This window comes from Cyprinus carpio, chromosome B3, assembly GCF_018340385.1.
Source record: "Cyprinus carpio isolate SPL01 chromosome B3, ASM1834038v1, whole genome shotgun sequence".
Taxonomy (NCBI): Eukaryota; Metazoa; Chordata; class Actinopteri; order Cypriniformes; family Cyprinidae; genus Cyprinus; species Cyprinus carpio.
In genome coordinates this window covers 1445689-1517126 of record NC_056599.1, presented here as the reverse complement: position 1 = coordinate 1517126, position 71438 = coordinate 1445689, and the positions used below count along the sequence as shown (strand labels likewise).

The following is a 71438-nucleotide window of genomic DNA, read 5'->3' as shown; positions in this document are numbered from 1 at the left end:
AACTATTGCTAGTTTTTTTACAGTGGGTTGAGGGTTTGACACATTGCACCAATTATGCTTGTTTTGAAATATTTTACTTTACCAAATTTACACTCTATAAATGTTAAAACTGTACCAAATGAAACAAAATATCGAGAATTATGTGAAATCCTTCATAAAAACACATAATTTGATAATTATCGTCATGCTTTGTTTACGGTTAAGGCTAGAAGGGATACGTATGGCGCTACTGGGCCCGAGTTTAAAAAAAGCACAGCTCATGTGTTCAATATCATCACGCTGGATCTGAGTCAGCGCCGGTGCTGCGACATGCTTGCGTCATGGTACTGTCGTGAATGAGCGTCCACAAGTGATGCAGTAGAGACGAAATGTGGAATAAAGTCGTTATTTTTGTTTTCTTTACACAAAAATATTCTCGTAGCTTCGTAACATTAACGTGAACTAATGTCCTTTAATGTACTATAACCTCCAGGAAACACCATATACATGGCCGTTTATAAGTATAAGGGGCTTTCCTTTTAATTAATGCTTGGATAATTTACCCTGCACATGTCTGTGGTGCATTATGGATCCGACACGGCCACTCTAGTCAATGCAAGTGTTTATATCACCTGTGCTGCGGCACGTTTTAGAAGTGGCTTTCCATACTGCTTTGCTGAAGATACAAGCCTCTGTCTCCTTTGATTGAAAGTAATGGCTAGTGCAGTGGCTGCGTTATACGTACACCTAGCAATACCCATCACCTTGACTTATTGTGAGAGGATAAAATTTAGTTTTAGTCACATAAATTTGGTTAATGGAAATTTTAGGGTCCAGGTTTTTTTAAATTGACATTGATAAAATATCTCAAAAGTTTTGCGCAAGTCTGTAATGGGAACACAGCTTGTGGTTGGTTACAGTGTTGAACAAAAACGTAAATGGCAATGTTTGATGCAATGAAGTAAATCAAAATATAGACCTAATGCTGTGTAAGTAAGACTTTTCACAATTAATTAACTGGCAAAATAATCACGATTATGGCTGCCATGATTACATAAACTCTTCAAGTGTGCCATTTGAGCTGATCCTCATATTTACTCTCAGGTTCAAAGTCTATGCAAGAGGGATGGGGTGACGAAGGCTCCAATGTATCGCGACACTCCAGCTGGGAGGAAGAGGACGGTGGCACTGGTGTTTGGGGCAGTCGGGGATCTCAAAGCAACACATACAGCTCTGGGGGCTGGGGGCAAGGCCAGGGGTCCCGGAGACTCAACGTTAAGGTAAATTGGGAGCTTTTTTTTTTTACCTCACCAAGACTTTTTGACTTGGGGAAACTATCAACTCCTAAGTAACCCTTTGGTTTGTCCTTTAGAGCCCTCTTAAAGGTAACAGTGGGGACTCATGGGTGTCTCCTGTTACTCGGCAGTTCTCAAACATGAATGTTACGGTAAGCTAGTCGTTACCACTGTGCTGATCTGCTCTTGTGTGTTGCTGCAGATCTGTAGAAATATGCTGTATGTTTCGTCAGGATGAAGACTGCAGTATGAGTCACGATAGTAGGCAAGACAGGAGAGGAATGAATGATGGTGAGATGCGGAGAGGCGGCAGGACTGGGGGAGCTTACCGCTCACAGCCTTCCAAAGAGATGCCATGCGGGGAGACCGGACCTTACCTGGACAAGGTACTGAGACACATCCAATCCTATCTTCCCTGGAGGGCAAAGAGAGTCACATATTATTACAAAGATTCCATGACATATAGGCTAAATGCAGTAACCCTCTCGAGAACGAAATGCAGCTGGACTTATTGCAGTCCTGAGTGACCCTGGAGCAACCTGAGGTTATGAGATCAGATTTATGTGATGCTACTCACTTTTCACGAGGAATAATATCAAAAACTGGTCTGTTTTTTGTCTTATATAATAAGCAGTTTCACTCGACTGTGCTGTACCACATGGAAATCCATTACAGCTTCCATTTTATGCTGGTACCCTATTCAAGGTCACAAGGGTAAAAGTCCATAGCTAGATATTTTAAAACCTTTTAAAGCCCTAAGCTTTAACTGTTGCTCCTCTTTTCTGTTGTTTTGAGTTGGAGGTCATGGTATGTTTGGCAGTGGTGGGATTCCTCCACTTAGAGGGATGCATCAGGCTGGTGTGCACCCCTTAAACCCTTCCCCTGGGATACGAGCACAAGTGCCTCACCAGTTCCTGCCTCCTCAGGTCAGTTTGTTTTCTTGGATTTAACACTGGGATAAAGGGATGTTTATTAGTGCACAGTCATATCATGGTTCCTCTGTCGTTCTTCAGGTTCCTGGGCCGATGCTAAAGCCAATGGCACCACCTAGTGGAGGCATATTCCCTCCACAGCTTTCCCCCCAACACATCGCCATGCTTAGTGGCATTCATCCACACATGCAACAGTTTCAACTAGTATGACATCAGTTTCAACTAGTTATCACATTAAGGGCCAGATTTACTAAACAAGGCAAAGTAGCGTTAGAGCGGAATTCCATAAATCCACCGATGGGAGGGGAAATTCTGCGTGTGATTTACTAACAATGCGCGCATAAAAGAACAGCGACACAGCCAGATCATTTACATAATGACAAGCGCAATCTACCAAGAGCAGCGCAAATTAACGCCTTCTTTTTTGTGAGTTAATTGATGGCGCAAATACCAGTAATTTGACGAGTGCAAACTTTAGTAAATCGCGTCACATGATTCATTTTAAAGGGTAAGTTCACCCCAAAATGAAAATTATGTCATTAATTACTCACCCTCGTGTCATTCCAAACCCGTAATACCTTCGTTCATCTACGGAACACGTTAAGATATTTTTGATGAAATCTGAGCGCTATCTGACCCTCCATAGGCAGCAACGCAACACAAATGTTCCCAGGTTCAGAAATGTAATAAATACATCAGTAAAGCAGTCCACGTGACATCAATGGCTCAATTTCAGTTCTGCGACGCTATGAGAATACTTCTTTTTTTTTTTTTTTTTGCGCAAAGAAAACTAAAATAACAATTTACCTAACCATTCTTCGCCTCCGAGTTACGTCTTCCGCCATTTTGGAGAGTACCAAGAATGTGTTGGACGTAATCAGCATTGTTTACGTCTGAGGGGAAAGCGTGCATATGCATTGTAGGGCTGTGTATCACCAGCAAAGTCACAATACTATACATATCACAATACAGAGGCCATGATACGATACGTATCACAATACAGGACTGCACTGAATTTCACCTCAGCAGAATTTAGTAAAACAGCTGTTTATTAAACTCTGTATACTATAGCGCCATTTCTAACTACTGGCAGAGCAGGTAGTTGACCTCTGCATCATGAAGGGCCTCCATAACTGGACCACAGTACAGTATAGGTCAGTGGTTCTCAACCACATTCCTGGAGGACCACCAACACTGCACATTTTGCATGTCTCCTTTGTCTGACACACCCATTACAAGTTTGTGAGTTTCTACTAATGAGAAGGTGACCTGAATCAGGTGTGTTTGATTAAGGAGACATGCAAAATGTGCAGTGATGGTGGTCCTCCAGCAATGTGGTTGAGAACCACTGGTATAGGTAATGGCATATATTTCATGTTTACATGTGCACTCCTCACCAGGTACAATATTCTGATTGTTTGCATCTTGTTTTTAAGTCCATAAATAATAATGTACTCGTTCTAATAAATTTATATTGTAATGTACTCATACTAATATATTAAAAAAAAAAAAACATTTTTACATTGCTTGTAGGTTATCGTTGCACAAATTAACACACTTTTTACATTAAAAAAAATAAAAATAAAAATTAGAAGAGTTCTAAACTAATGCACTGTTTTCACTGTATCTCACACACACACGCTGAGTCACACACACACACAAATCACGTTGTGCGCATGCACAGGCATTCAGCAACACAAACTTTTTAGTGCTACCCTGCAATTTTATCAATAAAATAGCTTAATCGCTCATGAGCTACATTATCTTTCTCAACAAGGAGCTGGTAACATCATTGTTTCTAAAGGAATTAAAGCCACGGCTACACTGTTAATAGAGAAACGCGGCAAAACAGTGGAAATTCATACAGTACATACACAGCCTCTCTCTCTCCCTCTTTCGCTTTCTCTAGTGTAAATAAACACTTGATGAATTACACTTTTCTGAGAATAGAATATTGAAGTGGAGATCGCTAAACTGCAAGCTAACTGGTGTTTTCAGAAAGCAAGCACATTTATCCACAGTGGAGAGAGAGCGCATGCACATGGTTGCCAGGTTGACAAAAATAAGTAACACACTTAATAGATATTTCCGTATTGCGCAAGTGTGAAGCTCTCTTTCGGGGATTACCTTTCTTTATATCAGGCAACTCAGTTGTGTTCCTCTGCGGCCTGATTAAACCTTGTTGTAGCCTATATATTATGCTCTATTCATTATTTTTTTAGAAACCTCGCACTTTTCTACGCCACTTTAAACTGTGCTCTTGTATTCAAATTAAGCGCGGTCCACTGTTGCACATGTGCCACAATATAGATACAGGGCCAGCTGTACCGATACTTGTATCGTCAAATCTCTGTGACGATACATCGTATCGATGTATCAAACACAGCACTAATGCATTGTACTACTTTCTAAAATATTTTCATAGCATCACAAAACTACATGTCACATGGACTGTTTTACCGATGTGTTTACTACGTTTCTGGACCTGGGGACATTTCAGTTGCATTGCTGTCTATGGAGTCAGAGAGCTCTCTGATTTCATCAAAAATATCTTCATTTATGTTCCGAAGACGAACAAAGGTCGTACGAGTAATTAATGACATAATTTTCATTTTGGGGTAAACTAGCCCTTTAATACTCTTCTCCCATAAATTTTGTCTAAAAGCGAAACTCCTACAAATGTGTATTCGATAAGGTCAGGTGCAAAAATAACTGTCCATGTCTTTTCAGCACTGATTATTTTAATGCCAAAAGACGGTTTGCGCTGGTGCAAGCTGTTAGTAAATCTGGCCCTTGGACCTCAAATATAACATAAGGCATTTAAAAAGCGTTGTTTTAATGTTGTATATACATTCTCTATCTCAGGCCTGTCAGCTCATATTGCAGCAACAACAGCAGCAGCAGTTTCTGAATCAGAGGAAGTTTCCTCCTCCTGTAAGACAACAGCACGACCCGCAACAGGTACAGAATAACCCAGTGTCTGGCCTGGAGATCCACTTTCCTGCAGAGTTTAGCTCTAACCCTAATCAAACACACCTGATTTTGCTAATCAGTGTCTTCAGGGTCATTAGAAAATCACAGGTAGGTTTGTTTGATTAGGGTTGGAGTTAAACTCTGCAGGAAAGTGGATCTCGCGAGCCAGATTTGAGGATCACTGGCATAACCACTCAACCAACTAACGCAACAGTGTCCCCTACTGACTCAACCCTGTAAAGCAGGGATAGGCAACTCCGGTCCTGGAGGGCCACTATCCTGCAGAGTTTAGCTTCAGCCCTCATAAAAACTCACCTGCCTGTATCTATCTAGTAATCCCGAAAACACTGATTGCCTTGTTCAGGTGTGTTTAATTAGGGTTGGAGCTAAACTCTGCAGGACAGTGGCCCTCCAGGAGTTGCCTATCCCTGCTGTAAAGCCTACTGAATCAGTTTGATAAAGACATTTCTAAAGCTTTTAAATTGTGCTGCCCCTAATAGTCAACTAACTGTTAGTAGACCAGAAGAGGCTTGGTTGACCAAAATTTTATTAGTCGCTTAGTCGCAGAAAAAACAGCTAGTCTATGTGGTAGGCTAATACAGTACATAGTTCAGGACATTCAAACACTCACCTATCATACATCAACCTCAAATATGGATTATCATCTGAAACAAGTAGCAGCAACTTTACATGGAGACTCAATCTAATTTTAACCTAGAAAATGTTCGCTATTCAAGTGTCTGTGTGGAGTGTGGAAGACAGATGGAGGCACCAGTGTGGTCACAGTCTCTTAAAATACTCCCTCATTTTTGGTCATACAAATAAGAGTAATACACCTTTTGAAACTGTAAAGACTCTACACTTATTTGTGTTCATTCACAATAACAACAAAACATTGCGCTTTTGTAAAATAATGAATGCAAACAGGAAGCGCTTTCTGCCGTCTCGGTCTCTGTGAACTTGAGCGCGAAACTCCAAAACTCTGTGCCTTACAAAGACATTAAAAATAAATCTATAGAGAGTGAAATGTCTACTTTCAAATCAGCCAATTAAAATGGAAAACAAATATTCTAAAATTAGGTCATCTGTATGAAACATTCATACAGGCGCACCACTACTGCAGGAATGACGAGTCTGTGTCGCCAAGTTCATCTCTTAAACCGAAAACAAAGAAAGCACTTGTTTATCAATTAATTATTTATATGATAATGCAGCCTCCTTACTGTTTTTCCCTGACACATTCATAATAATTTCTTCTGCTGGTGTGCTGTGGCAAGCTTTATGCATGTGCTTGAGTGATTATTAGGCAATGTAGGCAATTAAAGCCTTATTATTATAATTTAAATGATTTATTAATAAACATGCGATTAGTCCTGTAAGACAACTTCTTCTTTGTAGCTGGCGCGGATCATGGCAATCCTACAGCAGCAGCAGCAGCAGCAGGGTGCTGGTGGGCCTAAACTCTCACCGCCACCCATGGGAGGACAAGTCCCCAAACACCCAGACGCACATCTCCATCCGCTGGGCATGAATGCCCACAAACCAGCCATGGGCGGATCTGAGCTGCACAGCAAAGCTCCTGCTGCTTTCACAGGTGAGGATGTCACCACCCCAAACACACGGATCAGACATTTTAGACTATAAAGCAAGGGTTATTGGTATATGCTAATTTAAATTATATTACGGAATGGTTTTATGTAAATTTTTCATTAAAGGTATAGTTTTTTTTTTTTTTTTTTTTCTGGAAATGTACTCACCCTCAGAACTTCCAAAATGTAGATGAGTTTGTTCATTGGAACAGATCTGGAGAAATGCAACATTACATTACTTGCTCACCAACAGATCCTCTGCAGTGAATGGGTGCCGTCAGAATGAAAGTACAAACAGCTGATAAAAACATCACAATAATCAACACGTAATCCACACCACTCCATTCCATTAGTTAATGTCTTGTGTGTTATAGAACTATTTTTAACCATAAGCAACACTTTCAAGTTAAAAAAAAAATCTTAGTCATGGATTTATTTCTTACAAACACGCAGCTTTTGGCTTCACAAGATGTTAATTGATGTACTGGATTGGTGTGAATTACTGTGATGTTAAATTGTCGATTCAATTGATTAGACATCCTTTTTGATTAATGAAATGTAATTATTATTTAAATTTTAAAATGAAAACCTGGAATTTGAGAAAAATAAAAGGTGATTTCATAGGCTCCTGTGAGTAGGAGTTAAACTCTGTGTTTGTGTGTTCAGGGCCGGTCAAGCATGCCGGTGGCTCCTCGTTCTCTCAGTATGATGTGTTGGGCGGCAGCTGGCACAGAAGCCCAGGTGGGAAAGTCGATGCAAACACTTAAAAACACACCTATCATCCATTTAACATAAAAAAATTAAAATTACTTGATTTATTATATATATATAGAGATCAAAAACAGATTTCTGGTTTGTGTGTGTGTGTGTGTGTGTATATATATATATATATATATAGAGATATATATATATATATATATACATATATATGTATACATATACATATACACACAGGGGTGCACATATGTTTTTCAGCCTGGTCCAACTGGAGATTTGGTTTGGTCCTTACACTGCATATAGCGTGACCCATTATAAAATAATAAAAAAATTAATAATATAATATTATATTACTGCACTTTATTTTTTTTTTTTAAATAAAATAATAAACTAAATAATAATGTGCGATAATGCTATTTAAAATTAAAAGGTAGGCCTAGTATTAAATACAAATACAATTATTTTATAGTAAAATGCTAATATTTACTACTACTTTCTTTGTTTGCCTCTTTAAGAGGAATCGCTTTGTGTATTCCCCAATTGTATCGCTTTGGATAGAAGCGTCTAAAAAAAAAAAAAAAAGTAAATAAAAGCATTTTTATCATTTTCAAACTTAAAATCAGCCGGCCTTTATTTTGGTGGGTTGCTGGCAAGTAAGTATACGTGCTTCCGGATTTAGCGTCGCTGCTGATTAAAGAGCGTCAGTGAATGAATGTCACAGTTTTGCATTGTGCTTTGAAAACGGCATGGGATAGCCTAGATTTATGCTTTCAGTTTGAAAAGAAAACTTATATAGTACAGTTTGTCGATCTAAAATGGTAATTGTGCATTAACAGCTGTCAGACATGTCGGTACGCAAATACGCTGTCAGAACTTATTTTTACAGCGCATTTTTTATTTTTGGTGACTAGTCGCTGGTCCTATAGAGGGTGCAACAGGATAAGAAATCTTTGAAGGACTTCCACATTTACGCTCTGTTTCCAAATGATAAATAAATGCATACTCTGAAAGGCTCCACGATTCGCGGCTTGTCGCAAATGATTTTTTGTCCAAAAAAATCCTCTATTGTGTTGTGTCATTATGATTAATTAACCCGATCAAAACGGAGCATCCCAAAACCAAACTCAAATCATATCAAGCATTTTGATGTGATACCAGCGATAGCCAATGAGAGCTTGCAAGCGTCACTTACCGGATGTTGCGTGCTTCTATAGCTGAAACCTGGCAGCTACGAAAGCAGAGTAATGAGAAAGAAAATATTGTTTTTCACTGTGAAACAGAACGCGCACTGGGAGAGCCAGCTGAGGATGTTGATTGTCCTCTATTTGTTTTTCTTCTCCAGTTACATTTTATCTTGTGAGTCTCCATGAAATCTTATGTCACTGTGAAATCGTTCCTACAATCATCAAGTGTGTGGTCTCACGGTCTGCTCGAATCGTTTAGTGTGCGCGTTAGGATTATAAGCCAAAATTCAAATTGTTTAAGATTTGAAAATCGTCTAGTGTGCAGCCAGCTTTAATCCAGAAGAACTGAGGCAACGTCTCCAAGATGCTTCAAGAAACCTACCTGCAAAGCTAGGAAAAGCTAGCAAAGTGCACAGTTGCCACAGTTCTTCTGGATGTAGTCTGTCTCAGTTTGTTCTGTCTCTTCATGTCATTCCAGACAGACTGATGATGATCAGATCAGATACAATCCAACAACTTGCTCCGGCCCACATACTGTGAAGAATGATGGCACTTGGGCGGTCCGCTCCTGTTTGCCAGATTTGATAAAAGCAACTGCCCATAAGAGTCATTTATTTAACATTCTCATCACATTCAGTCCAGCTCGGCATTTGATGTCTGATATCATATGAAAGTCACCCAACATCAGGAGCCCCACAGTGTGCAGGTGTTTGACTTTCACATGTAATTCGTATGTTGTCTCGCTCAGAGTTTCAGCCGGGCGTCCCATGGAAGGGTATCCAGAGCCCTGAGCCCGAGCCTGACCCCTACATGAGCCCTGCGGGACTGCTGGGATCCTCCGTGCTCGGTCATACCGAACATCATCTGCTGCAAGACAACACAGGTACTGAGACAGTGAGCGTTCACGGTAACCTCGTCTCTTCTTCAGACAGAAAGACCCGTGATGATAGTTAGAAAAATAAAATGTGTTTTATTTATTGAAGCTTTAGACAAAGTATTAAAGTTTGTATAAGTGTTTTTTTTTTTATTTTTTTTTTTGATACATCAGGATTTTATGGCTTGTATAGTCTGATAAAAAAATAAAAGCGGAAAAAAAAAAAAAAACTGCTCGGTTTTATTCAGAAGAAGATGTGATATGTTTTGGAGGCTTGGAAAGATCATTCCTCCACTGAGGAGCAGTGAAATTAAAGAAATGAAAATTTTGTCATTAATCACTTTCATTTTGGCGAATCTGAGCAGTATGCAGGCAACATACACTCTTCTATGTCAGCCGCGACACAGGATGCGCTGTTTTCGTTCAAATCAAAGCGTTAATACACGTAGAAACCATATCATTGTGGCGCGGCTGACACAGAAGAGCGTATGCTGCCTGCGTACTGCTCAGATTCGCCAAAATGGTGCTATGCTGATTTGGAGAGACACAGAGGAGACAAATTGTTGAATAAAGTCATTATTTTTGTTCTCTTCGTGTACAAAAAGTATTCTCGTCGCTTCATAACGTTACGGTTGAATCACTGATGACAGATGGAGTATTCTGACCATGCTTTTCATACTTTTCTGGACATTGATACTGTTATTTATTTGGCAGTCTATGGGACAGTCACAAGCCTCCCTGTTTTCATCCAAAATATCTTAAATTGTGTTCCGAAGACGAACGAAGATTTTACGGGTTTGGAACGACATGAGAGTAAGTGATTAATGACAAAATTTTCATTTTGGGGTGGAGTATCCCTTTAAAGCTTCTAGAAACCAACATTCCTCAAAAGATCCTGATGATCAGATTTGAGACGCACTGTTTTTTTTTTCCAAACAAATGATTGGAGGAACAAGTAAAGCCGAGCTGCTTCAGTCCAGCAAGTGTTCATCTGGATATATTACTACAGTTATTCTGATATTTACTTGAGAAAAATCAGTAAAGATTTGACAGCAAAGAAACGTGAAGCACCAGCTGAAGGTGTATGTTTGTACAGTTACTCTAAAAGAGTTTTTACTTGATAAAAAAAGCATTAATCATCATTTAGGTGACAGAAGGCATGTAGTAGATTGTGAACAAGGTTTTTATTTCTTTTCTCCAGAGGCCTTAGAAATTGCTTTTGCTATGCATACTTGAAAAATGTCACCATGTTTGACAGTCTGTCTGTCTGTCTGTCTGTGATCAGGGTCAAACTCTCTGAACACCTGTATGCCTTCACCTGGTGCCTGGCCGTACAGTGCCTCGGAAACACCCCTCACTGCACACGGCACCGGTAACGCTGACTTAAATATATTAATTAAGGTTTCAATGAAAATGCACAAAGTTTTCAAGTCATCTCAATTACAAGCACAGTTGGTAACATTTAGCATCACCTCTTTAATGTTTCCAGCTAAATACTCCGAGCAGAAGTCCAGTTGGCCGCCGGAGCCCATTGGACATGGCAAATCATGGCGGACCAATCGGAACCCTTCTCACCTGCCCCGCCCCCCTCCGGGCCTCTCCAGTCAGAAGCAGCCGTGGTCGGGGGAGGGGCCATGGATGCCCAGGACTTGGGGGGGCGGAGCCAGCCCCCTGGAGTCGCCCTTTAAAACAGGTACTGAAAACACACTTAGTCACAGTCATATGTGAGGAACAGATGTTTGTGAAGATCCTGTTCATGTCTGGTGATCTTCAGAGTGGAGCGATGGAGGCGCTTCCGCGGGAAAATCATGGCTGTTACTGCGAAACCTCACGCCACAGGTGCGTACAAATACACACATACACTACTCTTCAAAGATCCTGATGTTTTTAAAAGTCTCTTGTAAATAGTAATGTTTTTTTAAACACTATATTTTTACAGTTTTTAATTGTGGTTTTGAGCAAATAAATGCAATGATGGTGTGTATCAATCAATTTTAGGGCGGTTTACTGTATTTGTTATTGTATTTAGTATAGCGAAGCATCATACTTTTGTGACTTTGGGACTTTGTGGTTTGTGTGCAGATTGACGGCTCGACCCTGAGGACGATCTGTCTGCAGCACGGCCCTCTGCTGACCTTTCACCTCGGCCTGACACAGGGCAGCGCTCTGATCCGCTACTGCAGCCCTCATGAAGCTGCCAAAGCCCAGAGCGCCCTGCATATGTGAGTCACACTAACACAAATACGTGTTTACTGATTATATATGTGATATGTATGACGTATAGATGTCGCCAGATGTTTATATCAGATTTTCCAAAATATGCATTGACTATTTTCCAGTTTAGCTCATTTTATATATTTGCATAGATTTTATTTTGCACAGATCAGTCAAGCGTTCTCCATTTACTGACACTCTTAATGTCAAAATCAATAACTGTTTTTAATATATTTACTGCTGTTAAATGACTGGTTGATGAGAAACATGCCTGTAGTTGTAGAGTGAGTTCAGAATGTCACAACACAGGTCACATAAACATTTCAAAGGTGTTAATAAATTTCATTAATCTCAAACATGAATGCATGAACTTTATAAAAAAAAAAAAAAGTTTTTTTTTTTTTTTTTAAATTGACTGTCAATGTTGTGTCTGCTGATCAGGTGTGTTCTGGGAAACACCACCATCCTGGCTGAGTTCATGAGCGAGGAGGAAGTCGCCCATTACTTCACACATTCCCAGGCAGCAGGGGTCGCGGGGTCACCCGAGGGCTCGCCCGGCTCTGACCTTGTCCCACGAGAGGGCGAGCGGCCCTTGAGCTCTGGGGCAGATGGAGAAGTGGCGGTGGGCTGGCAGGGGCTGGACGTGACGGCCGGCTCCACGGTGGAAGCACCGGGACTCGCCCTCCTCAGCCAATGGAGCAACAGCGCAGGGGAGGGGGCGGGGAAAGGCGTATGGGGGGGTGTGGCTCTTGGTTACCACGGCGGCAGCCTATGGGGTGCACCTCAGTTAGAGGACGGCACAGCCGGGTTGTTGCCAGGCAACCTGCTTGGAGGCGGGACAGACAATTTGTGATTGACAGCAGTAAGTTCTTGAGATGCTGGTACGTGGAGTTTTAAGTGTCAAACTGCAAAAATAATGATTGTTTCCAAACATGTGGAAGCCCATGCATTGTTACAGTTTTTCAGTCTAGCTTTCGAGAACATTTAATTTTTTTAACCCCATACATATATATATATATATATATATATATATATATATATATATATATATATATATATATATATATATATATATATATATATATGGCATAAAAGTCTTTTAGGGCCATTAAGCAAATTGCGTTGTGACATTATTTTTACTGTATGTTATATCTCATTTTCATTCTCTCATATATATATATATATATATATATATATATATATATATATATATATATATATATATATATATATGTATATATACATAATTTTTTTTGTGTGTGTGTGTGTGCAAGGTTTTAATATTTAATTTATTTTGACATAATTTAAATGCATTACAACAAATATAATGAAAAATAATTGAATTGCCATGAAAACATCACTGTGCAAATAACTATGTCAATTACGTACTTATAGGTAAGCTTGAACATATTCCCGAGATATATTTTTATCTGTTGAGTAAATAATAAGTCACCAAAAACAAAGCATAATGCATGGCCTCTGTATGTTTTCATTGTTTTTGCAGTTGTTTCTGGTGACACCGAGCAGCTTTAAGACACTCACATGCAGAGAGCTACATTTCCACACAAACACTGGATGTGTTGACAGGCTTTTGTATCGATCCAGTGAGATATTAAACACACACAGGTGCAGTGTGAGCGTCGTAGGGATTTGCTTGCAGACATTCTCATCATTGCCAGAGTTAAGCTATCATGTATTTGAATGCAGGGACTGTTCCTTAAGGCCTTCTCTCACACACACACACACACACACACACACACACACACACACTGCTTAACTTGAATGACTGATTTCAATCTGATGTTTGGCTGGCACACGCAGACACTGTTTGATGCTTCGACAGCTGATTTATTGATTTCATTAAGAGTGCAAGAGCATTTGAAGCCGGTTGATGCGTTAAACTCACCAAAAATCAAAAACAAAGAACACATCTAAGTTTCATTTCAATCCAGAATTAAAATCATGATTGATGACTGAGCACATTTACTCACACCTTCTCATTATTATAATGTGGAAAGTTTTCAATTTCTCATTACCGTGACGGTAATGTTTGCTATATTACTGCAATACAACTACCTTTTAATTTAAATAAAGTAGTATCAAACACTTTACATTTTAAATAACGTCATTTTTCTGCACGAACGTAATGAGAATTTGGAGAGAAGAATGTTTAAAGTTGGAAAGGTCCTAAAAATTAGCTTTTTTTCCATTGCTACTTTGGGATTCCGGAGTGAAATTGCTTCCCTGTGTTTTGGGAGGTTCACGCAGATGATGTTTCGGCTTTTCTGTCGCTCCGTTCCTTATCCAGTGCAGCGTTCCTGTGGATTTGTGTATCTTAAACACATCTGATCTCTCATTCAGACCTTCCACTGTTCCCTTCTTGATCTGTTCGTCAGGTTTGCTGTTACATTTATATGATTCGTACATTGTTTTTTTTGCTAAGGCATATACAAGTTATCTTCAAAGACTTTCAAGTGATCTGACGGACGTCTGTAACGTGTGTATGTGTGCACTTTACTGTTTTGGCCTGTGTTCGTGTGCAGCTGTACATTGTTAATTGTGCACTATACACTGCTGGTTGTGTTTTACAAATGTTGGCATTAGCGGGTTTCTGCTATTGGTGTTTCTCTTGTGTTTTTTAAACTGACTCATGTAGCCTTTTGTATCAGCTGAATTGCAATAATGATTCTACAAGCATTTTTTAGACACGAACATGTGACGGCGTTTCTGCCAAACTTATCCGCCTGTCCAGAGTTTACAAACAGCTGAGAGACCTGTGTGTTTTTATGTGTCTGTACTGTTGTTTTTGATTTAAATTAAGACTTTAACACTCCTTTCAGTGTTTTTTTTTTTTTGAGATTTTACAGAGAAAAAGAAGTGAAGAGTTTATTTAAATAAAAGTGACATGCAGCTGTTATAAACACTGAAGTATGCGATCCTTTGTTGTTGTTGTTTTGTGGTTTCTGGACTCTTTTTGTCATACATGTTACTAACCATAAACAGATTTTGTCTCTGTCAGTGTCAGTGCGTTTTCTGGGTTTCTTTCAATAATTGAGTTTTTTTTATATATATATATATATATATGTGTGTATATATATATATATATATATATAGATTAGTGGTTATTTTTTAATTATGTGAATGTTTTGCTTTGTGTGATTAAAGATGCTTTTTAATCTTTATCTTTAGTAAAACTTATAGTAAAGATCATTTAATTAATTTACATTAGATACTAGTTGTACCAGTTAATAGTACATTAGTTATAAATGGCAAGTTTGGTGTATATTCAGGTTGTTGACGTTTTGTATAATGGAAAATTGTTAAACAAGCCTGGAATTTATGCAATAATCAAAGCATGCGACAAAAATGAAACCTACGCTTTTACTTGATCTCTCTCTCTCTCTCTCTCTCTCTCTCTCGTACAATGTTTCAAAGCAGCTTAATGTCAAATTGAGTGGTTTAGAGCTCACTTTAGTAAATAAGAGGTAAAGTTGCTGTAAAATGCGTAGCCTATTATAGCCTTTTAGCCTTATATTCCCTTCTGTAGTGAACTAGCACTTCGTTTTGCGTTTACATTGAGGGATTATAAAAATTACTTTCGGTTTGTTTTGTAATGTTTCTAAACACCGTGAGGAGGATAGAGCTAAAAAAAAGAACGCTTTTACTTCACTCTCTTGTAAAACTTAAAAATACAAGTTCCGTTTTCCATTTATTTAAAGACATACAGTGGCTTTTTCTGAAATCGTTCAGCCAGACTGCTACCGTGTTCATATTTGCAGTAACAGCTTATCTATTCAGACTTATTAATGCATGTTATTATGAAGCGTCTGGCGGACTCGCCCCGCGCCGCGGGCTTGCTGACGTCACCGGGAGTGAACGCTCGCTCGCGGACGGAACGCATCGCGGAGCAGACCATCATGCGGCGGGGTTTCATATCCTGGGAGCTGCAGATGAGCGGGATCCACTGAGTAGCGTGAGTATTGGGTTTTGATCGATATGTTGGTTCAGGAGATCTGTTTGAATGAGGTTCAGATCAGCCGGAGAGACAGCATCAGCACCAGCGCATCCGCTCGCGACGCGTTATCATCCGCCGAAATGACCGAGGCGATCAGAACTGGAGATCTTTATATCAAACAAAACAAAACACCAGTGACAATGAAATATCGTAGCGTTTTATTAATTTGTGACTCAGAAGGAGGTCCGATCATTGCATCTTCATAAATGTTAATATCTCAGACGTGATGATTCTCATCCTGCGATTAAAAAAAAAAAAAAAAAAAAAAAAAAAAAAGATGCAAAGATGGAGGTTTTCTTGATACGTTTTTAAACATGGGTCCCTGTTTTTTTTTTCTTTCTTGTACTTCTTCTATAATAATGCCACTGTATATTTTAGTACTTTTGCGGTGGTACATTGTGTACCTTGTAAATATCATGATATAAAGTGTATCAACATACTACCATACTTCATTTTTGTAAGTGCGTGATGATAATACTTCAATTGTTTTGATGACGTTAACCCTCAGTTCACCTCATCAGCCCTCATTGTGTTAATTTAAAGTGATAGTTCACTTCAAATAGTGTCATTTATGACAGGTAGGCCTGGAGCCACTGTGCGAGATGTGTGTTTGAGATGTTCATCTTGTGGAGCACAAACATGAGCTCAGATGCTATCAGTGTTTCGGTCAATCTGATGCGAATGATGCTGCCTTCTCCAGAGACCGGGTTGACATGGCAACACTGACACCATCCACTTCCTGTAAGAGAGTTGTGAATCACACACCGATTCTTTATCATCATTGCAGGAGGAAGATCTCAGCTTATTCTCATGTATATATCAATAAATACTATGGTACCACGTGAAAAATCCACAGATTTCACAAACTTTTGGTCACGTTTCACTAGTGAAACCTCTATGGACCTTCTCCTTTCTCACATTTCCGGGTTTCTCAGCAGCGGAAGTCGTCATAGTTGGGTTAACCTGAAGAGCAGTGAATGGGAGAGTACCACAAATATATTTTTTGCATTCCCTTTTATCAAATAGCAAAATAAAAACTCCACAATAGTGTTTTCATGACTTTTAATAAAAGGAAAAAATAAAGAGAGACTGATAATGGCAGTCAGAAGAGAGAACGATGTCAAATTTAGCGTACCTCCCCTAGACGCTGCATTAGAAACACCCTCACATTAGCATTAACTAGTTTTTTTTTAAATTTGATGCAAAGGTGATATAATGCAAATTATAATGTTAGAACTTTAAATGCATTTTTAAAAAAATACAAATACAAAGAACTTTCAAGGATTTAGAATGCTGATGACCGTTAAACGCATCATCACAGTCTTGTGAAAGGGTCCATTTAGACGATTTGTTATGACTAGTATTAGCTCCTCCCCCTGGTGTGTTTGCCGTGTTCTGATTGGGTCTCGTCCGCAGATGGCTCTGCTATGGAGGAGGGGCGTGTCACTATCGGAGCCTTCAGGGAATGACTCTCTGGTTGGCATGGCGCCGGGGCCCGGGGTCGTTACGGTGGCCCCTGGGGGTCACAACAGGTCGTGGGAGACGCCCATCTTCCTCATGACCCCCGCTGCTCAGACCATCTCTGGGTTCTTCACCTGGACGGCTCTGCTGCTCACCTGCCAACAGGTGCCACACATGCAATCAAATTCAGAAACGTATTCCTTACACCTGAGAAACTCCTTCTAGACTCCACTATAAAGTTTAATTATATTGTGAAATATATATTTATGTATTGAAGAGGTAACTATATACTGTAGTATACATACAGTATGTGTATTATATATGTACAGTTTGTGTGTGTATATATATATATATATATATATATATATATATATATATATATATATATACCATGCTTATTTTTTAATGTAAATATGTAAATTGCACAATGCAGTTTTTGCATTAAATTTATCAAATATAAATCACAGTATTTATTGTAAGGCTCACATTACATAATATATATGTGGTATCATAGAGGTTTAGCTTACATATAATGATGATGAGCAGTTGCTCTGGCAACAGGTGGCATGACATCAGAGAGCAGAGGTGGTTGCATAGCAACAGCATTCAGAACTGTGTGTGCGGTGTGATAGTTCAGCTTATATGAACCTGTAAAAAAACACACACACACAGAAAGTTGTGCTGACAGAAGAGGCACCTGCTCCACTGACACACAGACTTGCTTTTTTTTCACGTGTTTGGCAAACATACAGGAAGCTCTGTTTCTGCTCAGTTTACATGTTTAATTCATTGTCATGATTGTTGTATGTACAACACAGCATCAATATGTGCTGCATGCATATTAATAAAGAATAATAAATGACAAAAAGTGAGTAGGCATGATAATAAACATGAAAGTATTAATATCATATATTGTCGGTGTCTCAGATCTACATGCACCTGCGCTACTATAACACTCCTAACGAGCAGCGGCACATCGTCCGCATCCTCTTCATCGTGCCGATCTACGCCTTCGACTCGTGGCTCAGTCTGCTGTTCTTCACTAACGAGGAGTATTACGTTTACTTCGACACCGTCCGCGACTGCTATGAAGGTCAGACGCGCACATCTGCACTGTTTACAGTTAGAAACTTGATTGCGACATTACCACTTTTTTTGAAGTGTGCTTCTGTAAATTCACTTTATAGATTAGCTAATGTTATGTTTTTTTCCTCTATATTGTCAGTGACCATTCATTGTATATATTGTAAATCAGTGCGCCAATAACATGTTAACACAGTTTCCATGTAGAAACAGTATCTGTAACGATAATTAAACAATATTGTTCTGGTACCTAGTGGTTTAAGCCCGTCATAACTACATATGACACTCAAACCACCAGTAGGTGGCGGCAAGTCGCTGTCTTAATGAGTGATTCATTGAAGCATTCATTTGTACGATTCATTCAGAACAGCTGATTCATTTAGAAATGAACAAGTAACTGAACGTGCTGATATTCAGGAAAACAGCATTTTTGCTAATCGCATATTGTTCAATCAACGATTCTGAAATGATCATAGATGATAAATATCGCACACCCCTAACTATGATAATTCCAGCAGAAACTGTGGTTTATAGTAAATGTTATAAGGCATGTAGAAATATTATCAGGATGTCTCATATTCAGTGTGGGGAGATGAATCGCAGTGAGGAATGTGATGTTGAGATTTCCTTCATGTCTGGACACGTTCAGTAGAAACCACACCTGAAGCAGCACAGATACAGTAGACTTTGATCTCTCACAGCTTTCTCTTTCACTGCTCATGAGATCTGTTATGTTTGGTTAAATATGAACTATGTATCAGATGTTTCCGCTAATATTCAGTTAACAAAGCCAAATGAGTCAGTAGTCATCAACCAGTAACATTCTAGTTCATATAGACTTTAGTATCTTTAGTTCTTTAGTTGTGCTGTGTAGGATGAATCATTATGGTATAACGTGGATTTCGTCGGTGTGTTTCTGCAGCGTTTGTCATCTATAACTTCTTGAGTTTGTGTTACGAGTATCTGGGTGGCGAGAGCGCCATCATGGCCGAGATCAGAGGAAAACCCATCCAGTGAGTTCAGCGTTTAATGCTCCTCTCTGTTTCTCTGTCATGTGTTACATCAGCTCATCTGAGGTGTGTGTGTTCATTCAGGTCCAGTTGTGTTTACGGCACTTGTTGTCTGTGGGGCAGAACATACTCCATCGGCTTTCTGCGCTTCTGCAAACAGGTACCTCATGCACACATGCACACACACCTTCAAATATAAATAGGTTGATGTCTCATAAGGAGTAGTGGAAAAACACTTTTAACGCATATGCAAAGTGCTTAATAATTACTCAAACTGCATAGCAATAATTCATAATGATAAATAATAAATTAATAATATAATTAACTGTCTGAGAAGTTATAATAAATTATTATCAGTAGAAATAAAAAGCAAGCAGAATATTTTTGTACAAAATCATTAACAAAAAAAATAAATAACTGTATTTAATATCTTGAAATTTCTTGGGGTTTCACCATCCATTTTAAAACCTGAACTTTTCTGTTATACATGGTTCAAATTTTGGGTCTTAATTGTTCATCACACAACATTTCTAGTTTTTCTTGACCTTAATTTGGCAACAAATGTCTTTTGTTGTTAAAGCTACTCTATCTATTTTTTTGGAAATAACAATACCAGCTTACCCCAGACTACTTTATAAAGCAGGAATAAAACTGAATGTGTGTGTCTCAGGCGACGCTGCAGTTCTGTGTGGTGAAGCCGCTGATGGCCGTGATCACCGTCATCCTGCAGGCCTTCGGGAAATACAGAGACGGAGACTTCAAGTGTGTTTGTTCAGCTCACTAATCAAACACACAGACATCAAACACACAGAGACTGATAGTAAATCATATCTCTCTCTCTCTCTCTGTCTGTGTTTCAGCGCGGCCGGCGGTTATTTATACGTGACCATCATCTATAACGTCTCGGTCAGTCTCTCGCTCTACGCTCTCTTCCTCTTCTACTTCGCCGCTCGTGATCTGCTGGAGCCGTACGGCCCCATGCTGAAGTTCCTCATGGTCAAATCCGTCATCTTCCTCTCCTTCTGGCAGGGTGAGTCTTCATCACGTCATCTGATAATCTGCACATTCGCTGACCTGACATTTGTTTTTCCCAAATAAATGTTAAAGAACATGTCAATATAACAGTTATTTTTAGGTGATGACAGAAAAATATATTTCCTTTTTGTTTTGCTGGGATGTTGTTGTTGTTGAACTACATATTATTGTTATATAATGAATATAATCCTATAATAAATCTAAAACTGCAGTTGTTTTGTAACGTGCATTACCGTATTAATTATATCTGTATTTGATTGTAGACATTAGAAATGCTTGGGCATTGCCAGTAAAGCACTGTGTTATTTTGCGTGCTGTAGGGATGCTGCTGGCGATTCTGGAGAAATGTGGCACGATTCCTCGCATAAACTCTCCTGATGTCAGTGTGGGGGAGGGGACTGTTGCCGCCGGTTACCAGAACTTCATCATCTGCATCGAGATGTTCTTCGCCGCTCTGGCGCTCAGACACGCGTTCACTTACAAGGTCTACATGGACAAGAGACTCGACATTCAGGGTGACTGCATTTGATACTGTTTTCATGATTAGTTTAGACCAGATTCGGATTCACACACTCGCTTCAACTCGATTCTGATTCTTTTGGGTATATTTCAGTCTCACACTTGCGAGATGCTTTCACTTTTCACTGCCGTGGCATCGAGAGCCTGTGACAGAGACATGTTTCAGTGAAATCTTCAATGTTTCTAACTGATCTTTCTCTTTTTTTCCTCTCTCTCATGTCATTTCTCATTCCTGGGTTTGTTTCCATTCTCAAATATTAATTTCAATGTGGATGTGCTGTCATTTTGTCTGTTCCGCTTGTGTTTCTCTGTATTTTGTGTCCATCTCTGTCTCTCTCAGGTTGTGTTCCTGTCTATGGCCAATACGGTAGGTTTACTCGATTTTATGTTTTCACTGTCTTCATTTAAAGGTGCTGTATGTAAGTTTTTGACTCAACTAAAGCATAAAAGCCCATACCATAATATGTTTGCAGATATTTAAGAAACATGCTAAGTTAACATACTTGTTTATCTGAAAAACAATGCTACAGTCAGTTATTTTCCTTTGAAAAAGTGCGTTCAGGGCTTGAATCTCCACCTTTGTTTTGGTTTGTGAAACCCGCCCACTGCCAGTTTATCCAATTGTATTTTGGCATCCTTGGGTTGCCAGTTGAAGGAAAACACATTTCCTTTCGTTCATCGTCAAGTGCACTCGTTCCTGTTGGTGTCGTCAATCTGGCAACCTACATATGCATCAAGTCTGAGGAGGAGTATCAAAGTATCAAAATATTGAAATATTTTGAATTTTGACTGCAATACCTTGTTCAACCACTCGGTGTCAATCCTACATACAGCAGCTTTAATGCATAATTCACCTTATTACACATTCTATGTGTCTCTATAGGGAACCTTTCATTTTATTTAATTCATTGTGCTCATTATTTATTCATTTATTTAACTAAAGACTGACAGTTTTTCTTTCAATTCACTCCTCACAAACTTCATATTTGAATAGTGAAAGAAAATTGCTCAGCAAGTGGTTTGAAGTATTTGTGTGCTCAGTAAAGCGGTCTGTGTTTCAGGTCGTGCTCCCATGAGCATCTCCAGCAGTCTGAAGGAGACGATGAATCCGGGTGACATGCTGCAGGACGCTATCCATAACTTCTCTCCGGCGTATCAGCAGTACACACAGCAGAGCTGCTCCAAGCCACTGAGCCGCTCCAACAGCTGCAGCAACGAGAAAACCCTGCTGCTCAGCTCCGACGACGAGTTCTGACGCGCTCGCGTTCACTTACAAACAGTGAGATGATGATCACGATGCCTACATAGACAGCATGTTTAGGCAGCATCAGTGCTTCCAGACAGAACGCAGCAAAACTACTGTATGCTACCTTGCGGTACGTCATTGTGGCCAAAATATTGAGATAGAATACTTTAATACAGTGGTTCTCAAAGCTTTCAAATCAGAGCACAAATCATTCTATTAACAGTAGTGGAAGAATGTTCTGGCAAGGTTCTCTCAGTTACGAACTTATGTTCTCAAAATGTTAGCACAAAAGCATTCGTTCATCGTTCATTGTTCACAAAACATTGTTCATGGAAAGTTTTTTCCTGAAATGATTAAATTGGAAGTTTGTGTAACAGTTTTAAAATGTTACTACTTGTTCCGGAATGTTCAGAGAACATTCAAAAGTAGCGTTCTTATAATGTTTATACAGTGATAAAGCGTAACGTTTCCCTAAGTCATATAACCAAGAGAAAACTTTTTAAAACATTTTTAAAAAACTAGGCATTCAGAACATTCAGAAATAACTTAACTAACATAACTTTATGAGAACATTAGCAAAACATATTCATAATACGCCGATTTTGATTCATATCATATTCTGATCAATATCAATAACCCAGTATTGTTAGTTCAGATAAATCATGACGCTATCAGGCCCTTTTTTAGGGCTCATCCACATGAGGCCAGAGCACTAAAAAAGGGCTAATCCAAAAATACAATCCTTTTTTTTTCTTCTCGTTCTCAAGAAATATCTGCGTACAGTACATTCAAAACCCCCGAAACCATGTACATTCGAAACCACTCAAAACAATGTAGTACATGCCAGACCAGTATGTGGCGCTGTAATTCTGCCACAGAGGAGAAGATGACTTGGAGCATGCATAAACCTTGTGCGCTGTATACAAACCCAACACAACGACAAGACGACGAACATGGAACAATACTGTTATTACACTATTTATTAATCTGTGTTAATGTTAGCTACTAAAAATACAGTCGTTTACAGTCGGTTTAAAAAAATAGCAGTTTCAGGCTCCCAAAACGCCGCCGGATCCGTCTGGACGAAACACTGATACGATACAGTTTTTTTACGTATACAGCTATACGTGTCTCCATGTGGACGGGCCCTTAGACTTGACTACAAGAACTTGTTTTCAGCTGCTTTTCCGCACATTTAAAATCAAATGAAAGAATAAACATTTGCGTAAAATAATCTTCAGAAATAGAAATATATTAGTTTAAAGCTGTGGTTTGATAATCACTGGTTTAATATTCTAACTGGAGCACTGTGTGTGTCACTTGAACCTGCTGCCTGTGTAGAGCGTCTCAAATCACTCACTAATGAGGGTTTATTAGCTGTAGTAGATCTGAAAGAGTGAGACAGACTGGAGGATGATTATGAATCATAATGATGTGCCATATAAACAAAAACGCTCCTCTCGGCACTTTCTACATGTATATTTCAGGGTAACGTTAAGATTTATTTACATGAAGTAACTAGATTATAAACTGCTGCATAATAAACTACAGGAGGAACTAGTTCATGACTGAAATGCCTTAAACATCTCTTACTCTCATGTGGTTCACACTGCATTGAGAACTTTACCATAGTAAATAGCTGCAGATTTGAATGAATCGGTTTGATGTCTCTCAATTTTCTTCTCACTCTTGAATGTTTTCCTGCTGTTTTATTCTGTTCCTCTGAGTAAATGAGACTGAAATCTCTGATGTAAAGATGAGGGAAATACAGATGGGACACAGATTAAACCTCACAGATGTTTGAAAGCAGCTGTGTGAAGCTTCTTCAGATAATTGTCTTCTTTCGTTTGAGCGTCTTTTGTTAATCTTTCTTTTCCAAACAATCTCTATTTTATTGGTACATTTAGCTTTACCTCTAATTATCATAAAGTTTGTAGACAAAAATTCTAGGTGCATTTTGAATGTCACTCAAAAAAAACTACTAATTTTAAAATTATATCTTAAAACATTATAAATGGTGAACAGTAATATTGTGAAATAGTTTTACTATTTAAAATAACTACTTTCTTTTTAAATATATCTTAAAATGTAATTTATTTCTGTGATTTCAATGCTGATTTTTTAGCAGCATTACATTAAAAAAAAAAAAATTATTATAATGTTGAAAACAGTTGAGTAGATTTTTTTCAGGTTTCTTTGATGAATAGAAAGTTCAGAAGAACTGCATTTTTCTGAAATAGAAATGTGACAGCACTTTATCTTTTACTCTCTTTATCATAACTTTTGATCAATTTAAAGCATCCTTGCTAAATAAAAGTGTTAATTTCTATTATTTATTTCCCAAAAAATACACAAACACACACACACACACACACACACACACACACACAAACACACATAAAAGTTTATGTTTACATAATGTATATATGTGTGCTGTGTATACTTATGTACATAAATACACACACATGCATGTATATATTTCAGAAGAATAGGTTGTTTATATATGAAATATATTTATAATATAAATTATATTATTATAAATATAGACATGCAAATACATGTAAATATTTTCCAAATATATACTGTATGTGTGTATTTATATATACATAATAAATACCCACAGAACACAACTATTATGCAAAGAAAAGTCAAATATAAAGCCGTTATTTTAAATAGCAAAAGTATTTTTCAATATTACTGCTTTTGCTGTATTTTGGATAAAAATAATACAGGCTTGGTGAGCAGAATATACTTATTTAAAAAAAATAAAAAAAACACGACTGGTAGTGTATATATTCATGTTGTATCCGTTTGTATAATTCATATTTAGTGGAGTGTGAGGACAGTCGGCTAATCATTTAAAATGAAATAACTTTATTTCTTAAGAAAGAAACGAAACTCTTCCCTACACTGATGCTCTCAGTATTTATTATAGAATTTGTTATTAATCTCTTACTTAGTGAAGCGCGAATCTGTCCTCGTTCACAAAGTCTCCTTTTGATCGTCACATGACTTTTACATAGTCAGCTGTGTTCTGAAACACAGGGTACTGAATATTAGGAACTTGTATAACATTCAGCTGTTTTGAGTGGGTATAGATCTATTGATAGTAGTATTGAGAGTTTTCCCAGGGAAAGAATTAGAGAAGAACAGACAGATCTTAACCACTGACAAAATTTTGAGCTGGAAAGTGAAGGGCAGCAGACAAGACTGTCGTTCTGAGAATACTGAAGTGAAAAGCATTACTGAGGAGTGGGACAAACAATTTGTGGAGAACGATGGTATCCTACATCGCAAAAGGAAGTACTAGGTGTCTTGTGCACACCATGCTTCAGTCTTTAAAGAACTGCACCATGGGATGGGCCGTTTGGACACAGAGATTTTGATCAGGGAACTCTTTAACTGGGGCCAGATTCACGAAACATTCTTGAACTTGTGTGTTATGTTCAAATACAAGGAAATGTTAATAAGAAGCATAGTGTGTTAATTAAATACATGTATAAATAGTGTTGTGTTTTTTATGAAGAAAGATATTGTATTATCTGAGAATAACCTTAACTACTTGACCCAAAAGAGAGAATGTGAATGAATGAAAGAATGAAGGAGACAGGTGGAGAGGAAAGAGAGAGATAGAGCCGTTTCAATGGATGGGGATTATCAGGAGGCCATGACTGACAAGGGCCAGTGGAGGGGGTTTGGCCAGGACACCGGGGTTACACCCCTACTCTTTACGAGAAGTACCATGGGATTTTTAATGACCACAGAGAGTCAGGACCTTGGTTTAACGTCTCATCCGAAAGACGGTGCTCTTTGTCAGTATAGTGTCCCCTGCTTGTCTCACTAACACCTCTTTCAGCAGCAACCTAGTTTTCCCAGGAGGCCTCCCACTCAACCCTGTTTAGCTTCAGTGGGGGACCAGTCTTGTGCTGCAGGGTGATATCGCTGTGGTCTGAAACAACAACAAAAACATGCATTACACTTGCAGCAAAACAGAACTTCTCCAACAGCAGCATCGCTGCTCACAGACGAGTTTTGACATGCTCACATACAGCTTCTGATATGACCCCTATTCCAATCATTTTCCATTCCTCTCATGTATCTCTCTTATCTAAGAGATCCAACTGAGATCATGAACTCGTTAGGAGAGAGATTCATGAACTGAGCTGCATTCCAGTTCACTCCATTTTTTTTTCAAGTGTTTATTTCTCTCATCTCAGAAAAAAATAAATAAAATCACTGTTGAGCAGCAAGCAGGTATTTGAAGCTGCTGGTATCTCTCCGTGCAGGCTGCCATTTGAGCCCTAAACAAAGCTCACAGAGAGAAACCTTTACAGTGGGTGGAGAACTAAAAATATTTTATTTATTTTTATTATGAAGACAAGAGTTCACAGATGAGCATAGAGTGATTGACAGAAGGATCAATGTATTTTGTACAACATGTTCTTCTCATAAATGAGACACACAAAGAACCTCTGACTGCAAACAGACAAGCTTCAGTCCTGCTTATCTGATGATTACTGAACACTATCTCTATCACACAAAAATAAAAACAAAAGACTTAAAGAAAATAACAAATAAACACTTCATTATGATCATAGGACACATGATGATGTGGAATTGACCAATAACTTTCATGTGTGTATGTTCCCTCCTAAATGGGAGGAGTTTATCTGAACATACATAAAGTGAAAGTCTGAATCTGACCAAAGATGCTCACATCTCGGGACAGGACGAAAATCATATCAGAGACAAGTTCAACTCACCGGGAAGCTAAACTGAAGGTATAACAGAAAAGGTAAGTGATGAATCAAGCTAGAATGCATAGAGTTTCTAAGACTAAAATATAAATCAGTATAAAAATAGCGTAAGTGACACAGTCAGCTGCTTTATTTTTCAGCCTGTGCATTTAAGACATTTGGTACAAAGTTATTTTTATTCTTTTTTGTTTTGTCGGCATGTCAGCAGCTTTTAATATGTGTGACTTCCCAAACATTAACTGTAACCTCTCTGACTCCCCCTCATATGATTGTTCTTAGTATGGATCCAGTGGGAGTGAATGTGATAGAAAAGGCAGCTCTTGGAAGACCCTTCCAGCTGGGCATGCTATATGACTGCAGAAAGGATGCATTAATACCAGGTACCACAAAATAAACTTATCACACCTTAAAAATATGATTCACGGAGAAATGGTCTAATTCCATGCCAAGTAAGAGGTGTATATTGTTGCGTAATAAGGCACAAGAAACAGTCTGCCGTTAATGTAAATCTGATTTGGGTACATACTCCCACATGTTTTGGTTCTGCCCCTTGATATGTCACTTTGGGGTCAAGATTAAAGCAAAGCTTGACTGTGTGTTGAACTGCAATATTGAGAAAGACCCTTTTTTTATTTTGGGAATGAATAAAAAGGGACAGACTGTCACGTCTTAAGATCAAGCCTGCAAGCAAATTATTATTTGTAGCTTGTAAATGTGTACTTGTTCTGTGGGTTAAAGACATCCCTCCAACAGTGGACCAGTGGTACAACGAGATTTTCAAAATTCTTCCTTAACAGCATCTTGAGGCCATTAGCAATGGGAATGAGGCTGGTCCCCATTCTTTTGTAGCCTCTCTCAGAATACATCACATTAAAAAAAAAGGCAGCGTATGTTTAAATTAGAAAGACTAATATGCTTTCATAGGGTTCTGGAATGAATTCTGTGTTTACTTTAGTAAACATTGTATGTAATGCATATGTCTCTCATATGTTCTTGTGGGGGGGTTAGACTTAACCTAACCTAAACTGAAGTATTGTACATGGTCTATGTGTGCAATGATTTGTTCCTCATACATCTCTTTATTTATTTTTTTCTGTTTTATGCAACTTTTGTTAAATATGCTTACAGATTTACTGAAAATGCTTTTATGTTATGTAGATGAGAAATCTGTTTCTAATAAAGTCAATGTTGAACGTTAAAGCACCTTTTTCTTTTCACAGGAATCAGACTTTGGAATAAAGAGCAGCTGCAGCAGAATATTTGCACTTGTCCTCAAATTAATACAGAATTCAATGTCACAGCTTCAGACTCCATTCAGGACAAATCGAAATTGCTAAATATTGATGGTGGACTTAAACTGAGTTTTTTAGGTGATCTCATCCACGTTAGTGGAGCAGCAAAGTATCTCAGTGACACAAAAACATCTTTCAAACAGCAGAGACTTACGCTACATTATCATTCAACAAGCCAATTTAAAGAATTGACTTTGAACTATTTGCCTTTTAGAGATATGGCTGATGATGATCTAGATATAGCCACACATGTGGTGACAGCAATCCTGTATGGAGCAGACGCCTGCTTTGTGTTTGACAGAGAAGTTTCTTCAGATGAGGACAAAAGCACAGTAGAAGGAGACGTAAAAGTGGCTCTTGAGAAACTGCAGGGCGCTGTTTCAGTAGGTGCAAATGCTGTTCTAAATGTGAATCACAGTCAACAAACTGCAGTCAAAAAATTCACATGTACATTTTATGGCGACTTTCAGCTGCCGTCTAACCCAACGTCTTTTGAAGATGCTTTGAAAGTTTTCACTGATCTTCCAGAACTGCTGAAAGATAATCAAGAGCTGGCGATTCCACTGAGAGTTTGGCTTTTTCCTCTGAGCAACCTTCACAAAAGAGCTTCAAAACTCCATAAAGACATCCGCATGGATCTTATCATGAAGATAGAATCAGTGATTGAGAGTTTAAATACAACTGAGATGAAATGCAGTGATCTTCTGAAAGACTCGCCCGCTCAGACATTTGTTGCATTTCATGATAAAATTCTAAATATGAGGCAAAACTGTTGCATGTACAAGTTGAGACTCATGAAGAATCTCGGCTATTTGCTGCCAAACATCCGTGGAGACATGATGAAGGAAACTGCACTGATTGATCTTCTACAAGAACATGCCGCATCTCCATTCAGAAGACGTGATCTTTCAGAGTGGCTGAAAGAGAGAGAAAGAGAGTCTGAGATCATAAAAACAGTCCTCAGACAGCTGAGCGATTATGGTGCACAGGTGGAAGTCAAAATAGATGCCATCTTGATGGATCTGGAGGTTGGGAATCTGGTCAGTTACACATTCACATCATTGAACCACTCAGATGTACTTCTTCTTCAACAAACTGCCTATCTGAGTCCGTCAGCACAAGGAGAAACTGATAAGAAGAGCCCTGATTTCAAGCAAACGCATTGGCTCACTCCAAAAGTCCAAAAGTCTATGAGGAGCTATTTGAAGATATTTAAGAACTTAATTGATTCAAAAGACTGTAAACCAGCCAAGTTTATTGTGTCCGCAAAGGAAATGGAGGATGATCCTGGTTCCTGCATTCTTCTGTATGAAAACGGATGTGATAAAGCTCTTTGCTTTATTCCTCCATCCAAACCAGCCTGTCCAGTCACTGAAGAGGTCAAAGGTCAGAGTGTGGTTCTGAAGGTGGTTCCTTCATCATGTCCTGCTACAGTGGAGCTCAGATTACTGTATAAACCGAAGCAGGACACAGTCTGGAGATCTGAACCTGTGCAGAAGGATCAACACACGGTTACTCTGACTGATCTGAGAGAAGGAATCGTGTTTGAGATCAAATGTGCAGCAGTGGGGAAACTCAACTACACCGTATACAGTGATGTCATCAGAGTTACCACAGAGGTAAGATGATCATTCATCAAATATCAGCTGGCAATAAGTACACGTTAGGTAAGAAGTATGTTAGGTATCTGAACAGAAATATTATAACTTACTCCCTTAACGTCAATTTCATGATTTAATCAGTTGTGTTCATTAGAATAAAGTGTGTGTTTTTTTTAGCAAAGTACAAAGAACCTAGTAGTTATGTAATAAATGTATTTTTTTTATATTGAACAGAGAAAAAGTAAGAATATTGGAACAACAGGAATCAAAGTTGAAAAGATAGATAATCTGTTTCACAGACTTCATCTTGGAGATAGGAACCACAATAAACTGAGAGCTGCTGGTGTTCTTCAGATAACCAAACATTCATTACAGTCCCATGAGTCTTGTGCTGAAGAAGAGCTGATTCGGATTTTCATACAAAAGCTACTGATGATGGACTACAGAGCAAGATACTTAAAAGTTAAAGAAAACAATGAGAAAGATCACACGCAACAACAAGACTATAACCCGTCTAAAGATGAGGGTGATATGTTTCATGAAATGTCTTTGGCTAATGATAGAACAAGTCAATCTGAGCGAATCCATCCAATGGATGTTCAGATGGCTGTGTTTCATTGTGCTGATGGTTTCCTGAAGCAGCTGATGGTGACTAAACTGTCCCAGTGTCAGTACGCTCTGCCTCTGCTTGTTCCTGATCCAGTCACACAACAGATTGAGTTTCCTCTCTGGACATTCAGACGATTCAACAAGAGCTGGAAGACGAGAAACGCCAAGAATGAAACCATCAGTCAAACCCAGCCGATCTACAAGGCACAAACTCCAATGGTGTTTTTCTTCAGGTTTGGCTCTGTGTCTTCATCCAAGTCTCAGCTGATGAACAGTCTGATCAATGGGAAACACAACACGTTCTTCCACAGGAACTGCCCAGGCAGCAGCAGAACCAGAGTCCTGATGGATGGAGTGGTGGAGATCGCCTGGTTCTGTCCCTCTGGAACAAATGATGATAAATTCACTGACTGTGTTGCGTTCTGTAATCTACACGGTGATGCAGGAGACCATGAGAAACAGCTGCAGATCCTCACTGAAATGGCCTCAGTCAATGTTGTTCTTCTACCACAACTTCAGAGGAATGACAGAAACATGAAACAACTTGATGAACTCCAAAAGGGCTCAAAGCCACTCATTTGTCTTTTTACTGAGGATGAAACTGCTGTAACTGTGTTGAAGGAAAAATATCGGATTGGTCTGAAAAACAGAAATCAGTCAGATGTTTCTGAAGAGCTCAGAAGAGCCATAAAGAATTGTCTCTCAGAATCATCTTCCACTTTCAGACTTTCAGACTTGTCCAAACACTCAGACATCAGAGTAGATGAGGAAGATGATGATGACTGCAGGAGAGGAAGAGCAGCAGCAAAACAAATGATGAGTTTACTGGAGAAGAAAGATCTGAGAGGAATCAAAGAAACATTTCTGCCTCATCAGGGGAAACTGTGGCATCAGTGGAGTCAGATAAACAAAGAACTACATCGACCTCAAGGAGATGAGATAGAAATGGACATCAGTAGAAAACAAACAGACTTGAAGAAGATTCGTGAACAGCAGCATGCATCTGATATAAGTGAGTTTGTGAAGCTCTTCATTAAAGAAGTGAACACAGATGCTGAACATGAAAAGATGTTTTTCGTTAAATGGATTGGAATTCTCCTGAATGAATATATCTCAGCTGACCTTTCTGCTCTACATCATAAGTATAATGAAAAGTGGTCAACAGTCTTAACAATGAATGATAGCAAAAATAAATCTGAGCAACTGACAACTGTACAAATTGATCTTGAGAGAATATCTAAGGATCTTCAAGCTGCAGCCTTGGGTTTGGAGCACATCATGAGGGAGATCGGTCAGATCTATGAATCATGTTCATCTGTCAAGAAGAACAAGAAAGACCTCCCGGTTCACTTCTCTTCTCTCCCGAGCCTTGCAGCAGAGATGATGATCTATGGATTTCCACTGGAGCTGATGGATGGAGATGCTGCTCATGTTCCTCTGATCTGGATCTCTGCTGTTCTAGATCAACTCATCCAGAAACTGGGAGACCAGCGAGTCTTTGTGCTGTCAGTTTTAGGACTTCAGAGCTCTGGGAAATCCACCATGCTGAATGCAATGTTTGGACTCCAGTTTGCCGTCAGTGCTGGCAGGTGCACCAGAGGAGCTTTCATGCAGCTGGTCAGAGTCTCAGACGAGATGAAAACACAGATGAAGATTGACTTTATTCTGGTTGTTGATACTGAGGGTCTTTGCGCTCCAGAACTGGCAGGAAAATCAACAAAACATGACAGTGAATTGGCCACATTTGTTGTAGGTCTTGCAAATCTGACCTTGATCAACTTCTTTGGAGAAAATCCTGCTGAGATGCAGGACGTTCTTCAGATTGTTGTTCAAGCCTTCATGAGGATGAAGAAGGTCAGACTGAATCCCAGCTGTGTGTTTGTGCATCAGAACGTTTCAGACGTCACAGCTGGAGAGAAAAACATGGAGGGAAGGAGAAGACTGCAGGAGACACTGGATGAGATGACAAAACTCGCTGCTAAAGAGGAAGAATGTGATGCAGAATGTTTCAGTGATGTCACTAAATTTGATATACAAAATGATGTGAAGTATTTTGCTCATCTCTGGGAGGGCAGCCCACCAATGGCACCTCCAAACCCAAACTACTGTGTTAATATTCAAGAACTGAAGGAAACTATTATGGATTTTGCCTCAAAATTACATGGAATGATGCTGATAGACTTAAAAGTTCGTATTAAAGATCTCTGGGAGGCTTTACAGAAGGAACCATTTGTCTTCAGCTTCAATTTCAATGCTTTTGAGATTGCAGCCTACAGGACACTGGAGCCTGAATACAACAAGTGGTCCTGGAGTCTTTGCAGTGCCATGATGGAAACTGAGAACAAACTACACAACAAAATAGAAAATGGAACAATTCATGAGATCGAAGAAACTGATCTTAAAAGAGAATTGAAGAAGACAATTGAAGAAGTGAAAAAATCAATGTCTGAGTTCTTTGAGAAAGTCAGAGATAAAGATAAACTGATTCAGTGGAAAGCATCATTTGACCTCAGAATTAAAGAACTTCAGGAAAACATTGTGAGAGAAACAAAGAGAAAATTAAATGAGCTTCTTCAGCAGCGAGACCTGAAGAAAAAGATTGATGCTCAGAGGACACATTATGAAAATACTCTATATGAAAAGTGCAAACAACTTGCCTTAAAATTTAAAGACAAAGCAAATGATGAGGAAACACTGAAGAAAGAGTTTGATTCATTTTGGGAACAGAGACTGAATAAGATCATCACAGATATTCCTCCAATCAAAGACATTGACATAATGACAGATTTGAAACAAATCCTCAGTGACATCTATAAAAGTGCTCACCATTACAGTGAGAGCTGTGATATTTTTACTGTGTCGACTTATTCTGAATATGTTCTTTTCAGAAAGTCCTCAAAAAGAGTTAAAGAAACAAATGGATTTACTCAAATTCTGTCTCCAGCGGATGAAGCCCAGATCAGATCATTAGTCACAGATGTTGCTCTGCAGACAGACATAATGATTCAGTCATTTAACATTTCAAAAATGGGATACAACATCAGCCGCATTCAAAAACTCACAGGTTACATCAAGACAAGAGTAACAGAACATCAGACAGGACAAGTGAAATATGTGTTCAAGATTAATTTCTTCATGGATTTGGTTCTTTCGATCTGTAAGAGAGGAAACAAGATGATCACTGACCAACACAGACTGTTCAGGGAAGCCAATGATCCTGTAATATATGTTGAGAAGAAGAGAGAGGAGTACTATAGTATTTTCCTGAAATATTGTTATGGAGCAACATCAGCTGCCATTTTTGGAGAGATCATCTGTCAGAAACTTAAAAAGCCCATTGAGCAGAGTGTCTACAAGAAGACTGCTAGAGATCTGGCAAGTGAAATGAGATCAAACTGTGAATCACTGAATGGAAACAGATCAAATCTGGAGAAACACATCCTGAAGACACTGGCAGAAAAGGAGGATTTTGACAAGTACATGAATTACATTCATGAACCCAGAGATCACTTCAAGAGTTTCATCAGAGATGAAGTCAGTCGTTACATCACTGATAAGTTCAGTGTCAGTGTTTTACCCAAGATGAAGGACAACATTAAACTCCTGCAGCAGAAGATCATGAAAGCAGCTCATGAATCTACTGAACATGTCAAATTGAACAGAGGAGATGTTGGTTTGTGGTTGAAGAGTTTCACACAGCGGCTCTCAGATGACCTGATCTTCTCTGAAAAAGACCTCAGTGGAGTCAAACATGATGATGTTGATGTGAAACTCCTAGAAGATGTGATGGAGAAAGAACTTCCTGCTATGTCTGAAATCAGTGAGAACTTCAACACAAAGACATTTCCAGTTAAGCTGGACTATAAATCCAGACCAGATGAGCTTCTGATTGATCACTTCTGTTGGTGCTGTTGGGCACAGTGTCCTTTCTGCACCAACACTGTAGAAAACCATGATGGAGATCACAATGTTGCTTTCCACAGAGTGAGAGGAACTAAAGGGTGGCATTTCTCTCAAACTCAGAATCTCTGTGCTGTTATTTGCACCAAATTAGTGGCATGTGATCAGGATTTCTATGAACCAGATGGAACGTTCCCTTTGAGAGAACATAGAAGGGCAGGAGGAGTTTATGCAGACTGGAGCATCACCCCTGACCTCTCTGAACTGCCCTACTGGAAGTGGTTTCTGTACAGATTCCAGAAAGATCTGGAAAAATACTACAATAAAACAGTTGATGGATATGGTAAGATCCCAGATGAATGGAAAAAATATTCAAAACAAGATGCTATTGAGAGTTTGGGTCAATGCATCTAATGGAGAAGATGAACATTGTAAATCTTCTGTCTTCTCTCAGATTTTCCTCAAGTCACAGCCAGAAATTAGTTTCTATTAACACCAGTTAACACCTCAATCAACACCACATAGAGGACAATATTCAATCTAAATGTTCTGTTCTACAGAGCAGGAAATATCCTAAAACGATTTACATTTCATAAATTTTAATTGTAGACATTTTTATTGAAGAAAAATAAACATGCAACTTTCAACAAAACTGAATTGTTTATAGATTTGTATTTTTTTTTGTATGTTTAGAGGTTAAATTAGCTGTAGATACTAACATGATTAAGTGAGTATAAGAAATAAGTTGTAAATAAATAATAATTAAGTAAATAACAATAAAGTTCAGATTATAAAATTATCTGCTGTTTAATAATACAAACAAAGGCATCTTTTTTTTGCAACATTACTGCGGACCCCAGTTCATCTCCAAAGTATGGAACACCTTTTTCACCCTCCTAGGTGTGTCCGTCAGCCTCTCCTCAGGCTACCATCCGCAGTTAAACGGGCAGACGTAAAGAAAGATCCAAGAAATAGGCCGCTTCCTACGAACCTTCTGCCATGGCCACCAGAACTCTTGGAATCAGTTTCTAGGCTGTGTCGAGTACGGGCAGAACTCTCTTTATCAGCCCTCCACTGGACTCACTCCCTTTCAGTATGAAAAAATAAGATGTACAAAAACTGGCTTGTACTTTTAAATCTATAATATTATAAAATGACAGTTTTTGACTGGTCTGTGGTTTTACACTGCTGTAATTTTGAAAGATTTCATATTATTGGGTGAGGTGTATGAAAATCACACAGCTTCAGTGTAACATCAATAGGAAAAAGTACAAATTCATAGATAGTCAGTAATACTTGTTCATATTAAAATATTTATAAACTTAATACATGACCTTTATACATAAGTAATATTTAACAAAATCTTGTAATTTTAACAGATATTACATGAAATTTATTAAAAATGGTTTCTTCTCCTATTAAGCTCACTGTGCAGACTTTAAATATAAATGATGGTTGTCACTAAAAGTTAATCTTTGTAAAATTATTAATAACTTATTTTCACAGCTTTAAGATAACAAAATCTAAGTGTAATTATAGTTTATGCCCCTACACGACTTTTAAAATTTGAACAAATTTTTAAAACATCAGGCATCATACATACGCTTACCGGCTTATAATAGTATAATAGTATTGTAAATAGTCACAAAGGAAAATTGGGCATCATACACTAAACGACTGAGAATGATACACTACCAGACTTTACATTTATTAAATTTTATTTATTCTAAAATTGGCTGAAAATATCAAACATGTTTGATCTCCGCCAACTGACTAGCTTCAAAGTCTGAAGCTAAAAAATTTGACTCTGTGACCATGTGCTTTTCTATGGAATCAGTCGACTCAAATCTACAAACTATCTCTGACCTTTAGCAACTTTAACTTTAAGCATTAACTTCTCCAAATTGTAAATCGGTGGAAAACTGGAGCAAAAATTTGTGTAGTGTATTCCAGGCTTATAAATAAGTTGACATCCATTTAATAATAGGCTTCATATAGAGGCTAGTTTCTGTGTTCATCCCCATGAATTAAATGTTTTATTGGTTTGTTCTGTTATTAGATTTTTGAATTGGTGTTACTTAGCTGTACGTGGACTAGTCTAGATGTTGCAATATGTCTTACTGACACTTTTCAATGACACTATGAATATCCTATAACTGATAAAACTGAGTGCCTTATTGCTAGATTTTAGTGTTCTGTTTTATTTAATTTTTATTTTATTTTATTTTTTTGTGATTGAATTTGTACCTTCAAATAAAACATTTTTCAATTATTCTTATTTATTTTTTTTTAAATAAAATGATGTGAGCTTAATGGGAACAGGGGAGTATAAAAATGTACCCATTAAGCACAGCTAGACTTTTTGCATTTAATTATGTATATCTTAATTGAAATGCTTTTGTCATTTAAAATAAAACTAAATATTATTGTGTGAGAGATTAATATATATATTTTTAACATAACTTCTTGTATTTAAGCAATGTTTACCTACAAAACGCAAGCTTCTAGAGGGCACATAAGTCTGAAGTAATGAATTTAGGTAAAGGGGTGCAGAGCCAGTGGTGGGTTTGTATGCAAACATCAATGCCTTGAATTTTATGCGAGCAGATACTGGTAGCCAGTGCAAATTGATAAACAGAGGTGTGATGTGCATTCTTTCCGGCTCATTAAAAAATTAATGTTGCTACTGTGTTCTGGATTAATTGTAAAGGTTTGATAGAACTGGCTGGAAGATCTGCTAAGCGAGAATTGCAATAGTCCAGCCTGGACAGAACAAGAGCTTGAATAAGGAGCTGTGAAGCATGATCTAAAAGAAAGGGCCTGATCTTCTTGATGCTGAATAAAGCAAATCTGCAGGACCAGACAGTTTTAGCAATGTGGTTTGTAGTGGTGGTCAGTAACGGAGTAGCGTTACTTCTTACCGTACTTAAGTAAATTTTTTAGTATCTGTACTTTACTGGAGTAGTTTTATTTTGAGTAACTTTTACTTTTACTTCACTACATTCCAAAGCATAAGATCGTACTTTTTACTTCACTACATTTCATAAAACATATCGTTACTCCTTATAATATATCACGTGGTTATACAGTCTATGGCTTAGACACGCAGAAGCGGTCTCTGATTCAAGAACGAACTGATTCTTTTCAATGAACCATTGAAATCAGTTCGCAAATCGCACAAAACCATTCATTTGCGATTTAGAATGACCAGATATGAAACTATGTTGCTCAGTGCCTCTTGAAGAAAACATGAACCTGGCAATCTGTACATCCTCCAGTCCTTGGTCTCCATTGACCCTGATTTAAAGAAAAAAAAATGCAATGCATTTCCAGAAAAAAAAAATTCTGTATTTTTTTTGTATGCCTAATTTCTGGATTGCATCTGAGAAAAATAGGTATGATGTTGAGGCCCGGTTGTTATTTGCTGCATTCACATACAAGACCTGCAAATACAAAGGAAAAAAATTAAATTTTATATATATATATATATATATATATATATATATATATATATATTTATATATATAACATAAGTAAATACATTGGAATTGAAAGTATTACAAGACTGATCTTGATAGTAGATGAATAGTAACACTGTAAATCAAATGCAAACATGATGAAACCTGTGTTTTATAGGAACACACACTAAACCTTCAAATATTACAATGTATCTATTTACAAGATTAAAGATAAAACACTCTACTGTCATTCCTCTAGCTTTATATATATGTGTATGTGTGTGTGTGTGTGTGTGTGTGTGTGTGTGTGTGTGTGTGTGTGTATTATTACAGCCTGTAAAAAGGGTTCATATGTGTATCTCTTATCATCACAAGACTGCAGTCACTAATAATCAGAAGACTTCCTGTTAATGAAGAGAAAAGATCTACTCTATGAACAATGCATTAAATTACATTAAATAAAGACAAAAATAAATAAAACAAGCAAATGAAATGATAACTCACATGTATCTGGTCCACTGATGAAGCCATGTGTCAAGTCAAGTGAATTATTAATCATCTTATAACAGGCGTCCAATACTGACTTCAGGAAAAGGGGAATAACCAATGACATGTGAGGTAACAATTAAAACAGCAAGCCCCACCCCACGACTGACAAAAATAAAAGTGTTCGCGCGAGCAGGTGAGAAGATCGAGCGCGAGGAGCTGGGGAATGATCATGCGCGCGCGAGGGCTTGTATTGCGCGCAGAGGACATGTAACGCACGCGCGAGAGTTTGAAATGAGCTTGCGGGCTCCCGTTTCCTTGCGTGCAATTTTGTTTTCATCTTGCGGAAGTGATTTACCACGCGCGCAAGCATCAGTTGTACGCTCGGTTATTAATGGCATTGAAATGCCACCATAGAGTGTCCCACTTCAGGCCCTGAGAGATTGTGGTCCCCAGGAACCTGAATGACTCCACTGCAGTCACAGTGCTGTCTATGATGGTAAGTGGGGGGAGACAAGGAGGGTTTCTACTGAAGTTAATGATCATCTCCACTGCTTTGAGCGTGTTGAGCTCCAGATTGTTGAGACTGCACCAGACAGCTCTTTAACCTCCTGTCTGTAGGCAGACTCGTCACCGTCCTGAATGAGGCCGATGAGTGTGGTGTTGTCTGCAAACTTGAGGAGGAGCTTGACAGAGGGGTCTTTAGATGTGCAGTCGTTGGTGTACAGGGACAAGAGCAGTGGGGAGAGAACACAACCATGAGGAGCTCCGGTGCCGATCGTACGGGTGCTTGATGTGTATTTTCCGAACCTCACTAGCTGCTGCCTGTCTGTCAGGAAGCTGTTGATCCACTGACAGACGGAGGTGGGCACAGAGAGCGGAGTTAGATTGGGAAGGAGGAGGTTTGGGATGATAGTGTTAAAGGCTGTGAAGTCCACAAACAGGATCCTCACATAAGTCCCTGGTCTGTCTAGATGTTGCTGAACATAATGCAGTCCCATGTTGACTACATCGTCCACAGATCTGTTTGCTCTGTAGGCAAACTGAAGAGGATCCAGTTATGTTCTTCAGGTGGGACAGCACCAGTTTTTCAAATGACTTCATGACCACAGACGTTAGAGCCACAGGCCTGTAGTCATTTAGTCCTGTAATTTTGGATTTTTTGGGGATGGGGATGATGGTGGAGCGTCAGTGGATGAAGAGCAGAGCAGATCAGAGGATGGAAATGAAGAGAGCTTTCCCCACAAATATGTTGAAAAACACAAAGAGATCCAGAAAGAGAGAAGTGATGTTTAAAAACTGTGGTGTCAAACTCAGTTTCTACCTGGGCCACTGTGGTGTCGTGCTGAATGATCACAAAGTGGCGTCCATAAATAATGAGACTTTTTAATCTCAAAAAGTGAGGACAGATGAACACAGCTTTTCACTCACTCCAAGAGACACATAATTAAGAAAACAGCCTATACATAATCAGCATTGGGAGTAACGGCTATCAAAATGAATGCATTACGGTAATGGATTGCTGTATTGCTGTATAGCAAAGAGGTTAAGCAACAACAGCTGATGGAACACCAACGGCGATATGATGTGAACCGTTAACTGCCTTAGCCAAAGAGCGCAAAATTCTCTAAGCAACAGAAACAACCGAAAGGACGGTAAACATTCAATCATTTACCATTAGTGTAATAAAACATGTACTTTAAATGGGCAAGAGAAAGCGTGCTTTTGGCATTAAATGACAACTTATTGTCAGAAGAAGTGTTTTTAGTCTTGTATGATGCCAATAAGCAGGGGCGCTTTAAGATATCCAGAGCCCCTTGGGCTACAGCATTACGGTAGGCCACCCCTTCCTAGAATTTATTTATTTATTTTTTGCTTCCTTACAATTATATATCAAATTTCTATTTTTTTTCTGTCTCATAGATATGCTACTGTAGTTAACATTTTAAACACTTTTCTGCTTAAAATGTGAATGTAAGTGAATATGAACATTCACCCTTTACCAGATGGTGGCGCTTGTGGAACAGCAGAATTATAGCCTTTACATAAAATAAACTATAAGAAAAGAAAATGCCATCACAACTTTCCTGGCCGAAATGTGATTTACAGGTATGATTTAAACACCATAAATTACACAAAATATTCATTATTCATCATCAGTAGATTGAAACAAAAGTTGGCATATATGTGAGCTATTTGGTGATTGCTAACTGCGTTTTTATTTGGAAACATGCCGTGCTTGTGTTTAATTAATTAAATAAGAGCCGTTTAAAATATAATGATCATATTTAAGTAGTAAGGTTACTGTTTTTCCATCCCCGGATTTAAAAATGAGACTTTGAATCAGCACCTCTGATGGAACACTGACTGAATCTAAAACCTTCAGCTGACACAAACACTATATCCACACACTTGTAAATGACTGAAGTCGCACTGTATGAAGTTACAGAAAGTTGTCCGGTCCAGTTCCTTTCACACAGCACTGTTGTGTTACTTGTTAAGCTGCACATTATAGAGCCCGGCCTGTGTCCAACAGCTTATCAGAATTACTGACCCGGTAATTTAGCCTTCTCAAACCATCACGACTTGCCTAAAATAAAATCTATAGATATAAAACAGTTCAAGCATATAACAATGTTTAAATGTTAAACCTAGTTATATGTGCTCAACTGTATATCTAATGACTTAATGAAATAAAACAAATCAAAAACAAAAACTCTTTCTTTATAATAATAATCTGTAAAGATGCACTTCTCTCTAAAGGTGCATCTAATGAGAAGTTGGCGAGTCAGGATCCTTGCGACACCGGCTCTGAAATCACTATTTATTAGTAAATAATTCAAATATCTCCTTGATGTTTCACCCTGACCCATTTATGGTAATTACTTTTGCTGATGCTTTGCGGCAAGCGTTAGCCTATTGCCCTGCATCTGAATGCAGAACTCTTCAGCTGGGCTGACGGCACGCACCATACATGCTGCTGCTGGCAGGACACTAAACACCATCAAGCCGCTCTTGACAGTCATGGTAGCACGGTCTCATGTGGTTTCCACCAGCATGGCCATTTTTTCATCACTAATTGATGGATGTCTAAAATATAAAAATAAGGACAAGCCTGAAACAGACCCGAAGCCTGGCCCGTGTCTGGACTATGACATGAAAATTGGCCTGAAGCCCTGCCCGAGGGGCGTAAAAAAGTCAGGGCCCGTTGGTCCTGGGTTGGAATGCAGGACTCTAGCACGTTAACATAGAGACACACACACAGAATAGCGCTCATTCTAGGCTTCGTAACTAGTACATTGTGCATTCCACTCACAGTATATCAGTGGAGCATACCAACTATACAAACTGTGTGGAGGAAACCTAAACTGAACCATTCACTACAAATACTACAAGCAGGGTATTGCTGGAAATGAGTGTGTAAGTGTGTTTACATAATGCTCTTGTCACTGCTGCAAACTCCCATATATACAAATAATTATTCTAAAAATATAATTTCCCAGCAGCAAATGGGCCCCTCCCAAGTGTAGGCCCCTGGGCTTCAGCCCCTTAATGCGCCCTTGCCAATAAGTCTAAAAACCTAGATTTACCATGCAAAATATACTCGCCGTTTAATCTGTCACTTAGTAGCGACTACGGCAAATTAGCTGTGCTCCAGTAGTAGACGGTTACAATTTACACGTCACAAAGTAGCACTTAAATTCGCGCATGCGCAATCGTACTATTTTTTTTTTTTTTTTTTTTTTTGCCATTTCATCTAGAGCAGGAGTGTCAAACTCAATTCCTTTTTTTTTCTTCAGTACATCGAAGAAATTTACATGAAATGGTTCTGTAACATCTCCTAAACTCCACAGCATCCCAGCACAAACCGATAAAATATTTATTATTTAGGCTAAGCATCAACATTAAAAAAACACTGTTATTTTTAACAGAAAATCAAGCATGGGCTGCTGCGTGCATGTTTTGGCATGGCAGAATGCGCAGCGCGCTTCCTTTATTATCACTAAAAGCCGACATCTCAGTTAATCCCAATCTCATAAAGCTCTGTTATAACACAATAAATATATGCAAAATGGATCTTTCACAGTATCAACACTTCATATGTTAAAATGAGAGGATTCGTGAGCACGCAATTTAAGCACTGCAGTGAGTAGCTAACTTAATCACCTCTGATTGGCCATTGCGTTCCAGAAATCAACAGCTGAGTCTGTGATTGGCTACATTGCGCAACCCTTTAAACACGTGTTATAAATAGAAATTATGGCTAGCTTGCGCATGTCAATCAATTTCATGTTAATATTAATTGTTCTTTTTCCTTTTGTGCAACAGATAAATAACAATTAATATGTTTTAGACACTTTATGTTAAGATCATTTTTATTTTACGGGATCCCGCGAATTATTTTATTCTCCCGCATCCTGTGCACACACGAGTCTCTTCCCTTCCGCACCCGCACTCGCCCATCAAGAGTTGTCCCGCACCGCACCCTGTTGCGTTAGGTCTAACTTCCATCCTCCAGCGAAACAGCGACTCGCCGTGGCAGACCCGTGGCGACGAAAATCTTTAAGATATTTTGTACTCCTGTTTAAAATATCCACATAAACCTTGGCGAATGTATTTGTCTGTCTCTCTCTGCCTGTCTGACTGAAGTAGAGAATGAAGTTGGGTCCTTCTTCGTATGAAACATCCAGAAATATATCTGTCGTATAGGGCTCTTTTGCTGAATCCTGGAGAGACATGAGCTTCTGTGTATTTGATTAGCCTACCTGTCTTTCATTAATGGATATTATTATTACATGTATTTTGGCACGTTTTAATCGGATAACATTGTTGCTAAACACTTGTATGCATTTTGTGTGTGTGTGTGTGTGTGTGTGTGTGTGTGTGTGTGTGTGTGTGTGTACCTACTTAATCATGTTTTGGGGACAAATTTGTACCCAAAAGTGAGCTAAACCTGACAAAATTTACAAAAACCTCCATTTGGAGACGTCCTCATTTGTAAAACAGGTATAAAAATACCTGGGTTTTTTTTTTTAGTTGTAAAAATGCAGGAAGTTTTTTTCTGCAAGGGGTAGGGTGTGGGTTAGAATTAGCTTATAAGAGCTATAACTCTCTGTATAAAAAAATAATAGAAGTCTAATGTCCACATTTAGATAGCTCGGTAAACGTGTGTGTTGAGGACAATCCTTGAGGACAATCCGAATTATTATTATTATTATTATTATTATTATTATTATGTCTGTGCCCATCATACATTGTACAATTTTCTATGAGAATGTCCAATCCAATTTCTGCCCAATTGGCTTACTAAGTTGCACAGCCTTTGAACTTGATGCTGTGCATAGAAGAAGAAAATGTTGTATGTTTTGGGGAGTTGAGCTCACTTCCTCATTCTGTGCTGCCTACTTTCGTTATAGTTTCTTGAGTTATGTAGCCTGTTGTGGCCTGAAAGAATGATGTCATGTGATTTAAAGGATTTTTTTTTTTTTACGTCTTCATAAAGACCAGCACAGGACTTTTGCTTTTTGTAACTCAGAAGCTTAGCAGACTGACAGATAACTTAATTATATTCACTTTCTTAATGTAGGTAAATAACTACACTGTAGTTCTGTTATTCCACTTGCTGTTTCCTTTTCCTGTCATTTCCATTCGATGGATGAAGAATCTTCTTATGCCTGATGTGCATTTGCGAAGCAGACTAGCGGTCATCAGAATCTGAGTGAGTATCCCTTTATATATATATATATATATTAGCACACACACATATATATATATATATATAAAAGCCAGTCTTGCAGTTTTCACACTGTACATTGCTATTTTTATTGTGAAAAGTTAATTGTTCAGCAGCATTGCAACATTTATTTTACATAATTGTATTTAAAATATCACAATTTTATTTTACATAATTTTATAATAAAGAAAGTATCCCAACCATCACGACTTTACCTACTAGGCATGTACAGATGTCAAATAAAACTCTGGTTCTACAGGTTTAACTTGTTTTTTGTGTGTGTGTGTGTGTGTGTGTGTGTGTTATGTTTCCTCCAGAGCTCCATCATTTTTTTTTTTTAAGAAAAGTGTTTTAGTAACAGTAACAGAAATAAACATAGGGTGACAGGAATGTGTGTTTGTATACAGGTTTGACTACATTCGTGAGGTGTTTAATGTCCTCACTAATAGTGAAACACTGTCAATAGTAAACACTGTCAAGTGAACCAGACTTCACTGATTAAAAAAAGGTTATGAATCTGCAAAATCATGTTTCCATTTAAATCTAGTGTTTTGCAAATGTTCTATGAGGGTTATGTGAATGAAGGCTAAGTACAATGTAAAAATGTCTTTGTGTTTACAGTTATGTACAGTGAAGGAGGTGGAAAGGGAATTAAAGCGAGATGGAGGGAGAGACACAGAGAGGGGAGTGGATATATATCGCTCCGTCCTGTGCAGTCTTCCATGGGTGAGTGTTTCTGGCTTCTTGTAGTATGGCTTCTCTTCATCTTCTTCTGCATAAGAAAACCCAGAATCTCATGCCTCTTCAAATACATGGGCCCCAATCACTGCCATTCAGATGAACACCCTTGACTATGTGCCTAACACACATCCACTGCAGTAAATAACACATCACAATAGTGTTGGCAATGTACTGTAACACTGCTACACTAACCTCTGTGACCTGATAAGTAGAATTCAGCCAAATACATGTAATGTTTTTTATGCAGATTTTCCTTAGCCATACCTGGAAGCAGGGGTTTTGCTAGTGAAAGGAAATGTATTACAGAGTACAGGGGGCTACTGCAATTTCCACCAAGGGGAAACTTCAAAATTGATGTGAATATTTTTACATTAACTAAGGATCAGCTAAATCCATATTAATCCAAAGAATTGCATTCTGTCTCGAAACTCTCTTACGTTAGTGTATTTCAGGAGTTGCTTGTCTACACTGAAATGTCTAAAAAATGCTTAAGTAAATCACTTTACTGTGCATGCATAATATAATAAAAGCTTACTAAGATGATAGACCAGACATGAAGTTCTCATTATTGATATGATTATTTAATTAGCAAAATATCCCACTATAAGTATAACACTAAGAGAAATCTGTAATAAAAAAAAAATGTACTGTGGGTCCAATGTACTGTATTAATATGAAGGGATTTTCCATATTGATTTTTCACAGGTGATCACAGTTGAGGGCAATTTTTCTGTCACACTTGCAGGATTGTACCGTGACAACCAGAAATATCTATCCATAAAATAAACAGCACATGACTTAATATGCACCATTATTTTTAAATACCTTCATTTTCAAAGTCCACACTATAATGCAAAAACAAATATGGGTGGTGGAGAGTCTGTAAAAAGCTCAGTTTTCACTGGACATAAGCATTGTTTTAGTGTGGGTGGAAAGTCAAAATGTTAGGATAAAGATGCATTTTGAAATTTATTTAGATTAATAAGGATGTAGCCTAATATCTACACAAATAAATCACTTCACCAGAGGACACTAGCTACTCAGTCATTTTACTGTTAGTCAGTCCTGTTATAGTTTATGAGTAACAGGGATGAGATTTTAGAGATGGATATGATTTCTTATATCATTTATAATATTCCATTCAAATAATAAAATTATATAAAAAATTAAAAAAAGTACTAATCTACAGAGATTGAATGATTTATCAGACAAGAGCATCACATCAATAAACAAAAAAAAATTCAAATAATAAAAACAATAAAATTCCAATTCATTCAACTGTTTAACAACTAATCGTTATATCTATTTAACTATTCTAGACAATAAGTTTCCCAGTCTGTCCATTGTGCTATTTGGAAGCTCTTCATCGGTCCAGTTTGGACATGAAAACCTTCTACTTGGAGAAAAACAGACACATGTGGAAAACACTGAAGTATCCAGGATTGAGCCTTTACAGAAGAAAATATCAGAATGCCACATCTCTGTGTTCAACATGATTGACTTACATGAGGCTGAACTTTATCTGGACTGTGTGCATGGTCAGCTTGTGAATGAAAATGAAATCCATGTCTTCATCTTTGTTGTGCGACTGGGCCAGTTAAGCAATGATGATAAGATGAGTCTGGAATGGCTTCAGAGTGTGTTTGGTGCCAAAGTTCTTCAGTTTGTGATGATTCTCTTCACTTATGAGAGAGAAGAAGAGTGTAACACTATAAAAGATGATCTGAAGAGAAACCCTGATCTGGAGCAGCTGCTGGAGAAATGTGGAGGAAGATATCTGACCTGCAACAAGATGATGAACAACCAATCAGAGATGAGAGACCTGATGAAGAAGATTGAGCATCTGTTTAATGAGAATCAACAGCAGTGCTTCACAGGAGAGATGCCCAACACTGCATCAATAAGGAAAAAAGAGCTGGAAAGTAGTGAACATCAGTGTGGTAAGAATTCAGTTTTTTTTTCTCTGATTTCAATCAAACACACACCCTAACTTAATACAAATTTTCAAAAAACTATCTTTGAATATTTCATGACACACATCAGAAACGGAATCAAATGCACACCTGAACTTCATTTTACTGGGGAAAAAACAAGCTGGGAAGAGTGCATCAGGAAACACAATACTGGGACGAGAGGTTTTCATGTCAAAGAAAAGCTCCAAATCAGTCACTCGAGATGCAGCTGTGAAATCTGGGACTGTTAATGGGTTTCCAGTCACTGTTTACGACACGCCTGGATTCTATGACCCAAAGATGAGTACAGAAGAGATTCAGAAGATACTGGATAAGGTTCTTCTCAAATGTGAGTCTGGTCCCTGTGCATTTCTGCTGGTTATCAAAGCTGATAGTTTCACTGAAGAAGAGATAAAAACTGTGGAGAAGATTGAGAAGCTGCTGGGAGAAGAATGCCTGAATAAAACCTGGATTCTCTTCACCAGAGGAGACGAACTACAAGAGGAAAACATGACCATAAATGAATTCATCAACGACACTGAAGCACTGAAGAAACTCATTCAGAAATATGATCAGCGATACCATGTGTTCAACAACAAGATAAAAGGACATAGTGACCAAGCTCGATTACTGCTGGTAAAAATTCTTCAGAGATCTTTTGGAGTAAAGGGTGAGTCTTTAAAAACTTCACTTTTTGATTAAACTTTGTAAAAGTAAAGTTTTCTGGTAAAGAACATCTCAGTACTGCATTACTAAGTGTATAAGATTGTGATACAGATGATGTTATTCTGATGATGCATTTCATTTGATTCTGTTATTAATATTAATATGTTTACAAACCGGCTGAATTATCAACTCAGTTGTCACATTTTAAAATGTTTCTGCAAGTATAGGCTACAACAGAGGTGCACTACTAACTTGAGCTACCCAGGATGGAAAATCAATCAATCAATCAATCAAATTTTTATGAATCAATAAAAACAACAATAATTGACCATTGTTCTTAACAACATCCAAAAAAAAAAACATAAACCATGTATTTCTCGATTTGACTACTGCAATTGTAAATCTCTGTCAAACTCTGCAAATAATAATTTTGCTTCACCCTAATAACACCGGTTTTGAAATGAGCAGGTTTGAGTTTACAGACCTGTAATAAAATCCAGCTATATATATATTAACAGAAAAACACAGAATTGTTGACATTTTTGCACATGGTCCTAAGTATTCAGACCCTTTGCTCAGTATTTAGTAGAAGCACCCTTTTGATCTAATACAGCCATGAGTCTTTTTGGGAAAGATGCAACCATTTTTTTCACACTTGTATTTGGGGATCCTCTGCCATTCCTCCTTGCAGATCCTCTCCAGTTCTGTCAGGTTGGATGGTAAACGTTGGTGGAGAGCCATTTTCAGGTCTCTCCAGAGATACTCAATTGGGTTTAAGTCAGGGCTCTGGCTGGGCCATTCAAGAACAGTCACAGAGTTGTTGTGAAGCCACTCCTTCGTTATTTTAGCTGTGTGCTTAGGGTCATTGTCTTGTTGGAAGGTGAACCTCCGGCCCAGTCTGAGGTCCTGAGCACTCTGGAGAAGGTTTTCATCCACGATATCCCTGTACTTGGCCGCATTCATCTTTCCCTCGATTGCAACCAATCGTCCTGTCCCTGCAGCTGAAAAACACCCCCACAGCACGATGCTGCCACCACCATGCTTCACTGTTGGGACTGTATTGGACAAGTGATGAGCAGTGCCTGGTTTTCTCCACACATACCGCTTAGAATTAAGGCCAAAAAGTTTTATCTTGGTCTCAACAGACCAGAGAATCTTATTTCTCACCATCTTGGAGTCCTTCAGGTGTTTTTTAGCAAACTCCATGCGGGCTTTCATGTGTCTTGCACTGAGGAGAGGCTTCCGTAGGGCCACTCTGCCATAAAGCCCTGACTGGTGGAGGGCTGCAGTGATTGTTGACTTTCTACAACTTTCTCCCATCTCCCGACTGCATCTCTGGAGCTCAGCCACAGAGATCTTTGGGTTCTTCTTTACCTCTCTCACCAAGGCTCTTCTCCCCCGATAGCTCAGTGTTGGCCGGATGGCCAGCTCTAGGAAGGGTTCTGGTCGTCGCAAACGTCTTCCATTTAAGGATTATGGAGGCCACTGTGCTCTTAGGAACCTTAAGTGCAGCAGAACTTTTTTTGTAACCTTGGCCAGATCTGTGCCTTGCCACAATTCTGTCTCTGAGCTCTTCAGGCAGTTCCTTTGACCTCATGATTCTCATTTGCTCTGACATGCACTGTGAGCTGTAAGGTCTTATATAGACAGGTGTGTGGCTTTCTTAATCAAGTCCAATCAGTATAATCAAACACAGCTGGACACAAATGAAGGTGTAGAACCATCTCAAGGATGATCAGAAGACATGGACAGCACCCCGAGTTAAATATATGAGTGTCACAGCAAAGGGTCTGAACACTTAGGACCATGTGATATTTCAGTTTTTCTTTTTTTAATAAATGTGCAAAAATGTCAACAATTCTGTGTTTTTTCTGTCAATATGGGGTGCTGTGTGTACATTGAGGAAAAAAAATGAACTTAAATGATTTTAGCAAATGGCTGCAATATAACAAAGAGTGAAAATTTAAGGGGGTCTGAATACTTTCCGTACCCACTATATATATATATATATATATATATATATATATATATATATATATATATATATATATAAATATAGGGACTGTTAACTGGAAAGATATTAGCTTAATTGTGCTTAAAACTCAGGACTGTTAACTGGTAAGTTGTTAGTTTGATCACTGCATTTCATCGGGGTACTTATCATGGCGTTTTTTTTTTTTTTTTTTTTTTAAATCATCATGTAAATGACTACTTACATCTGTTTCCTTTTTTTTTTAAATCATCAGATGGAGGAGGACTCAGACGGATTCATGTCAGTCCAAACACTCGTAATGAACCAGACACTCCTGTCTCAAGTCACTCATCCAGAAGGATTGTTCTTCTGGGTAAAACTGGTGTTGGGAAAAGTGCAGCTGGAAACACTATACTGGGAAAGAAAGAGTTTAGATCTGTGCTGAAAATGAACTCAGTAACCCGTGGATGTTCAGAGAAACACACCACTGTTTCAGGCAGATCTGTGACTGTAGTTGATACTCCTGGATTCTTTGACACACAACTGAAACCTGAAGAGTTAATGACAGAGATAGCACAAAGTGTTTATTTATCCAGTCCTGGACCTCATGCTTTTCTCATTGTGTTCAGAGTGATTGACAGATTCACTGAACACGAGCAGCAGATTCCTCAGATGATTGAGATGACGTTTGGTGAGGAGGTGTTAAAATACTCCATCATTCTCTTCACTCATGGAGATCTGCTGAAAGGACGACATATAGAGAACCTCACTGAGGAGAACTGTGCTTTTAGACATCTACTTGAACAGTGTGGAGGCAGATTTCACGTCTTCAACAATGAAAATCAGAATAGCGAGCAGGTGAATGATCTACTGCAGAAGATTGACTCAATGATAGAGCAGAACGGAGGAGGATACTACAGTAATCAGATGTTTGAAGATGCTCAGAGATAAACACGAGGAGAAAAAAAGACAAAACTAAAATAAGAAAATGAGAGAAAACAACAAGAGGGGGAGCAAAGACAAGATGAGACTGGGAGAATGTTAAAAGAGGAAGTAGAAAGAAAAAGTGAAAATCCTGAGTTTAAACAATTTTTAACCAAGTATCAGCCTACTTTGCGTCTATCAACGTTTGCACTTAGTCGAAATATGATTGCTGGTGAATTTATCGGTGCATGTATTGGTGGAGCTGTTGGTGCAGCTTGTGGACTCATCGGTGGCCCGGCTGCTGCAGCTGTTGGTGCATTTGTTGGTGGAACTGTTGGAGCAGCTGTTGGTGTAGCTGTTGGTGCAGTTGTTAGTAAAGTTAGGGGTAATGTGTGACAAATCCTCATGGCCCACAGGTTTAGGGTGACCCAAAACCCAGCTGTGGCAAAAATGGTGTATGCTTCTGCCAAATAACTTTAAATATAAATATTCACATGGTCCAGGGTTCCTTGTGAAAGCCCTGTGTGGAGCTGTTGCTATACCACACCAGTCCTTGATCAGTAAAATCACCTTGTTCAATAAATGGTTGTATTAATGTATTTACAGTTATTATACCTTCAAAAATTCTGAATATATATTGAATTTTGGGAAGTTAGAGTGAAAAAAAGCTTCATTAAATTACGGTGGTACAATAAGAGAGAGGGAGCATTACCTTGTAATTCTTAAAGAAAATGAAAAGAATAGAAATTAAATATGTGACCCTGGAGCACAAAACCAGTCTTAAATCGCTGGGGTATATTTTTAGCAATAGCCTAACACTGTATGGGTCAAAGTTATCGATTTTTCTTTTATGCCAAAAATCATTAGGATATTAAGTAAAGATCAAGTTCCATGAAGATATTTTGTGAATTTCCTACAGTAAATATATCAAAACTTAATTTTTGATTTGTAATATGCATTGCTAAGAATTCATTTGGACAACTTTAAAGGCGATTTTCTCAGTATTTTGATTTTTCTGCACCCTCAGATTCCAGATTTTTAAATAGTTGTATCTCGGCCAAATATTGTCAGATCGTAACAAACCATACATCAATGGAAAATTTATTTATTCAGCTTTTAGATTATGTATAAATCTCAATTTAAAAAAAAAAAGACCCTTATGACACTAATTATATGTAACCCTTATGTGGTCCAGGGTTACATATAATTAGTGTCAAAAGATAAAAAATATTTAAAACAATTAATTTTGAATTAATTCCTGTTTGCTTTTATTAAATTAAGGTCAGATTCAAATGTCTCACCTCAGTGTCCAGTCATGTTTATTCAAAGTGGACTGCTATTTTGTGTTCTTGCACTCCAATGAATATCTCCTGCGATTCCCTCCAAAGTGTCTTCCCATTCTCATGTTCCCTGTGTTGTGTAGTCAGGATTACGTGGATACTTACCCCACGACGAGGTGTGCTCACTCCCCATATGCGCCACCATCCACGATCTCCTGCACCTGCAAACAGGGAAAGTCTGTGAATCACTCTCATCTTCGTTCTCAGCAATACTGAACTGCCACTTACCGGCCATTACCTTCCTTCTTTCAGAAATGTCAATAAACTCCTATTTTCATCTTCATTCAGTCTGTGTCCACATTCTGTAACATTAAAATAGATTTACATCATTTTAATGCAGCATTTTAACACAATGAATCAGAAATCAGACCCAAGGCTGAGGAGAGATATGGACCAAGCCAAGGTCCAACACCTGAAGGAAGAAAGGCGACTGTCAAAGGCCATGGAACTTGGATCACAAGGAGCTTGGACTAAGGACCTGCCAAAGAGAAAAATCACTTGACCTGAATTTTGGAGACTAGGGCCCTTTCGCATCTCTTTTCCTACTCCAACAACAACAAACCTGCACAGGTGGGGAATGAGGGAGGACTCACTGTGCAGTTTATGTGAAGGGAGAGGCACATTGGCGCACATACTGGTGGGGTTCAAGACTGTACTTAGCCAGGGGAGATATTGATGGCACCACGACACTGGCTGATATCTTGGAGCAGGAGAGACGGAAAAGGCGCCAGACCCATGTGAGACCAGCCTCATATATCCAGTTTATCAGGGAGGGGGAGAAGCCACCCTCCTCCAAAAAGAGCCTCCTGCAGGCAGCACAATCATGGGAGATGAAGGTGGACCTGGGTAGGAAACTACAATTTTCCCAGGTCTTCCAGACATCCCTGAGGCCTGATGTGGCCATATGGTCTGAGGAGGTGAAGAGAATTATCCTGATTGAACCAACGGTACCGTGGGAAGACAGTTGTGATGAGGCCTCGGAGAGGAAGGCTACCAAGAACAAGGACCTACTCCAATAATGCAGGGACAAAGGGTGGCAGACTTGGCTATTTCCAGTTGAGGTTGGCTGCAGGGGTTTCCCGGCACAGTCTGTGTGGACGATGTTAACAGCCCTGGGAATGGCAGGAAAGATGAGGAAGATAGCTGCTTGCAGGTTGGGGGAGGCAGCAGAAAGGGCCTCTTGTTGGCTCTGGAGTAAGTGGGAGGAGTTGAGCTGGAAGCCAGGAGAAGATGGGTAGTGACTGGCCATCACTGCTCGCCCGCCAACTGGAGGACGTTGTGGTTCAGGAAAGTTGGACTCCTCTTCACATTTCCTGTACATAAAAAGTGAACTTGTTTTCATATGTAATATTTTGTTTATACACAGAGGGGCGTTGGTGAGTATTTACAACTGCTCCTTTCACTGTCAACTCAAGCACCTTTTTACTTTTGGTTTATAAATGTCAAGGTGAACATACAGTAAAATGGCACAGAGTACAGGTAAGATTTGATTAACAACTAAATATGTAGGTTATGTTACCTAAAGGTTAAAAGTTTGTTAGAATATGTCAGAATCCAATATAATGCTACAAAAGCAATGGTTGTAGTGCTTAATCATTAAACAAATGAGTTTGTTTGTAACCCACTTGTTTACGATTGGCATATATATTGACAAAAGAACCAATACTTTTAATTCCTAAAAGGTATATTTTGTGAAATCAATGCTTGTATTCTCTTCTATTTAGAAATATGATTGTGATTATAATTGTTATGATTGCATTTCTAATTTAATTTTAAACTTAATTTTAAGCATAAGTTGGACATAAAAATAAAGCAGTGTCCATTTAATGTCATTGTTACATCATTGTTGTATCATTAGCAGGGTCATGCACAGACATTCTGAGGGGCAGTGGCCCAAACCAAAAAAGGGGGCACAAGGAGGATGGGTGCTTGTTTAATACGAATTATCCAGTTGTTACAAATATACAGTTAAAAGAGAGGACAGCTGTAATAATTGACTTTATTGTAGATGTTTTGATAAGAGTGGGCTCACTCTCTGAGCCTGCTTCTGTCTCATCTTCAATAGAAGTAGAGGAGAGTGGGGTAAGTTCACCCACCCCCTGCATCTTGGCAACTGTACACTTTTACTGTCATGTGACCATTTATTTTGAAACAACCCATTATTTCTGCCAGACTGTGATAAGGAGAAAGTCATGGGGGAATGGAGGGCACCCATTTACTTTAAAAACTGTTTTTGGCTTGTCAAAGTAAAATTTTAGCATAACAGATGTAATGGTTGTTACATCAAAGCAAATGTATCCAGGTCTAAACATATTTATAATACATATTGGTGACTTAACAACATATAAGACCATGCAAATCGTTTAGCTAAATATTACCCTGAACTGGTAACCTATAGTATTTTTATTTTTCTTTCCAAAATGGCAGCTATGGGGCAAAGTGAGCCAAATGCTGTGGGGGAAATTGTGTCAACATTTTAACTTACCCCGCCATAAGGCACTGTAGTTAAGTTAAATCTCTGAATTATAAACTGGTGTTTTAATGTGATATTACTGGTTTAGTTTATCATATATATACATATTATTTGCAGTCTATTTGATAGGGATAGTGTACAAGTGCACCAAATCCTTCTTTGATAAGAACCAGAAAATTATAATCAGATATATATTTCCACCTGTAGTCACTAATGGCCAACAAACTCTCTGTTTAGCCTGTTTTTAGGAAGGCTACAGCTTTGGTGTTCAACATATTGTTTCAGATATGCAAACAATTAAATATAAAAATGTAAACTTCATTCGGTTGGTTTTATATTTTTAAAGTTAACTTTAAGAAAATAAATATGACTGTCTGTAAAAGAAAATTATTAAATGAGTTTTTAAAATGATTATTTATTTCACATGGGTTTGCATGAGATTCAGTCGGATGGTCATTTTACACCCAGAAGGTGCATCTTACCCACTGACTCGACTCAGGTCAACTTACCCCAAACCCTGAGCCATGGGAACACTTTTTTTTTATAAGAAGCATTATTTTTAGAACCCTTTGTCATAGATAAATGATCAAGATTACTTTCATTAGGATAGGATAGATACTTTCATTGTACTTCTGCATTATTTTCCTTTATCTTGAGGACCAGGGGCAGCTGTGGCCTAATGGTTAGAGAACCGGACTAGTAACCAGAAGGTCGCAGGTTCAAGTCTCGAGTGAATGAACAGCGCTCTCTTCCACCCTCAATACCCATGGCTGAAGTGCCCTTGAGCAAGGCACTGAACCCCCAGTTGCTCCCCGGGCGCTGGATATAGCTGCCCACTGCTCCGGGTGAGTGTTCACGGTGTGTTCACTTCTCACTGCTGTGTGTGTGCACTTGTATGGGTTAAATGCAGAGCACCAATTTCGAGTATGGGTTACCATTCTTGACAAATCTCACAACTTTCACTTTCACTTTCACCACAATAGTAAAAATTGCCTAATCTTACCCCACTCTCCCCTATAAGTATTAGACATTTAATTTAATATTTTACAGCATAAATCTATAGTATATACTAATAAACAACTTATTTAGAATATTTATGGATTTTTATTTTTTTATTATTATTTTTTTTTTACTATTTATAGGCCTACTATTAATTTAGTTTTAATAAAATATGATGTGTTATAGATTACTAGTATCAAGACAAGTGATTATAATGGGAAATATACTTAATTACAAGAATTAAAGTATGACAAACTGCTTAATATTCTATATGATGATTTACCTGCTGACTTGCTGGAGCTTTGTATTCATGTTTGCAATGCTGAACTGCCTTTAGCAGCCTCCATTCGCACTTTCTCTTTCGGTCTTCTTTTTTGTGAAGGCATTTTTATTTATTTTTTGGTCTACAAAGTGTCAACAACAGGTGTTATCTTTATTAGATCTGATCGGGTACAATAATTTGATTAGACAATCAGAACATGGATATTTTGCACAAGTTGTTAGTGCTTTTAGAAGGCAGAGTCATTACCGATAAAAAAATAAAAAATACCAACTAATTACTAATTCAGGGAATCAACCACGGACTAATGTGAATTGTAATGCATCTACCTGGTAATGCAACAAGCTTCGGGGACTGTGGTCTCCACTCTCCAGAAAGCGGCACACAGATAGTGCTGCTGTGGAGCGGGCGGGAAACACGGAGCGGATTAGCAGAATCAGCAGCTCTTTAGCAGAGCGTAACAGACAGCTTTCAGCTGGGGTGATGGGGGGATTGGTGAGAGGGGCAACTCAGCCGATGAGGGCAAAGGGGCATGGGCTCTAGCCACCGGGCCACCCCCCTGTGCACGGCCCTGATATAAGGCTGTTTTCTGATGTTTTTGACAGTGCAGAGGCTGATCGTAAGTCCACTTAATGATTTGACAGCTAAAATGTGATTATAGTTTTACAGTTTTGATTACTTTGTATCAGTGGCGTAGCCACGGGTGTGCCGGTGCCACCCACAGTGGCAGCTGGCACACCTAAAAATAGATGCAGAATTATTTTTTATAGTCTCAATAAAAATTGTTATTGTCTATTGTTTTTTACTTAGAAAATATATTTTTTCTTTCACGCATAAGTTACAAATATTTTAACTGACCCCTTGTTTCCATGGCGACGCGTCATGATTGTCACGTGACACACCGCGGCCACAATAACTAACAGATGTATCGCTAATCGTTTTATTTCGTTTTTCATTTTTTATTAAAAAATATTCACAAACATTGACACGCTTACCATGTCAACTATTTGATATTCCGATTCTTCGTTTAAAAACCTTTATAAATTATCTTGATCTAACGAGATGAGCGCTGCAGTTCAGAGTCCTGTCAGCCGGATTTAACGTACAGCCAAACTGTCTCTGGTACAGCACTTGAATTCCCCAGTTTCTCCCGAAATACATGAAAGTAAGTGGCTGTTGAACTGTGAGAATAGAGTAAACTTTATTGTTCTGCTATGTGTGTCTGATATATGAACAAAAAAAAAAGGAAAAAAACATTTCAACAAACTGTAATGATTATGATTCTACTGATGCGTGACATCACTGCTACGGACAAATACGGAAGGAATGATGTCTTCGAGCACACCTGTGGACAATGAACAATTTTGGGATGCTTTTAAATGCGGGGGAGAGGAAAGGTGAGGGCGAGCTGTGGCCTGATAGCTAATTAACTGTGAAAGAGACTGAGACGCTGTGTTTATTAAGCCTGCTGGGTTCGCAAAAGCAGGGGATCTGTGGCGTTCGTGGTTGGTTAGCACCACCGGCGTGAAGAAAACCGGGGTCCCACTTATTGGCCCGGAGTTAGACACTGGGAAGAGAGTGTAGGTGGACTTGGCAGGCTGTTTGAAAAAAACCTTCTCGGCATTTCCGCGGAAGGGAAGGTTGAGTCCTCACAGTGACGGCAGGGTGTCGTCGGACGTGGACAGGGAAGTCCGAAATTATTTCATTATTACAGAGTTGTGTGTTGTTATTGTTGTTGTGCTCAGTCATTGGTGATTACTGTCCTCCTGAATTATGTTGATTGCCTGTGCTGGTTATTACACCTAGGGCATGTGATTTAGGCGTGGAGTTTCTAATTGAGTGTGCTTTGCATGAGATTTCACACTATTTATGGTTTGCTGTGAATTTGGAATGAGTAACGTTACTTGGGTTCTCTTTTAAATGTGTGTCACGGTTTAATAAAATATGACTAGTGTATGTAATCAGGATATTTAAGTGAGACAACGCCAAATGGCTGATATTTTTGTTAATAAAAAGTGTATTCTTCTGTAATTCTTGTTCTTGAGTGTGTTTTGAGTGCTCCTCCCGGACCAGACCGGGTTAAAATTAAAGGTGGTGGGAGAATAGGTGTTAATCCGCAATAAGAAAGCTTACCAGTGGCCCCTAGTGGTGGCCAGAATTATTACAATATAGATAGTTTTTATTGCTTCCATAGACATCAGTGTGTATTTTACAAACTACCAATGTATTGTTTTACTAGTGATTATGTATATTTAAATGTATGAAACCTAAAATAAACATTATGTGGTTGAAAACACTGCATATTAGTTACATGATAATTGTTGATATATGACAAGCGCTGAGCGCGTCCGTCTCTGGCTCAGCGCCAGCCAACGCGCGAAAGCAGTTTGAATCTGGCAGTTCTGTGACGCCACTGAACATTCTAAATCATACTCTAAGGGGCACAGAAATAAAAATCCAATATATGGTGTCATAATGCTCAAAATGTTAAAATGTAATTTACATTTTAAATTATTTTCGTTAAAAAAATATCTGCCGACATTCGGACTACCAACCAATCAGCAAACAGCAGCTGACTGTGACCCCAGCAGCTCCCCAGAGATCTTTGCCGCGCATACAAACAGATAATTTTTGATTGCACATTGCTAGCTAGCAATACGTTGCAGAGCTCCCTTCTTAATTTTTCTAGAAAAAAAACTCGGCTTGATGGACAGCCGGACACAAGGCCTGACGTTACACCTGATGAGGATGTTTCTCCGTCCCTGGCAGCCCTATGAGACAATGAGACATAGTACACCTGATTGCACCTGATTGCTCTCATCATGCTGATCACAAACAATATAATACATTAAGACTCCGCCCATTACAGTAGTAGCCATTTTGAAAAGTACAGTGTTCCATTTTTTTCGCTCAAATGATCTTCGGGGCGAGCCGCATAAAAGTACTGTCCCCGATTTCTTATGTTTTGTTCTTCAGGCTCTGCACAGCTCTTGGTGCTTAAATGCTTGCTGCGCTGCTGTACTTGATGTGCGCCATACTTGGTCTGCTTGCTGTGCCTTGCAGAGCTTGGCCCCGTCTTGCTGCTTGCAGCTATATTATTTTATATAGTTTTATGGTTATGTGGGGCATGGTTATGGTTAGGGTTAATAATTTTGCACAGTAATCTGACAATAAATGTGGCACACCCAGATTTTCATATGCACACCCAGAGTCTCTTTTCTGGCTACACTACTGCTTTGTATAATTCACTAATTCACCATTCACTCTCTATTTTAATGAGCAGTTCATTGTTGGAAGAGTAGTGTCTTCAAAAGTTTTTTCAAATTTGTTATTTTTAAATTCAGAAAAGAAAAATAAATCTTTATTCTGAATCATTTTAAAGTCATGTAATAATATTCACTAGATTCACTATTATTTTCATTCCTCATAATACTGAATCAAAGCAGCTTTACAGACATTCTGTTTCTGTGTACCTGCCTGAGTTTCAGTTTTCAGGGTTTTTGATTAATTAGATCCCACACCTGTTCTGTTTCAGTTCATCATTATCTGTATATTTTAGCCCTGTGTTTCCTTGTTTTGTCAGTTCTGTGTAAAGGTATTGTGTGATCGGTTTTCTGCAAGTTTTGTATTTAAGACTATTATTTTGGATAATTTGTCTTTGTGGACTATTTACTGCAAGTCCTATGTGACAGTATGGTTTTGTTTAATTATTGTTTAGTGACAAGCAAAAGTACTATTAGCTGTTGACCATCACTGCCATGAAGAGGTTCGAGATTTTACTTGTAATTAAAAGACAAACCATAATACATATACAAAATACATAATAGGAAATATGCAATATTTAGCAGCATGCAAGCCAGTATTAACTATTCTAATTCTATTTTTTTTTAAATAAATAAAAAAAATTCTAACTACCTTTCTAATCTTTTTGTATTCTATCTATTTTCTTTTCATTTATTAGACAATTATAAAAAAAAAAACTCTAACACTAGCTTGCTCTATTCTTTTTCTATTCTATCTGTTTTCTTTTTATTTATTATATTATTTAAAAGCCCTTGCTACGTATACTGCGTTTAGGCTAACTGAGACTTGTTATAGCACTTATATATCATTGCTCTTTTGTTATTTTTGATTGCTTCCATTGTCCTCATTTATAAGTCGCTTCGGATAAAAGCATCTGCTAAATGACTAAATGTAAATGTAACTGTGGCAATGAAAGAATAGCACTTTTTGATGTCAGAAAATGGAGAAAGAACCCAGACAACACCAGAGATCAGTTCTCCTTTAGTTATCAGGAATGAAGTAGATCTGTTACTGTATTGATTGATGAGCTGTAGTGTATAAGTGAAGTAAGTTAAGTGTGTAAAATTCATGTTGAGGTAAAATAAGTGATTCTGTGACCATTTTAATAAGACACTACTGTAATCAGATGTTTGTAGTTCAGATATTTGTATAGAAAGTTTGCACTATAATTTGATATTCTGAAGTTCTAGTGCAAGCGACTATCTCAGCTAGATTAATTGATCATGTAATTTAAAAAAAACTCTTTGTTGTGAGTTGAAATATTTTAAATGTTTAATACACAATATATTATTTGGTATGTGGTCTTGAAACATTTATTTTACTGTAGTGTAAGATGGACTACGTTTATCTTTGCATGGGGGGTTAAATGTAATAGAATATATTTTATATATATATATATATATATACTGTTTTTCTTTATATCATCATATTTTAGCCAGAGACTGTAATTTCCTCTGTCTTATAGGCTATATACTGACATTACTATGGATTTCATCTGGACTTATACTTTGATCTTTAAAGATACTGACAAAAGTAAAAGATAAATAAAATGTTGCTTTAGTTGAAGTTACTGTACATTTATTATCCTTATTTCTTATCATTCATTACTCATTCTCATGTAAGCTACATTTAGTCTGCTTTTACTGTGTTGGAGCTCAAAGAACACTTAAATGCCATTAATTTGCTTGTCAGATCTTTATGAATTCTACTTCATGATTTCTGTGTATGTCTGTGCGTAACTGACATTAACGTTGAGCACCACCTGGGGGTGTAACAATGTAACATGCAGCGCAATGACAAAACAATATTCTGCTGAATAATAAAACAAGGCGAGCTATTATCACTTAATGTAAATAGACACTCCGTAAAACAAAACCCCAAAAAAAAAAAAACAAAAAAAAACAAAAAATAAAAAAAAATAAACAAAAATAATCAAATGATTAAAAACAGAGCACTCAAACCTACAGACTGCAGACTGTAAATCTGAATAAAAAAATTTATTAATTTAGCAAAAAAACAAAACACAAAGCAACTTACAAAAAAAAAAAACAAAAAACCATTAAATTTAAAGAAATAACAAAATCATTAAAAATCACCCCATCACAAAAAATAACAGTGAAATTCCAGTTTGTTTACAAACCCCCACATATTGTAAGTATTTTACCTCTATTTTGCAAATACATTGCTTTTTAGATGCGAGTAGAAAATTTACTTTGGAACCTGTTTTGTAATATTTCGTTAATCCACAAAGGGCTCTGGTGAGCCTATCTGCTCGTTTCATCATGTCAGCCACTTATTTACTTTCGGATTGTAAATGTTAAGGTAAACATAAAATGGCGCAGAGTACAGGTAAGATTTGATCAACAACCAAAATACGACGGTTATATTAACTACATGCTAAATGTATCAGAATCCAATTCTAAATCAATGATTGTAGCTCTAAAATCAATGGGGTCGTCTGTAACCTTGTTTACGATTGGCATATAGCCTATCGACAAAATAAACCATTTAATACTTAAATGCATTTTGTAAAATATCTTAGTCTTTTCTATTTAAAAATATGATAGTGATTATAATTGTTATGACTGCGTTCACCGAGAGTGTCATTTACTCAGTTTTAAGCATAAGTTGGACACAAAAATAAAGCAGTGTTATTTAATGTCATTGTAATATCATTGTTTCTTTGAAAGTGTAAATATCATAAGGCTGTTTTCTGATGTTTTACATGTTCATCAGATTCACTAACAGTTTGTTTTGCAGCAGACAGAAGCAGCGCAGAGGCTGATCGCCCCAATAATTTGATTAGACATTCAGAACATGGGTATTGTTTACAAGTTGTTAGCGCTTTTAGAAGGCAGAGTCATTACCGATAAAAAATAAAAACAAACAAACTACCAACTAATTACTAATTCAGCGGATCAACCACGGACTAATGTGAATTGTAATGCATCTACCTCGTAATTCAACAAGCTTCGGGGACTGTGGTCTCCACTCTCCAGAGAGCGGCACACAGATTGTGAGTGTTGCTGCGGAGCGGGCGGGAAACACGATGTGGATTAGCGGAATCAGCGGATCTTTAGCGGAGCGTAACAGACAGCTTTGAGCTGGAGTGATGGGGGGATTGGTGAGAGGGGCAACTCAGCCGATGAGGGCAAAGGGGCATGGGCTCTAGCCACCGGGCCACCCCCCTGTGCACGGCCCTGCAAAATAACGTTCTTTTTAGCAGCATCATATGACCCCTTTAAGCCCTGTGTTTCCTTCTTTTGTCAGTTTTCGTCTGTGTAAAGGTATTGTGTGATCTGTTTTCTGAGAAAGTTTCGTATTAAAGACTATTATTTTGGATAATTTCTCCAGTGTTTAGTGACATGCAAAAGTACTATTAGCTGTTGACCATCACTGCCATGAAGAGGTTCGAGATTTTACTTGTAATTAAAAGTCAAACCATAATACATATACAAAATACATAATAGGAAATATGCAATATTTAGTAGCATGCAAGCCGGTATTAACTGTGGCAATGAAAGAATAACTGTTTTTGATGTTGGAAAATGGAAAAAGAACCCAGGCAACACCAGAGGTCGGTTCTCCTTTAGTTGTCAGGAATGAAGTAGATCTGTTACTGTATTGATTGATGAGCTGTGGTTTATTAGTAAAGTTAGTTAAGCATGTAAAATACATGTTGAGGTAAAATAAGTGATTGGTTTCCTTTTTTTGCCTACAGTGTCAAAAACACCACTGCAAGGTATCCCTGCTGTCAATCTCTCACCCATAAGGATTGTGCTGCTGGGTGAAACTGGTGTTGGGAAAAGTGCAACTGGAAACACAGTACTGGGACAGAAAGTGTTCAGATCTGAATTAAGAATGAGATCAATAACCAGTGAATGCTCAGTTGCTCAAGCCACGGTTTCAGGCAGATCATTTTATGTAGTTGATACTCCTGGATTCACTTACTTAAACACTGAGGAGCCAATGACAGAGCTAGGGAGAAGTGTTTATTTATCCAGTCCTGGACCTCATGCTTTTCTCATTGTGTTTGCTCTGAATATGAGATGCACTGAGATGGGGCAGCTGATACCTTATGATATTAAGAAGTTGTTTGGTGAGGAGGTGTTCAAATACTCCATCATTCTCTTCACACATGGAGATCTGCTGGAAGAAGATCCCATTGAAGAACTCATCGAGGAGAACTGTGTTGTAAGACGTGTAGTTGATCAGTGTGGAGGCAGATATCATGTCTTCAACAACAGAGATCTGAATAACAGAGAGCAGGTGAATGATCTACTGCAGAAGATTGACACAATGATAGAGCAGAACGGAGGAGGATACTACAGTAATCAGATGTTTGAAGATGCTCAGAGAAAACAGCAAGAAAAAGGTGAGGTTTGATTAACAACAAAATATGTATAGTAGCATGCTAAAGGTTTCTTCAATGCTGTATCAGAATCCAGTATAAGAAATACTAAAATAATGATTGTTGCTCTTAATCATAAAACTCATAAAAGCATAAAACCATTTCAGTGGAGATATAAGTACTTTTTTATTATTGGCATGTATTACATTTAATTCCTTTAAAATTGGTGAATACATTTTGTAAATATAAAGCATGTAGTCTGTTATTCTGCAAAATCTATTTAAAAATAACAAGATTTGTCACTTCAGTGATTAAGGGTGCAGATCAGGTTGTGTTAACCAAAAGTATTCTGTCATTTACTCAAGTTTAATTACATTAAAACAGAAAAACATAAACAGAAAAATAAAACACTGGTCCATTGAGTGTTATATCAAATCACTTTTAAAAAGTGATTTGATCACTTCAAAAGTCTCTAATTAAACATCTAAAGTATATAATAAAATAATTGTGACTCACCAGATAAACAAAGAACACTGAAAAATTTCAGATTCATCAGATACACTAACAGTTTGTGTTTTGTTGCAGCCAGAAGTAGTCCAGATTTAACTCGTCCCGACAGTAAGTCCATTAAATGATTTGACAGCAGCAGAGATTATCCTTTGACATATAGTCCATACATTAATGCTCACCAGATTCACTAACAGTTTTTCTGTTGTGTTTTGCAGTGGCCATCAGTCCAGATGTTGTTCACCCCAAAAGTAAGTGTAATGATCAGTCCACTGAAGGCGAGCGTAGTGAGAACCCAAGAGCACTTTATTTATAGAAGTGAAATCCAAAATCCAAACAAGATACACAGACTTGACTAGAACAGACTTGACATGGGATGAACAGACTAGACTCATCGACAGCAGGTTACAACATTAATACACAACAGGGGACAATGGCAAAAACATGACTACTTATAACAAACAATACAGGTCACATGACAAGAACAAACAAATGGGAAACAAGACACATGACTAAAGCAGCCAAAGAGCAAACAGAACTGATAATCACATGACAAGACAATAACCAATGAGAACATGACACATACACAAAGCAGAGATACATGAGGGCAAGGGAAGCATGACACAAACAGCATAAATCAAACTACAAAATAAAAGACATGAAAACAATGAACAAGAAACAAAACCCAAAACAGACCTTACATTTCCCCCCTCTAAGGGCGGCTCCTGACGCCAAAACAAAAAAACCCAAGAAATTCAGGAGGGTGGTGAAGCAGAGGCGGAACAGGGGGAGGGATGGAGGGCCAGGCCTGTGAAAAGAAACAGGACCTGGAGGGTGGAGCAATGGCGGGCCTGGAGCTAGGAGCAGTCGTGGATCCGGATCATGAGGCAATGACAGACAATGGAGCAGAGGGGGACCTGGGCCGTGGAGCAGTGACAGACAATGGAGTAGAGGGGGACCTGGGCCGTGGAGCAGATCCAGAGCAGTATGGAGCCATGGCGGAGCAGGCCTAGCGGGGAGCCATGGTGGAGCAAGCAGAGCGGGGTGGCTAGGCGGTGCCTGCAGAGCAGGAAGCCATGGTGGAGCAGAGACATGGACAGACCACTTGGTCATGACAGGACAGGCAGAGAGTTCTTGAATGGCCTTCGTGGCCATGACAGGACAGACAGGGAGTTCATGAGTGGCCTCCTTGGCCGTGGCAATACAGGCAGTGAGTTCATGCACGGCCTCCTTGGCCGTAACGGGACAGGCAGTGAGTTCATGCATGGCCTTCTTGGCCATAACGGGACAGACAGTGAGTTCATGAACTGCCTCCATGGCCATGGCAGGACAGGCAGAGAGTTCATGGACGGCCTCCTTGGGCGTGAAGGGACAGGCAGAGAGTTCATGGATGGCCTCATTGGCCGTAACAGGAGAGACAGTGTGTTCATGAACTGCCTCCATGGCCGTGGCAGGACAGGCAGAAAGTTCATGGACGACCTCCTTGGCCGTGACAGGACAGGCAGAAAGTTCATGGATGGCCTCCTTGGCTGTGACAGGACAGGCAGAGAGTTCATGGACGGCCTCCTTGGCCGTGACAGGACAGACAGAGAGTTTAAATGTGGGCGCCACCACCTCGGGAGGTTCTGCAGTGGAAGCCACCACCTCTGGAGGTTCTGTAGTGGACGCCGCCACCTCTGGAGGCACTAGGGTGGATTCACTGTCAGGAGAGGCCTCAGGAGCAGACTCGTGGACAGGAAAGGTCTCTGGAGCGCAGTGTGCAGCCCACACACTCAAAATGGCGACTGCCGTAACAGGAAGCACTGAGGTCAGGGGAATAGTCTCTGTGACAGCCAGTGCAGAGGCCCTGGAGATGCCAGCTGCTTGCACCGACATCAATGGTGGGTCCATCATACTGGCAATCAGTCCTGGCCCAAGCTCCGCATCTGTGGAGGACTCAGGCGTTGCGGCCATCTTGGCCGGGGACTCAGGCATGGCATGAGCAGACTCTGAAATGGCAGCTATGATGGGACGAGGCTCTGAAATGGTGGCCATTTCATGACGAGACTCTGGAGGATCAGCTGCGACGTGTCGAGACTCTAGAAAGGTGGCCATTTTGTGAAGAGACTCTTGTGTGGCGGCCATCTTGCGACGAAGTTTTTCCATGTTGTGGAGAATCTCTTGAGAGACTGGCATGATCTGAGTAGGCTCTGGCGTAGCAGGCATGACGTGAACAGGTGCTGGCTTGGCAGGCATGACGTGAGCAAACCCTGGGGTAGCAGACATGATGTTAGCGGATTCTGGCTTGGCAGACATGATGTGATCAGGCTTTGACTTGGTAGACATGATAGGAGTAAACTGTGACTTAACTGGCATGTTGTGAGCAGGTCCTGGAGTAGCAGGCATGACATTAGCAGGCTTTGGCGTAGCAGACATGACGTGAGAAGGCTGTGGCTTGGCAGACTTGACGTGAGCAGGCCTTGGCTTGGCTGGCGTGATGTGAACAACTCCTGACATGACGGTTGGGACATGGAAAAGTTCTGATGTGGCGGGTACTGTAGGATAGCTTGAATCTTGAATCTTGAATCTCCTCAGCAACCCCCACAGTAAATGGTGAACCAGCCAGCAAAAGAGCATGGTCAGTATATTTTTCAAGAGTCCATTGAGGGGTATTACGTGGCATTAAACAAGATATATTTTTATATAAAGTCCACAAAAGTCCTCCACGTAATCCTCTATGGCCCGGTTTCCTTGGCGAAGACGAACAAGAAGATCTGCTGGGTTCATTTTGGAGGTCGTGTATTCTGTAATGATCAGTCCACTGAAGGCGAGCGTAGTGAGAACCCAAGTGCAGTTTATTTATAGAAGTGAATTCCAAAATCCAAACATAATCCAAACAAGATACACAGACTTGACTAGAACAGACTTGACGAAGCATGAACAGACTTGACGTGGCATGAACAGACTTGACGTGGCATGAACAGACTTGACTCACCGACAGCAGGTTACAACATTAATACACGACAGGGGACAATGGCAAAAACATGACTACTTATAACAAACAATACAGGTCACATGACAAGAACAAACCAATGGGAAACAAGACACATGACTAAAGCAACCAAAGAGCAAACAGAACTGATAATCACATGACAAGACAACACAAGACACATACACAAGTCAGAGATACATGAGGGCAAGGGAAGCATGACACAAACAGCATAAATCAAACTACAAAATAAAAGACATGAAAACAATGAACAAGAAACAAAACCCAAAACAGACCTTACAGTAAGTGAATTTGACAGAAAATTGTACATTTGATAAACTGTGTCTGTAATTCATTGAGCATTGATTTGTGTAGAAAACTCTGACGCTCTTTGATGAGATAATGAAACCATATATGCTCTGGAAGCTTGTTTCCACCTCTAAATAAAAAATAAAAATGGTAATTGTGACTTTTTTTACTCACAATTCTGACTTTTTACTCAGAATATTGTGATGTAATAATGCAATTCTTATATACGCATAAATTGTGAGTAAAGTCAGAATTATGTGATAAAGTTGCAAATGCATGTTATAAAGCCAGAATTGTAAGATAAAAAGTTGTGATAATATTTTATTATTACATATATAATTTATTATTATTAAATGGTGGTTCCCAGTTTTATTTAAAGGTTCCCTGAAGTGCCTTGAAACAGGCAGCGTTGTTCTATGCGGTGACGTAATTTCAACTGAAACAGGAAGACAGGGACATATCGGACAGCCCCGCCCCCTTTTTTAATTAGCCAATAGCATTTTATCTGCATGCTTTAGGGGGCAGCTGTGGCCTAATGGTTAGAGAGTTGGACTTGTAACCTGAAGGTCGCAGGTTCGAGTCTTGGTGCTGGCAGGAGTTGTAGGTGGGGTATTACCGTACTTGGCAAATGTCATGACTTTCACTTTTTTTCACTTTCACGAGTGGGAGCCATTGAGCTCAGTAAAGCCGGATTTGACAGCCACGGTCTAATAGATTACCCCTAGATTAAATATGAAACTCTTAGTAAAACAAAATAGTGGTCATAATCATGCTGAGGCTGTGTAGTTGTTAAAGTTTTTAATGTATGCCGACTCGCATATGATCCACTCCATGTGATCAGGTCTCTGGACCGTAGCCAAAGTCAGGATCAGACTATGTGCGCTGCTGCAGTTCGCATGACACATCATGAAACCAGACCTCATTTGCACCAATCAAAAGCTTATTTACACTATCTGAATCATTCCCTATCACCTACATTGTGCACTACGAGCCATTCACTGAACAGGAAATACTACACTGTGAATAAGGGACCAGTCTCAGCCGCAGCTTCAGCGTCTATTTATAGTGCAGGGAGTGGGCGCTTCAGATTCTAGAGACATTTGATTGGTCAGAAGATTTGATGAGAAGCTGAAGTAAGAGGTGACGTCAAAAATCATTGATCTGTTTTGGCGGAAGTGACGAACTACAAGCTTTGAATGCTTATATCTTCTAAATCCTAATTTTGTCACTGTTTTGAAGCACACTGGTTTAAAGATAACCTTAAGACTAACATATTGATACTTACACCCAAAAAACTTTCATTTTGATTTCATGGGGACTTTAAGTATATTCTAAACAAATTGGTAGTGCTGTACCAACTCTATGAATTAAGATGTTTAGGTGAAAGAGATGTTTGCTGCCCACATGTGCGAATGAAATACTGAAGCCATAATCCAATTTGTGCTCAATAAAAAAAAAAAAAAGAGAAACCAAGATTAAATCTTATTTTCAGTTTGTTAAAAAAAGAACCATCTTTGGGTTTCTTGTTATTCCTTTCCAAACAGGAAAATAAGTGATCAAAACATACATGGACCTAAATTATTCAATGTGTGTGTGTGTGTGTTTTTTTTTTTTCTACACCATGTTGATGTTATTTATTTCTAGGTTATGGAGTAAAAATGGAGGGAACACACTTAATGCCAAAAGTGTGTTTGAATATGGTCTTGCTGGGAAGAACAGGAGCTGGGAAAAGTTCAACAGGAAACACAATACTGGGACGAGAAGCATTTAGTATAATGAAAAGCTACAAATCTGACACTCAAGATGTTGCTACTGAAGTCGGTGATGTTTGTGGATTACTGATCATTGTTTATGACACGCCGGGATTTTCTGGTGCAGAGAGTGAGGAAGAGCTTTGGAAATATCAGGAGGTTTTCCAGAAATGTGAATCAGGCCTCTGTGCATTTCTCCTGGTTCTTCCGTCAGACAGATCCACACAAGAAGATCAAGAAATTGTGAAGAAGATTGAGGAGCTGCTGGGAGAGCAACGCTTGAATAAAATCTGGATTCTCTTCACCAGAGGAGACGAACTGGAAAATGAAAACAAGAAGATAAATGAAGTAATTAATGAGACTGAATTCTTGAAGGAACTTACTCAGAAATATGAGGGCAGATTTCACGTGTTCAACAACAAGAAGAGAGGAGCAAGTGACCAAGTGAAATCTCTGATAACTAAAATTTTCCAGAACAACTTGAAGAATCGTAAGTCTGTTTTAACCAAATTTGAAGAGAAGGTTTACATGAGACATGAAGGAATTAGGCTTTATTCATTCAAAATAATAAGAATATTTTGTTCATTCTTTTACAGTATCTACAGATTTTTCTAGGGTAATTAAAAAAAAGAGCAGCTAAACATAAATAAATCAGTAAAAATGCAACAAACCAAAGCAGTAGTTTAGGTAATAGTGATATTCTTTCTCTTGTATCTGCTTGCAGAATTAATATTTGCTGGATGTTAACTGTAGTGTGTTAGTATATTAATTTATAATATTAATATATAATTTAGCACAGGAGTACATTCCAGGGTGAAAACAGTGGATGTTTTGTAATCGGTTTTCTTTTTTTAAACAGTCTCCCAAAATCCTTGGCAGAGTATTGCCATCAGTGTCCAGGACACCTCTGATGACAGTGTCTCATGCAGGAGGATTGTTCTTCTGGGTAAACGTGGTTCTGGGAAAAGTTCAGCTGGAAACACAATACTGGGACAGGAGGTGTTTAAATCTACACCTGACACAAATTCAGAAACCAGTGAAAAGAAACACATCACTGTTTCAGGAAGAAAAACGTCTGTAGTTGATACTCCTGGATTCTTTGATACAGAGATGAGCCCTGAGGAGTTAATGAAAGAGATCATGAAGAGTGTTTATTTATCCAGTCCTGGACCTCATGCTGTTCTCATTGTGTTTAATGTGACTATGAGGATCACTGAACAGGAAGAGAAGATTCCTCAGATGATTGAGATGATGTTTGGTGAGGAGGTGTTAAAACACTCCATCATTCTCTTCACTCATGGAGATCTGCTGGAAGGAAAATCCATGGAGCAAGCCATCAGAGAGAACAGTAGACTAAAAGGTCTAGTAGATCAGTGTGGAGGCAGATTTCACGTCTTCAACAATAAAGATCAGAAAAACAGAAAACAGGTCACTGATCTAGAGCAGAAGTCTAACACACTAATAGAGCAGAACGGAGGAGGACACTACAGTAATCAGATGTATGAAGATGCTCACAGATTCAGGCAAGAGGAAAGAAAGATAAGACTGATGGAAGATGAAAGGAAACAAAGAGAGGAAGAGAGGACACGGATAGAAGAAGAGAGACGGAGAGAGGAAGAGACGAGACGGATAGAAGAAGAGAGATGGAGAGAGGAAGAGAGGAGATGGATAGAAGAAGGGAGAAAGAGAGAGGAAGAGAGGAGACGGATAGAAGAAGAGAGATGGAGAGAGGAAGAGAGGAGACGGATAGAAGAAGAGAGACGGAGAGAGGAAGAGAAGAGAAAAGCACAAGGTATTATTCGTAATATTTTGATCTTTGGTGCAGCTTGTGCTGGAGCTGTTGTTGCTGCACCTGTTGCTGCTGTTGTTGCTGGAGGTGCTGGTGTTGCAGCTGTTGCTGGAGCTGCTGCTGGAGCTGTTGTTGGTGGACGTGCTGCTGCTGCTGCGGGTGGAACTTTTAATGGTGCAGCTGCTCGTGCACAGAGGAGACAGAGAGAGGAGGAGGAGAGAAGACAACAGGAGGAAAATGAAGAAGACCAGCACTTGAGAGAGTGAAAATGATGCAGAGTAACAAAGCTGCTTCCAACTTTGTCAACAGCTGATAAAGCCATCCTGAGAGAAACACGTCACTGTTTAAGATGGTGCTTGCTGGGATCACCATCATCTTCAACTTCATATTCATCGTCTTCATCAACATCATCCTCACTGCTCTGTTCCGACTTAAGAACAGAGCTCAAGATCAGAATAAAACACTGTCATCCAGCAGAACAGCTGGAAATAATCATCTACATCCATGTGACAACACTGAATCAGCAGCAGTCAGGTAGAATATTAAATACAGATGTAGATCAAGTACATTTCAAACTGTGATTTTGATATTTGTTATATAAAGGCATTTGTATCCACACAAAGCAGAACCTCATACAGTATGTACATTAATCCATTTCTATTTACAGTATTCACTACTTTTATTTTACAAATGTTGTTTCAGTTGTATCCTGTTATAAAGAACATTCATCTATCTATCTATCTATCTATCTATCTATCTATCTATCTATCTATCTGTAGTTCTATCTATCTATCTATCTATCTATCTATCTATCTATCTATCTATCTAACCTTAAAAGTTTAATAAATTGAGTATCTTTGTCTAAATTTCTTTCTTTTGAGTACAGGAATATGTTCCTGTATTCAGTGGTAGATTGTTCTAATGTTTAGTCTCTTGTTTTCTCAGTAGTTCAAGTCTGTGTTTTCTCATGTTTCTTATGACTTAGCAAATGTTGTATTTCTCATTTAATAGAAAATTTGTCATTCTGTGTTAATAGTAAATATTTAAGCCTTCTAGACATGTTCAGACATCTGTGCAAAATGTGCATATTTTGTTGTTGGCAAATAATTCATAAGTCTGTTCTTGATGTAAGCCTTCATATAAAATATTT

General features: G+C 38.6%; 6 protein-coding genes and 1 long non-coding RNA gene across 9 annotated transcripts in view; 6 read left to right on the top strand and 1 right to left on the bottom strand.

Annotated features, from left to right (window-relative positions):
• The window catches only part of LOC109055983 (trinucleotide repeat-containing gene 6B protein-like), a 21568-nt gene extending 8801 nt beyond the window's left edge, over window positions 1–12767 (top strand). The window contains 14 exon segments of the mRNA XM_042719457.1: window positions 1084–1259; window positions 1352–1426; window positions 1508–1660; window positions 2069–2200; window positions 2288–2410; window positions 5072–5167; window positions 6578–6773; window positions 7435–7551; window positions 9415–9552; window positions 10829–10915; window positions 11033–11236; window positions 11318–11382; window positions 11626–11765; window positions 12199–12767. Of these exon segments, the coding sequence (XP_042575391.1) occupies window positions 1084–1259; window positions 1352–1426; window positions 1508–1660; window positions 2069–2200; window positions 2288–2410; window positions 5072–5167; window positions 6578–6773; window positions 7435–7551; window positions 9415–9552; window positions 10829–10915; window positions 11033–11236; window positions 11318–11382; window positions 11626–11765; window positions 12199–12610 (2114 nt within the window). The 3' untranslated portion in view covers window positions 12611–12767.
• A 2811-nt stretch (window positions 12768–15578) lies between these two features.
• On the top strand, window positions 15579–23927 carry LOC109060944 (transmembrane protein 184B-like). Its single transcript, XM_019078092.2, has 10 exons — window positions 15579–15730; window positions 17189–17398; window positions 18161–18326; window positions 19239–19329; window positions 19411–19486; window positions 19997–20088; window positions 20187–20356; window positions 20682–20876; window positions 21221–21247; window positions 21942–23927. Exons 2-10 carry the CDS (start codon window positions 17189–17191, stop codon window positions 22133–22135), a joined length of 1221 nt encoding a protein of 406 aa, XP_018933637.1. The 5' UTR covers window positions 15579–15730; the 3' UTR covers window positions 22136–23927.
• A 2816-nt stretch (window positions 23928–26743) lies between these two features.
• On the top strand, window positions 26744–35987 carry LOC109061093 (interferon-induced very large GTPase 1-like). The gene is made up of 4 exons (XM_042719400.1): window positions 26744–26921; window positions 27163–27263; window positions 28104–29794; window positions 30011–35987. Exons 2-4 carry the CDS (start codon window positions 27164–27166, stop codon window positions 34697–34699), a joined length of 6480 nt encoding a protein of 2159 aa, XP_042575334.1. The 5' UTR covers window positions 26744–26921; window position 27163; the 3' UTR covers window positions 34700–35987.
• Window positions 35988–44144: 8157 nt separating this feature from the next.
• Window positions 44145–46694, top strand: LOC109061397. Its single transcript, XM_042721107.1, has 2 exons — window positions 44145–44689; window positions 46024–46694. The coding sequence occupies exons 1-2, from the start codon at window positions 44587–44589 to the stop codon at window positions 46692–46694; spliced, it is 774 nt and encodes a 257-aa protein (XP_042577041.1). The 5' UTR covers window positions 44145–44586.
• Window positions 46695–46740: 46 nt separating this feature from the next.
• On the top strand, window positions 46741–50248 carry LOC109061396 (GTPase IMAP family member 4-like; the record flags this gene model as incomplete). Its single annotated transcript, XM_042721106.1, has 2 exons — window positions 46741–47337; window positions 49538–50248. Coding segments are annotated over 2 exons (1305 nt in total), but the record flags the coding sequence as incomplete, so codon positions are not given.
• A 1053-nt stretch (window positions 50249–51301) lies between these two features.
• LOC109053541 lies at window positions 51302–53169 on the bottom strand. 3 transcript variants are annotated; one of them, XR_006154126.1, is made up of 4 exons: window positions 52121–53169; window positions 51971–52036; window positions 51787–51860; window positions 51302–51719 (listed from the first exon to the last, which is right to left on the bottom strand). It is a non-coding gene; the product is annotated as an uncharacterized LOC109053541 (long non-coding RNA). The 3 variants fall into 3 exon arrangements; XR_006154125.1 differs by having other exon boundaries at window positions 51787–52036; XR_006154124.1 differs by having other exon boundaries at window positions 51302–51860.
• Window positions 53170–60946: 7777 nt separating this feature from the next.
• LOC109053378 (GTPase IMAP family member 8-like) lies at window positions 60947–70554 on the top strand. Its single transcript, XM_042721105.1, has 6 exons — window positions 60947–60962; window positions 62335–62988; window positions 63550–63582; window positions 63690–63722; window positions 68393–68989; window positions 69359–70554. The coding sequence occupies exons 1-6, from the start codon at window positions 60947–60949 to the stop codon at window positions 70552–70554; spliced, it is 2529 nt and encodes an 842-aa protein (XP_042577039.1).
• The last annotated feature ends 884 nt before the right edge of the window (window positions 70555–71438 follow it).

Excerpts from the sequence above, each read along its gene's own strand:
- LOC109053378 (XM_042721105.1), top strand. Across the intron at positions 62,989-63,549 it reads GAGAAAACAGCAAGAAAAAG|CCAGAAGTAGTCCAGATTTA; the intron begins GTGAGGTTTGAT and ends GTTTTGTTGCAG. Across the intron at positions 63,583-63,689 it reads AGATTTAACTCGTCCCGACA|TGGCCATCAGTCCAGATGTT; the intron begins GTAAGTCCATTA and ends TGTGTTTTGCAG.
- LOC109061093 (XM_042719400.1), top strand. The coding sequence starts at position 27,164 with ATGGATCCAGTGGGAGTGAATGTGATAGAAAAGGCAGCTCTTGGAAGA. Across the intron at positions 27,264-28,103 it reads AAAGGATGCATTAATACCAG|GAATCAGACTTTGGAATAAA; the intron begins GTACCACAAAAT and ends TTCTTTTCACAG. Across the intron at positions 29,795-30,010 it reads TCATCAGAGTTACCACAGAG|AGAAAAAGTAAGAATATTGG; the intron begins GTAAGATGATCA and ends TATATTGAACAG.
- LOC109061397 (XM_042721107.1), top strand. The coding sequence starts at position 44,587 with ATGTACAGTGAAGGAGGTGGAAAGGGAATTAAAGCGAGATGGAGGGAG. Across the intron at positions 44,690-46,023 it reads TCCTGTGCAGTCTTCCATGG|ACAATAAGTTTCCCAGTCTG; the intron begins GTGAGTGTTTCT and ends TAACTATTCTAG.
- LOC109060944 (XM_019078092.2), top strand. The coding sequence starts at position 17,189 with ATGGCTCTGCTATGGAGGAGGGGCGTGTCACTATCGGAGCCTTCAGGG. Across the intron at positions 17,399-18,160 it reads TGCTGCTCACCTGCCAACAG|ATCTACATGCACCTGCGCTA; the intron begins GTGCCACACATG and ends TCGGTGTCTCAG. Across the intron at positions 19,330-19,410 it reads ATCAGAGGAAAACCCATCCA|GTCCAGTTGTGTTTACGGCA; the intron begins GTGAGTTCAGCG and ends GTGTTCATTCAG.